At 33.8% G+C, this 72,089-nt stretch overlaps 1 protein-coding gene across 2 annotated transcripts; it reads left to right on the forward strand.

The window, feature by feature from the left end:
• Positions 1–9,510: 9,510 nt before the first annotated feature.
• Positions 9,511–27,300, forward strand: LOC140442856 (uncharacterized). 2 transcript variants are annotated; one of them, XM_072533820.1, is made up of 3 exons: positions 9,511–9,901; positions 16,050–16,397; positions 27,132–27,300. In XM_072533820.1, exons 1-3 carry the CDS (start codon positions 9,529–9,531, stop codon positions 27,176–27,178), a joined length of 768 nt encoding a protein of 255 aa, XP_072389921.1. In that variant the 5' UTR covers positions 9,511–9,528; the 3' UTR covers positions 27,179–27,300. The 2 variants fall into 2 exon arrangements, with proteins under 2 accessions (XP_072389921.1, XP_072389922.1); XM_072533821.1 differs by having other exon boundaries at positions 16,050–16,412; positions 27,132–27,290.
• Positions 27,301–72,089: the final 44,789 nt, after the last annotated feature.

Genomic DNA, 72,089 nt, shown 5'->3' on the forward strand with positions numbered 1-72,089 from the left:
GTCTCATCAACACTTTCACATAAACGTTTGTCTGTAAATGATTTAAAACAATTAAATATTAATGTTTTTTCATTAACTGTTAGAGGACCAATTTTTCGGCGTTTACACGGCACTTCCAAATTTTCCATAACACTAGTATACACAATAAACTGCACCTTGCAACTGAAGTACCTACTTTTAGTGAACTGTTAAGAATTTTGAATACGCCACTTGGACCTTCCTATATACAAAATGGAAAAACCCACTATCACATTTTCTGTGGAATAAGTTTAGAAGGTAATTATCTAGTCAATTACTGTCGTAGATTCCTGGAATTAAAGAATTAAATGTTTGATTGTTGAAACCCTTACTTCGTGGAATGCACTCATTTCAGATAAAATAAAACGTTTTATTTTATCTAAAGAATTAAACTTTATTTTGCAAATAGGCAAAGAATTAAACTTTATTTTGCAAATAGATAAAATAACACGTTTTATTTTATCTAAAGAATTAAACTTTATTTTGCAAATAGGTAGGTACTTATTAAACTTTTATTGGTTATATATAACCAATAAAATAAACATCTTACATTTCTTGCACATTCATTAGTACCTGTTAACCTCCATCACTCCGACACTGGCAACCTTATTTAGGGATTAGTAACCCTCACAACTATTGTATTCTATTCTGCCCCAACCTTTATACCTGGTGGTCATCCTCAATTTAAAATTGTTTTCCTATATACTTCTGTAAACTTGTTGACAAATATCTGTTTTTCATTGAGTCACCCGTATCAACAGTTTAGGGATTTGCATACATAATTTATTGTTTTATTACTCTCTCAGACATAAAAATACAATATAACTATGTTTAGAAGAGCCTCCAAAATATCATTTTCATAGTTAAAATTGAGAACTGACAAAATGTAAAGTAAAAACTTTTATTTAAAAAAATTCCTTTTTAAAAGGTATACTAATAAATAACCCTATTGGGCTACATCACAGAATGCTTTTGGAATAACTATTCCATCATCAGTGCTATATGGATGTACATGTACAGCAAACGATATTACTTTACATAACACTACCTCAATAAACATGAATCAAACACAAAGCTCATCTCCAAACTCATATTCCAATGTAGTAAATTCTTTTAAACACCTAACAAAAGAACAGGCTATTGTCCTTACTAGTATGGAAGATACCAAAATTCACGACTACATCATAGCAGTAATGTAGTCAGTATTATATCAGGAATTTCTAACAACCGAATTTGTATGTATCTTTCCTCAAAAAGCACGGTCGACTCACTTCTTAACTCCTACAAGTTTGTGAACATAAAAGAGTCACAAATAGAAATAAGAAGATTAATCAGTTCAGCCGATAGACTCATAGTATCTAATGCATGCCCTACAATTTCTAAAAACATTATAGAAGCAGAACTACAAAAGTTGGGTATCATTGCTGTATCTAAGATGACTATATTCAGAATAGGTATGCCTAAAACAGAATACTGTCATGTCCTCAGTTTTAGATGGCAAATATTTATCAATTTTTCCAGAAAATATGTCTATCCCCGAATATTTTAATATATACCTTGTATAGTCTGTACCTTTACATATATGGATATAACTGTTCAAATTGTAAAACAATTGGTTACAAAGTATCAGAATGTCCTTACAGAACTGATATCACCCCATTAAACCCTTCCTTAGCACCTATCCAACCTAGAACAACAGTTCAAGAATCTAATGTGCAAACAAATTTAACAATGGAAACCGACTCTATTCTAGTAACACCTATAACCAACACTACCCAAAACCCTTCTCCCAAAAATCATCAGTATCAGAAAATTTTACCAAAAGTCTAGCAGAAGAAATATCTACACCTTCTATAAACATTGCCAGTAAACCAATCAAGTTAAAAGACAAATATAAGACAAACTAATACACCTTTTTATGTCTCCTACTCTAAACAAACATAAGAAAAAATCCAAAAAATCAAATAAAATTTCCCGCGAAGAACTCACTCTTTCTCTGGAATTAATAAAGGATAAAATAGAGAACAGATCGCCGGCATTTATTCTAAATTATAATGAGATTTACGATTTCCTAGAAAACACATTACACGCATTTTTACAAAAATAATTACGAAACGACTAGAAAATAAATTGGAATTTTATCAGCCCATAGAACAGGCGGGTTTTAGAAAAGGCTATGGAACAAACGATCACCTACTGGTAATAAAAAATCTTATAGACAAATGCACTGAATATAATAAACCACTAGCTTTAATATTTGTCGACTATGAAAAGGCATTCGACACCGTAAATCAACAAAAAATGTTGGGAGCCTTGACAGAATGCCGAATTGACTATCGGTATATAAATATAATTAAACACATATACCAAAACGCAACAGCCAGTGTTAGAGTGGGTGATCGTCAAACCCAGAAATTTCCGATACAACGTGGAGTACGCCAGGGGGACACCATATCGCTGAAACTCTTTACTACGCTGTTGGCATATATATGTAAAAGGACAAAACTGACCGACAAGGGCATAAACATAAACGGAGAAAAGCTTAGCCATTTAAGGTTTGCAGATGATATTGTACTAATAGCTGATAGGATAGATGAGGCCAAAGAACTTTTAAATCAGCTCTACCTTTCCTCGCTAGAAGGGGGATTGAAAATAAATATATCTAAAACCCAGATGATGACAAATCTTGTAGTCAGCGAAGATATATGCGTAGAAATAAGATCCATAGACCAGGTAATGGCCTATAAATACCTAGGTCATGAGATTCGCATAGGAAAAGATAACCAAACCGTTGAGCTTCTCCGTCGTATAAGACTGACTTTGGCAGCCTGCCGCAAGCTGAACCATATTTTCAAATATGGTTTGATATACCAATATGCCTTAAAAGAAAAACGTTTAATCAGTGTGTTTTACCAGTGTTAACTTACGGTGCGGAAACGTTGACCATGACAAGGAGAACAGTTCAAAAGATCCGTGTATGTCAAAGGGCGATGGAGCGTGCTATGTTGGGCGTTTCACTACGAGACAAGATCCCAAATCGCCAGCTACGACAAAGAACAGGGTTGGCTGATGCAGTAGAAAGAGTAGCAACACTTAAATGGAACTGGGCAGGTCACTTGGCTCGAATGACAGGTAATAGATGGACAAAGCGGATACTGAAATGGAGCCCAAGAGATGATGCCTACCGAAGCAGAGGTCGTCCACCAACACGTTGGACTGACGATCTAAAACGTTGTCATAGGAATTGGATGCAAGAGGCACAAGATCGAAATAGATGGAAAATTATGAGGGAGATCTATGTCCAGCAGTAAATAAGCGAAGCTTGAATGATGATGATGACATTACATGCACAACTCCAAAAATTATTCAAATGAATCTATTGAACAAATCGATATTCTTAACTTCGTCCACTGTTATATTCATAATTCAAAACTAAAAAACAACATCACCCGTTTAAAGATGAAACTAAACCCCAATAAAACATCTTCAATTATTGAAGAGTCCGGTGAACCTCAATCCCAATCGGAAATCTAATGTCAGATTCTTTTATTGTGCATTGGAACATTAATGGGTTTTAAACCCATATCAAACAATTAAAACTTTTAATAAACGAACTATCTCCCAAAATACTTTGTCTTCAAGAGACCCATTTTAAAAATACCAATATAAATCTTCAAAACTATCAATGTTTTCTAAAAAAATAGAAACGCACACGCTATCGTCACTAGAACGGATATACAAGCTAAACCAATTGCATTAAGTACTAGTCTTGAAGCTGTATCTGTAACATTTTCTTACCAAAAACATATTAACATTTGCAATATATATCTGCTTCATACCAACGATCTCGATTTACCAGAATTTAAAAATTTTATAGATCAAACTCCAAACACAAAAATAATTTCAGGTGATATGAATTGCCATCATCCGGCCTGAAGAAGTCGTAAAACTGACAAATTCGGTAACTTAATGAATCACTTCATTGATTCCTCAGATTTCATACTACTTAATAGTTAACAATCGACAGATTTAACACATGTAACGGCCTATTTTCCGCCATAGATTGGACATTATGTAGCCAATCAATATCAACCTATCTCTTATGGAATACTTTAGAATCACTACACGACAGTGATCCTTTTGCCATTCATGTAATACTTAATAAATCTCAATCTCCAAGTTCCCAATATATCAATCTTGGAAATTAAAGAATGCCAACTGGAACTCCTATCAGATCGACATCCAAAAGAAAATAATGTAAAGTGTTAATACTAAACTCTATAATAGACAACCAGTGCCTTGGTGTACCAGCGAAATCGCACTAGCTTTATCTATAACAAAATGTGCGTTTAATAAACTTATAAAGCATAGTACAAAAGAAAATTTACTTAAATTTAAAAAACTTATCTACACAATGAGCAATGAGCAAGATCGAGATATCTCATAAAAAAAGCAAAAGAAATACATGGAAAAATTATGTCTCTTCTATAAATACATCGACCCCTTCAGCTGTCATTTGGTCTAAAATTCGTAAACTCAAAGGTTCCACCTCTTTTAGACAAATAAACACCTCAACTCTTGGTTAAACACTAATTACTTGTAACAAAGTTATTGCAAAAACATTTGCTAATGTTTATCAATAAAATTCTAGCAATAATGATATATGTCAGAAAATGTTAACGCACAAGGAAACTATAGAATCCTCTATTATCATCGTAAACGATATCAACGATCCTTTAAACATCGCCATAGATCTTCAAGAATTAGAATTTGCTATTTCTGATTTAAAAAACGCCTCGGCTGGATCAGATGATATACCACCAATATTTATAAAAAACTTGCCACTTACACTAAACTAGTATTACTAGATTTATTTAATATTTGTTTTCTAAAACTTAAATTTCCTAATCTTTGGTCCCAGTCAGTAATAATTCCCATCATCAAGCCAAATAAACCTAAAGATAAGCCTACTTCTTACCGCCCCATATCGCTTACCTGTAGTATGTGTAAAATCTTGGAAACAATTTTAAACCTTCGTCTAATATGGCACTTGAAAAATAATAATCTCCTTTTCCCTTATCAAAGTGGCTTTCGAAGAGGTAGATCGACGTCAGATAACCATGTTACTTTACAAACCTCAATTAATGAAGCTTTTGCAACAACCAAAAACTGATTGCAATTTTTTTTATACAAGCCAAGCTTTTGAGGGAACATGGAGACACTGCATTTTGAAAAATCTAATCAATAACGGGATTCGAGGTAACATACTAGCATTTGTAAATATTTTTTTTAATAATCGATCGATAGAAATTAAAAGCTCATCAAGAACATTAGATGATGGAATCCATTAAGGTTCCATAATAAGCTCAACATTATTCTCAATTGCTATCAATAGTGCTATTCATGAAAATAGAGCACTTAAAGCCAGTATTTATGCAGACGACATCGTCGTTTATACTAAATCAAACAATATAAAATCAGCAACGAAAATTTTACAAAATTTTTTAACTCGGATTGAAAATTGGACGTTAAAAACTGGGTTTAACTTCTCTACAGAAAAAAAAAACATTACATACTTTTTAATAAAAAGAGATCTCAATATTCAACTTACTTAATTTTATATAATTTATTATTAAAACAATCAGTTAATTTTCTAGGTCTCTAGAGGTTATACCTTTAATACGCACCTTGGTATAGGACACTCGGATCAAAAGATATCGAATTTTTAAAGTTGAACTGATACAAATTTTACTAAACATAAATTTCGCGCTTGTAACTGACATTAAAAATCGCCGATCGCTTCAAGCGTTTTCTCCGAGGGAACAGTTTATTCTAAAAGAGAGTCGCCTAAAACATAAACGCAGGATAATATGGGGATATTTAAAATTTCAATGTGTGGGAACTGACCGCCGAACGACGCGTGGGTGTTCTTAGTTGCCTACTAACCAGTTTGCAGTAAGTAGTCGAGGTGTGAACTTATGTTTGTTTTGTGTACAGTCGATCAAAGATTTTTTGTTATTTGTTTACGATTTCAACCTGCGTTATTGGTTGGTGTTACCAAGGTACATTGAAATAATCAATTTTGGAAAGTAGACTTTGTTTCCGCTGTCTTTAAGCTACATTTTCACATAATACTCATTTAAAAATCTTAGCATTTTAGCTTAGATACGCCATATTTTTTTAATAAAGTCGTAAACGGGTCAAATGGGGACGGTAAAAGGGTAGCTCAAAATGGAGACGTCCCCATTTTAACCTATGGAATATTTTAATGCCGATTTAGTAATTTTACTAGGTACCTAGGTAGAACTGCTTTTGACACAATTATTTAAATATAAAGGTATTATTGAAAAAAGTCTGACCTATACAAAAATTACTAGGGTAAGCATTTATGTATTGAAGTATCTAAATAATTATGTTTTTTTTAAGATTTTAACATGCGTCGTTATACAAGAAAAAGCGACATACAGACTTAGTCCAAGGAAAGTATGATGGCCGCTATTCAAAAAGTGTTAGAAGGCAACATGGGTTACAGAAAAGTATCGAGGCTGTACGCTAATCCACGAACTACTTTGGAGCGCAAAGTAAAAGAAGCTTAAGAAAAAGGATTAAGTTCGAAAGAAGCTACAGAAAAAATATTGGGTAGATTTAAGACTGTGTTTTCCGAAGCGCAAGAAAATGAACTTGTTATTATATTTTATATTTAGAAGAAAGATTGTTCAGCCTTAGCTTAACAGATTTAAGAAAACTAGCTTTAGATTTGAGATACTATGTTCTCCCTGTGTTGTTGTACGGGGCGAAGGCATGGACGCTTACAGACAGCACTATTAAAAAACTTGAAGCATTTGAGATGTGGCTTTATAGAATAATGCTGAGAATATCATGGACAAGGAAGTTCTAAAAAAACGAAGAAGGAACCAGAGATTGTGTTTACGATCAAACGCATAAAATTGGAACATCTGGGACACGTTATGAGAAATCAGCACCGTTACTCCCTGCTGCAGTCTATATTGCAAGGTAAAGTCAAAGGTAAGCAAGGACCCGGTAGAAGGAGAATATCATGGCTGTGGAATTTAAGAACATGGTTTAAGAAAACCTCAACGGAGCTGTTTCGAGCCGCAGCGAGCAAGGTCATGATTGCCAAGATGATTTCCAACATCCGAAACGGATAGGAACCAGAAGAAGAAGAAGCTTTCGATTTAGCCGTTAAAAATTATTGGCTTTATGGCTTTCTAAGGCGGCACCCCAATTAGCAGCAGTAAACAAATTTTTTAAATTGCTTGATATGAATCCTTATATACGCAACACAATTTATCACCCAATGATATCTAGAACGTAGATGAAACCGGCATTCTGACTGTACCTAATAAGCCTTCCAAAATCCTTTCTCTGCGTGGTAAAAATCAAGTGGGTTGTTTGTACTTATCAGACTGTGGTGTACCGGTGACCTTAGAGACCTATATGAATGCTGCAGAAAATTTTATGTCTCTTATTGGATGGTGCCCCACCAGGGTCATCTGCAGTGTATTATGAGACTGGTTGGATTACCAAAGAAAACTATTGCATGGTTTAAAAAGTTTATTGAGTTTTCTAATCCCGGACCTTAAAAATCAGTGCTGACTATTCTTGATGGTCACAGTTCCCATACCAAAAGTTTAGAACTCCTTCATCTTGCTCGAAAAAATAACGTTATATTATTATGTTTTCCACCACACACCACATATCGATTACAACCACTCGATGTCTCATTTATGGCACCACTTAGTATATTTTATGCACAAGAGGTTAAAAAATGGTTGCTTAATCACCCTGGCAGGGGGTGTTACAATTTATCAAATTGGACAACTAGTCAATGTTACTTTTTCAAGAGCAGCTAATGTTCAAACCGCAGTGAAGGGTTTTGAAAAAACAGGAATATATCCTTTCAATAGAGATGGATTCCCTGATCACATGTTTGCCCCGTCAGTTACCACAGAACAACTAAACCACAATCTGAGCAGTAGATATCATGGAACTGTACCTTCTGACGACGCTTCTCCTGAGCCTTATAAAGAAATTTCTCCTGTGCCCTCTACTTCAACAGGTGGGTCTACGTCACCCAAATCAGCTTTTCTGCTTTCACCAAAAATATTGATTCCCCCACCCCAAGAAAAGGAGCGTGTAAAAAGAAATAGTAACAAGAGGAAAGATAAAACTGTCATAATAACATCGTCACCATACAAGGCTGAACTAGAGACCGAAGAACAGAAGCGCCAAAAGAAACAAGAAGGTAAACACAAAAAAGATCTTTTCAATAAACATAAAAAATCTGCGACTTTCAGCGATAATCTATTAAATACAAGAAAGACTAGAGAATCTGGAGAGTCTGATACATCCTTTAATGAAGACGAGGAAGCTTGCATTTTTTGCAACGAGATGTACAAAAACTCTTTCGATCAGGAAGGTTGGATTCGGTGCTGCAAATGTGGTGGCTGACATGAAGCTTGTTCAAGCTGTGAAGATGATGATGACAATTTTATATGCGATTTTTGTCTAGTGTGATTTTTATTTTTTAATACTGTTCGTACTGTCATACTGAACCTACTGTATAATAATGTTCAATACTTCATTACATGTTTAATTAAAAAATAACGTAATATTTTTATGTACCCCATTTTACCCATCCTTTCTTGAAAAACTAGGTATTTGCATTTTGCGAGGTATTTCAAAAATGTCTATTTCTGTCCTTTCCTAATTTTTGTTAAATACTCAATATCTATTTTCTGGTATCTGAAGACACACTTTAACTACATAATTGAGTAAAATATTTTATTTATTACAAATTTTCATTTAATGTCACAAAATGTGATGGTGTCCCCATTTTGGGCAACTCTCCCCTATACAAAAAATGCTAATAAACATTTTTGTTTAAAATTATCTTAGCTACATTTTTTATTTGAAATATTTTTTTCTATGGTGTACAGATTCTTGGTAATTCATTTTCCCCCGTCCACGTGGGGGGTTTTAGGAGAAAGCACGAGGGTAAAAGTGGTTAATTTTATTGCGTAATTTTTCGGCGTCCTAAAATTGATCAAGTCAAACGTAAATTTATCGCCAGTCCATTACAAAATGCATTAGAAGTAAAAATTCAAAAGAAAGTACTTCCATCCTTACTACTATACAAAATGTGAATAAAAGCATTTAGGCACCTGATTGTTGTCTACTGCATAAACAGGTTAATGCATTGTTCTAGTCTATGCAGCGAAACAGTTATCTAATCTAAACTGCAATGGCTTAGATTCATCTTCATTTAGACCATGAAATATCTCATTAACCTTCAAAAAATATGTTATTACTTAGATATATAAACTAAATTAAGAGGAATGATTATACCTGCTCGAGATCATAGTTATATTTAAAACAAAAGTATAAGCACAATACAGGTAGTTAAAGTGATACGGTCTAGTGTCCTTATTGTAGTATATAGTGGAGATAAATCATTGAAAAAATCAGTTATCTCCGAGTTGCAGAAAGATGCATTTTAAATTGTTAAGTTTGGTTTTAATTTTAAATTTTCAAAAATCTGCATTATCACAAAATGCAACCGATTTTTGGAAAGGTGTTACAGTCTACAAAGAGTGCTTTTACAAGAAGTATCCCGGTGTTTGTCTTAAAGAAAAAGCGCTGCATGCTTTAAATGAAACGATCTTGGACGATAAGCCGATTGTCATCGGATTTTTGGAGATCCAGAAAAACACTGATTATTTTGTCAATAAAACAGATGAAAATGCTCTACCTGAAGAGGAAACAGCCAGAAGTGCGAAACTTAGTGACGCTTTAATGGATAAAATCGATGAGTTTTTCAAGTCCAGGACTGTTAAGCTGAACTTGTCAAATGCCTTTGAAGGTAAGTCAGTAAACGTTATACATATTAATATCAATATTTTGCATTAAAATTTTTGATAATATTTAAATTTAAGTGTAGTGTTTTTATTACAATAGGAATATGTTTAAATATGATATCTACAAAGTTCATTCCCGCTTTGTAATAAAAATATTTAGTAGTCTAGTTTTTTGTATACATACATTTTTTAGAATAGAATAGAAATATGCTTCATTACCACCGAAAATTGTACAATTTTATGGACAAATCTTACAAAAAATAACAATAACAATACCAATAACAATAACAAGAAAAATATTAATGGGAGTTGATAGTAAAATAAAGGTAAAAGATATCCGCATAGCTCGCAAAAAAAGAAAATATATAATGAAACATGTATATAAGATGGAAGGCAACCGTATATACGTATTTCTGACTATTGGTCGTCTTCGGTACGGTGCAGCCAAGCTCTTGTAGTGATCCTTTCCCAAGTTAATATGCTCCTTTTCTAACTTGGCTGCACCGTACTGAAGACGACCAATAGTCATAAATACGTATATACGGTTGCCTTCCATCTTATATACATAGTTTATTATATTTTTTTCTTTTTTTGCGAGCTATGCCGATATCTTTTAACTTTATTTTACTAACAACTCGCATTAATCTTTTTCTTGTTGTTTGAAACGTTCTAAACGATTGGCATTCCTTTCCTCAGGTAGCTTAGTTTCCTCCGTGGATGTGTTGGTTGTTGCTCTGGAAACCTCAGAGTCTTCTAACATTATTGCCACAAATTGGTCGCATTGCTCCTGTAGTGATCCTTTCCCAAGTTAATATGCTCCTTTTCTAACTTGGCTATACCGTACTGAAGATGACCAATAGTCAGAAATATGTATATACGGTTGCCTTCCATCTTATATACATATTTTATTATATTTTTTCCTTTTTTGCGAGCTATGCCGATATCTTTTACTCTTTTACCTTTATTATACATATATATATATATATATATATATATATATATATATATATATATATATATATATATAAATACTTTAGTTACTTGTGCAATTAAAGATTAAAGTAAGTTTATTGACGTTTCAATTTCCACTTTGAAAATCGTTCTCAAAATACAAACATTAGTAAATTAAACAAATTTTGTTTTTTTTTAAACAACAAAAAACAATAGATAGACATTCGTGTATTCTATGATAGTTTAAAAGTATCATATTGCTTGCTTTATATTTTTAAGGTATTATTTGTAAATGGATAATGATGAAGCGATGATCCTTATTGAAGATTTTTTTTTATTTCTCTAAGGTTTAAACATTCTATGCAATAATTTTTTTTGGTAAAAGTTGTACATCCTTATTTTTTTGCACTTTTTGTATATTTTGTACAAATAATAGTATAGAGAAAGGTATGGAATAAAAATTAAAGAACAACAATGCACCAGAAAATGATGAAATTGTCAGGGAGTATGAAGGAGAACACTTAATAAAACAAAATCCATAAAATACCTCTATGAAAGGTTGTTACTCCATCTTTAGCTTGGTCGTCCCATACTTCTTTTGCCGATTGGTGACTTATTTTTTGCTATTTTGACACGGGTCTCCTCCATTCTGCTTACGTGGTTAGTCCATTCTTTTTTTCACTTTGTCTTTATTTATTTATACACTACATGTTACATTTTCTTCTAATCTCTTCACTTCTATTTCGATCTCCCAGCGTATTTCCTGTAATTCTTCTCAGTTCTCTCATCTCTGCCGTTTCAAGTAGCCTTTGCGTTGTGGCTGTGCCGGGTTTTTTTTCTAAAGCATGTCATTATTGGTCTTAAACTGGCTTTATAAATTCTTAACCTTATCTCATTGTTAATGCGTCTGTTTCGCCATATAGTCCTGTTAAGGCATCCTGTCAGTCTATTTGCTTTTTGTACTTGATCTCTTACTTCTTTGCTCTTAACAATTTTTTTTCTGATATAAAATGCGAGTGTTTCTGCTGACTTAAATAGTGCAAACATCCTTACAGTCTAAACGAAAAGTCCAAGCTCCGCTGCTCTACACGGAAGAATCTACACTAAGATATCGGTTCTGGTTATTGGTTTGTCTTTTAAACTATGCTCTTTGAATGACAATGTACATTTTAGAGTATCCCTAAGGTATTTAGGGAAACATAGTATTCAAGTACTTTTCCACATCAATAAATGTTCGGTTTTCTGGATGCGTCTCTATTGTAAAGGGAAGGGGTGCAATGAGTTAATCCTGATTTTGTTTAAAGTAGGTTGATTAGTAATATCTTGTCAATGGTTTAAATCTTTAATTAATTTTGTTTTTACTCCGGTAAAAGTTTCAGATCGTTCAGTTTGAAACCGTTCAAATACATTGAGTAGATGACAGGACAAAGATGCCTGCAGATAGATTTTGGGTTAATTAGTATTTTTCCATAGTTTGGATATAAATTGTAATCGTTTAGATAATCTAACATTTTAGCTTCAAAATTTATAATTTGGTATGTAATCAGGTGCTTAGTAGTGGAAGTTGGCATTCTCTTCTTCCCAATCTCCTTGGCATTGTGCAATTTTTCTACGGTAAACTTTGGCTTTAAATTTGGGTAGGTGGTCCTGGTAGAAGAAGAACATTATCTGTCTGAAACATGTCTGAAAAATCTAAGGCAATGGTATGAAAAATCAACTACATCGTTATTTAAAGCTACTGTCAATAAAGTCACGATAGCGAATATGGTAGCCAACATGATATCCAACAATCGATAACGGTCATGGAATTAGAAGTAGAAGAAGAAAAAACTTTGGCTATGCTCGGTAATTTGATGAGGAATTTTAACGGATCTTGTTTGTGGTACCTAAGATTTTGCTCATAGATATTGGCCTAGGCTGCCGTGATTGTACCGGTTGGGGTGTCCACACATATGTGGTTCTGAGATCTGACTGCTGGAGGGTTTTCACACAGAACGTTTTCGGAATAACTATTCCATCATCAGTGCTATCTGGATTTACATATTGAAAGTTAAATATATGGGTAAAAACCTTTTACATGCAGTTAGATTAACTTTGAATTACATCTTGGTGTTTAAGTTATAGACAGATTTGGTCACATGATAACATAGGACTTTCCTGGGGTTCCTAGTCCTTATTTATTTTAAAAAAGCTATTAGAAAAAAGATCGTAGTTTAGTTGCTTAGTTAGTAAAATAAAAATAAATAAACTATTTAAAAAAATCGCTAACTTTTTTTTTCTCAGCTCCTAAGCCTAATTCATATGACCAAAAGTTACACATAAGGCATTGAATCCAAAGCTCTGTTTCTGCCTGCTTGAAAATCATCATCATCATCATTTGGCTCTACAACTCTATGTGAGTCTTGGCCGCGTTTACTATTTGCCTTCATTGTTGTCATTCCTGAGCAGCTATTTCCCATTGCTGTATTCCCATTTTGCGTTTATCACTCGCTACTGCGTCCTTCCATCTCTTTCTTGGGCGACCAACTGACCTTCTGCCATCGGGCCTTTCCCAGAATGTGGCGTTCAGGAGTCTTTTGTCACTCGATCTTAGTACGTGGCCCGCCCATCTTATTCGGTTTGCTTTTATGTAACGTACTATGTTTTCATCTCCATATAGTGTCTGGAGTTCATCATTGTGTCTTCTTCTCCATTCTCCTGTTGTCTCTTCTCTGCAAGGCCCATAGATAGTCCGCAGTATCTTTCTTTTCAGTACCATTAATTTTGTCGTTTCCCGCTGCTTGAGTCCATGTCTCGATTCCATACGTTATTGTGGGACGAATTATTGTCTTGTACACTCTTATTTTTGCTGGTAATAAAAGTATTTTTGATTTAAGTACGATCATTAATGAGTAATATGCCCTGTTTCCTGCAATGATCCTGGCTGCCACGTCCTTTTCATATTTATTTTCAGCTGTTATGATCGTTCCCAGGTACTTGAATTCTTGTGACGACTTCAAAGTTGTATTCATTGATTGTTACGTTTTGTCTAACCCTTGGTCTTGGGTTCTTCGTATCCACCATGTACTTGGTCTTATCCTCGCTGACCTTCTGACCAACTTCCTTGGCTCCGTTTCCGAATAGGATGAAAACTTCGTTTGCATCTCTGGTGGATTGTGAAATTGTCTCCATGTCATCCGCAAACGCCAGTAGTATTTTTGATCCTTGGGCGGCAAATCCGTTTGTCAGTTGTGGTTGAGCTTTCCTTACCGCATGTTCCAGTGCAAAATTAAATAGCAGGGGGGCGAGAGGATTTCCTTGTCTAAGCCCGGTGTCAATGAGGAATTCCTCCGACGTGGTACTGTCAATTCTGATCCATGCGGAAGCGTTCTCTGTGCTCACCTGTGCTAATGGTACCAGCTTTCCAGGTACTCCCATTTGTACCATGGGAATCGTCTACTATTTCTACTTGAAATTACCCCTCACAAAAAATGCATTCTGCATATTTGTCGTCTGTGTATTGCTTATTGTATCTTTCTCAAGGTTAACATCATCTTCAACTGTGAAAAATTGTTAAGATGCTGCGGAACTGCCTTTACTGCTAGATTTCTTTTGGAATTTTTTTTTAGCATTGTTGAACCGTCATTTAGTATATTATCAAATGTTTTTCTTTTTACTTTAATAATCTTTTGATTGTGGTTTTAACTAAGAATCTTGTAAGTTAGTTTTTTATAGAAAGGAGGTAATTATTTGTGATTTGGAACCTTTTCGTATACGAGTGGATGTGTTGTTTTTTAAATTGGTATAGGGGATATTTTAAAAGGTGACACAAGTCTTGGAGAAGTTTCCCTGGAGCATGACTACGTTTGTTGTATGGAGTATTCGTCAATAAATTTGGAGCAGGTAGGTTGTGGTTTCATCAGCTTCTTTTGTAGAGAACCATCTGCTCATTTATGGAAATATTTGTTGGTTTAAGCCTCGGAGCTTCCTAAATCCATTTAATTTTCGAATAAAATGACGTTTACCGATGTCATGTTACACGTTTTTTCGGCTTCATATGCGTCAAGTGCGCGTTGATTTACATGAATTTAGTTTTTTATTTCCTCGCTGTAGTACGTCTTGAACCTGCCCATATAGGGTTTATCAAGAGGTTAAAGCTTATGTGTGGAAAATTACCATTACAAATTACGCGAGTGGCTATAATGGCCATTAAGTACTAGAAGAACAGGAGATTCTTTTGTTGGTTACACAAAATTTATAAAATATTTCATCCATCCTGTAAATAAGTTCTGTTCTATTCAACCACTTTGGTGAACCGCATGTATTTATCTAGGTGAAGCACCACTCAGTAACTGGTTAATTTGATATTTTGGGGGAAAAATCAACATAGGTGGAACAAATCGACCAACAGCACTCATTGCTATAATTAAAGCTATATTCAAGGGAACCACGTTTAGTAGATGTTCTGATCTGAAAAAAAAGACGCAACTTGCAGTGGCCCATATTAGTCACATTGTACATAACTACAATATGATGATAACATTTAGACAATATTATAGGTTAGTATTGCGCCAATATACATAGTATGCTATCATACAAACCTAGCACATCACGCTTGAACAACATTTTTCACAAATACAAAAAAATTGATACAAATTCGATAATTACAACTTACCGTAAATAAATATCAGAAATCTGTCGAATGCACTAAACTCACTTTGAGATACAACGAGTTAGAAAACAAATACAGGAGGTTCGCAAATTAACCAAAACTTCGTATTCATAACTTAAACTTATTTTTAAAAGATGGCGCTACCTGTCATGTCCAATTTTTGATGGGGGCCCAGAATAATTATAGGGCTCATATTAGGACGTTCTTTTCTACTATTATTTATACTTACTAACGGGGAAAACCCGTGTGGTCAAAATACCAACAGATAAATCACCAATCGGTAAAAGAAGTATCAGAATACCGCATAAAAGATGAAGTTACAATCTTCCAGAGAGGTATCAGTCCGCCAATGAACAAGTAGAATTGCATATAGAGAGAAAGAAAAAGAAGAAAAAGACTCTTATTTCCATTATAAATAAAAATAGCTTACATTTTCCACTCATTAACTTATATGTTCCATTATACATATTTTTTTTCGTTGGTGTCCAATTAATAAATGTACTTTTATCAACCACGTGTAAAATACATTTTCACTTTTAATTTTGTTTTAGCTCGAAAAGGAGGAATGGGTGGCGGAAAAAAAGGAGGAGGTAACATGGCGATGATGGCAGTGGCAGGCATGGGTGCCATGATGGTCAATATGTTCATGGGAAAAATGGCGATGATGGCAGGATCCGCTTTAATGATAGCCAAAATTTCAATGTTACTGTCACTTATCATGTTAATTAAAAAGATGCAAGGAAAAGGCGACGGCGGAGGTGAAGAAAAGCACATCGTTTACGCAGACTCCGGACACAGTCATGGAGGAGGAGGATATGGAGGTGGAGGATGGCATAGGAGCTTGGAAGATCCACACAATATTATCTACAAAGGCCAGTGGACTGCCTCATCTGATAATGGTTCAGGTTTATAAAGTATGAGCATGAATTAGGCCTATCGCGTGATCTATTCGTGTTTTCTGTACTTTTCTTTATACTTTCTTCCATAAATTTGTTGTTACATTCATACTTTTTACACACTATGAAATTTTCTTTACATTGCACATTATTTTTATTTTAACACAAATCAAAATTGATTTTAAGAGTGACTGAATATATTATGGGGCATTACCTGTAAATATTATTTAATAAAGATATTTAGACCATTTAGCTGAACAATTTTAAGATATTTACTAGTGAAATTAAGTACTTTGCTCTTCAATAACTTCTATATTATTGTGAATATAAGTAATTTGGAGGTAAAAATACTACTAATCTAAAATTAATAAAAAATTTAAAAAAGAAAATTTTTTAAATGGAAAAAGAACCGTTTGGTGTGTCTCTTATTATAACAATATCAAAGTAACTCGGAAAATTATTGTTCATAGATAGGTATATTTTGTACCTTTTTATTTAACACAAAGTTACGGTTACGGTAGTGAAATTATTCATACGACACAAGGTATTGGTTAATCTGAGGCGCCAGAGGGAGTGCTCCAATATCAGCATTTAATTCTACAACAAACAACAATAAATTTAGCTCAAACACATCTAAATGCATTAAAAATTACCTTCTAAAACCGCTACTCTGGAACTGTTGCTCAGTTTTTTCATGCAGGTTTTCTGAAATGTCAAGTTATGTCAGTATAACCATACTCAGTAAATAACTTATTATACTACTTATCATACAACTCTTATGCCATTTTCAACATTAACTTACTTTTGAATGAAATTACCTGCATACTGCAGGTACCTTTTTAATCCGGTTTCTTTAATTAAAATACATTCCTCTTACCCCTGTTATGATTAGGATATAAAATAAAAATAAAATAAAAATAAAAATAAAAACGTTTATTGCCTAATAAAATTTAACATGTCATTGAGTATATCATTCATTATAGTCTTCTTTCAGCGTCTCGCACTTGTACCGCCAGCTTCTTGATTATTCGTCCTCTCGGCATCCTGGACCTATTTGTGTGAATTTATCCTCGTCTTCTTCTGTAGGTACTAATTTACGGCACCGTACCTACTTCCCTGCTTGGCTGTTTTCCGGCAACCATCCGGCTAGACCCTGATCAGGTGGTCGATCAGTCTATGGGTAGTTCTATGCATCCTCTGGTTCCTGTTATTCTCGAGGATGCCCTTAATCTTAAGGAGTCTTCTTGTAGCCTGGTGGAAGAAATCTGGTCCTTTTCTCGGCCACCTCCCTCAGTGGTATATACTGGAGCCTTTCTCTGATGGTTGCGTTCGTGATTCTGTCTTCCCATGATGCTCCGTCGATGATCCGGTAGCATGATGTTTCCGTGGCTTCTAATCTTCTCCAGTGTGTTTCTGCAATGGAACTCCACACTGAAACTGCGTACAGCATCACCGATCTAACGTAGGCCTGGTACAACTGGATTTTCTTGACCTTGGACAGCGGGCTGGTCCTAAAAATGAAAGGAAGAATTAGTCTTTAAGCTGCATTAGCTTTTACCTTAGTTTCTTGCTAATTGAAGTTCGCAGTTCCTTCCTTTTCTGAATCCAAATTGTTCCTCTTGCACGATTCCTCTTCTTTCTGAGTGTTTCATCAGTCTCTTGTAGATGATCTTTTTCAGAATTTTTCCCATGGTTTCTAGGAGAGAAATAGGCCTGTAGCTTTCTGGTCTTCTTCCGTCTTTCCTCGGTTTTAGGAGGGGGATGATCTTAGCGTGCTTCCAGTTGTTCGGAAAGTGTCCTTTCTTCAAGCAGAATTTGAAGATATAGTACAGTTGTACTATTATCTTCCTTGGAAGCTCCTTGAGGGTGATGTTGTGGATTCCTTCCGGTCCTGGTGCTCTGCTTCCTTTCAGTTTTCTGATGATCCTTGCTACTTCGTATGGGCTGGTGTAGTCTTCTTCTTCTATTTGGAATTCGTTTCTTCCCTTGATCCTGTTGGACTCGAAGTTGACTTCTCTTCTTGTTCTTATATCCGACATGTCCTGGTTTTGTCTGTGTATGTTTGCCATGTTCCTTGCAATGGCATCCACCTTTCCTTGGGTTTCGTAGTGTATTCCCTCGTTGTCCATGATTTGTGGCATCTTTTGTTTCCCTCTTCTTTAAGCTTACAGCATTTTCCAGACGTTTCCGTGGTTTTCTTCAGCTTTCCTGATGTTGTTGTGTAGCTGATTTTCAGTAAGACTTCTCAGTCTTACTCTTATTTCTTCGGATAGGGTGTCGCCGTATTCCTTGAATTCCTGTGTTCTGGTCCTCTGGAATGCTCTTCTGGCCTTGTTTCTGTCCTTGATGATGTCCTGAAGTTTTGTTGGAATGATTAATCCTCTATTGTTCGTCATAGATTTTGGTATGTTGTCCTCCATGGCTTGTTGAATTCTTCTAGTAATATCTTCTATTTTTCTTTCGACTTCTTCTTTTGAATTGAATTCCCTCTTCATCTCGATTTGGTTGAGTTTTCGTCTGTAATTGGGCCAATTTGCGTCTTTCCATCGCCATCTTTCTACTGGTTCTATGGTTGGTAGGTCTACTCTTGATGTATGACTAGGAATGTTTCGTGCTTCTTTATATTTTTGCATTGAAGTTGTTGGTATATATTGGATTGTTACTTGCCTCTTTTCTTCTTCTTAGTATGTCTGTCTATTCCGAAAGTTGGCGATCATTCTGGCTATCATGACTTTGTTAATTGCTATATGGAATAGCTGTGTTAAAATCTTTCTATACCATAAGCCAGGATATTCTTCTTCATCCTGGGGCTCTGTTTCCTTAAATTTTACGTTGCAAAATGCATTGGAGTAGCTTATATCTGCCTTAATTTCTCATTAAATGTTCCAAGTTCTGCAGCTTACGGCCCTACACGATCTTGACCAAATCCGCGGTTGTCATCATCCTCCCTAGTACTTCTTCATTGGTGACTTTGTCTGTCCTTGGTATCTTCAGGATCCTTCTGTATAACCATAGCTCAAACGCCTGAAGTTTTAATAGAGTTTCCGCCTTCAATGTCTAGGCTTCCGTACAGTAGCACTCAGCACGCATAACAGTTAAGGAGCCTAACATTTAATCTCTTGGGTATTGTCAGACGACTCATTGATTATATTTCCCCAGTAGCTGTACTATGACACACGTTAAATTCTCATTTGGTTCATGCAGATTTGCTGCAGTTATGTTTTCCTTGCTGATGATCATTAAGTTTTGCTGGTATTTATATCCAGTCTATATGTTCTACTTGTTTTGGTTATTTTGTTCATTAAGTTTTGCAGCCGTTCTATGGTAATGGAAAACACTATTGTATCATCTCCATACCGCAGGTTATTAAGCTTAAGTCCATTTATTGAGATGCCTTTATCAATATCTTTCAGAGCCTCTTCAAAAATGTGCTCCGAGTACAGATTAAATAACAGTGGTGAAATTATGCACCCCTGTCTCACTCCCCTTAAGATTTTGACCTAATCTGTATATTCTCCATCTATTCGAAGCCCCACTGATTAGTTCCAATATAGGTTAGCTATTATTTTTAGGTCTTTTCCGTCAATCCCTGTCCTCTTTAGCACTTCCATCATGCCTGACTTTATCTAAGCCCTCTTGTAGATAATTAGGCATGCAAAAACATCACAGCTGACATCTCGACATTTCTGAAACAATACCTGCACGCTAAATGAAGTTTCTCTTGTACCAACGGCGTTCACAAATCCAAACTGATTGGGAGTAATTTGTTCCTCGCATTTCCGGTAAATTATTTTGTGGATGACTTTAAAAAACAGCCTCAGCAAATGGCTCATTAGGCTTATGGTTCCCTAGTCTTCACAAACTTTTGCTCCTGTTTTATTGGGAAATGGTACAAAATTTCATTAAATATTTCAGTTATTATTTTTATTTGTTCTGCATCTAATAGTTTCCGCAGTTCTGCAGGAATATCATCAAGTTTCGGTGCCTTTCCATCCTTCATTTGTCTGATGGTTGCCGTTATTTCTTCTGGTAGGATTTCGGGATCTGAATTTTCTTCAATGGTGGGTTCTTATATTGTTTTAAGGTCGTGGAAAAGATTTCCTTTATCATCTGTTATTTTTACGCTGTTGCGTTTTCGGGACTTTCCAGCTATTTCCTTTACCTTTCGATGGACATTGCATTTATCATATCTGCTCTGATACTGATACTCCTATATTTCTGGAAATTGTTCTGTTTTTTTGTTTCTCTTTGGATTCTCTTATCTTTCTTTTGACGATGGTATGTATTCTCTTATATTCTTGGAGGTATGGATGGTCTTTTCCACAATGAACACATTTTGGTTTATCTTTTGTTGGTTTTTGGCAATCTTTAGTAAGGTGTTTACCAATACATTTTACACGTCTTGGCTTCTCTTACAGTATTTTCACGTGTGTCTGTAAGCCTGGCATATTTTACATTGTGTAATCTGGAACTCCTTAATGGCTCGATTTGAACTCTCGTACTAAGTATGTCTGTTATGCCGTAAATTCTATTTGTTAGGATGAACATATATAGTTGTTTTTTAGTTTTCCATTTAAATTTCTTGTCAGCTTTAATGGCTTTATTGTCGTTTTTGTAGGTTTTTTACTATTTCTTCTGGTGGCCATGTATGATGTAATTTCTTAACAACAACTCTAATTGGCCTATCTTGCTTATTTTCATAAGTGTGGTACGAAAGGTTACTCGTAATTAATTTCTCTATTAAAGCTCTGTAATGATCGCTATTGGCTGTATTAATTTTTATAACTTCACTGTTTATGATTTTCATAATGAAGGTAGTATTGCCCTCAGTTAGAAGCTTGCTCAGGTCAACAGCACTTTGAAAACCTTTTACTACAACCGTAGGTAGTGGTTTTGGTTTTTTGATTGGTTTTTCAATTTGTGTTGATTTTTGCAGATAGGGAAGGGATAATAAGGTATCCATTGTAGGTTTTTTGTTACTTTTCCTGTTTTCGTTTCTTATTCAGCCCGTTTCATACGCTAAATCTTCTTCATCGGTTCAATATTCAAGTTTATCTGCTTTTAATTTCTTTTGTGATTTATCAGCACTTTCGGTTAACCCTATATGTTGTTTGGCTTTTTTTATCGGTGCTAATCTTTTTTCCATATCGGCGATTATTTGACTCAACCGCTGATTATCCATATTAAGTCTCTTAACATTTTCTTCTGATTGACACCATGCATTATAAAGAGACTGCTCATTTTGTGAACGTTGTGTATCCTCTGAGAATATCGCAATATTTTGTTGGGCTAGTAGTGCGCCATTTCAGTATGAATAGGAAACATTATAAATATTTAAATATTTCGCTTACCTAAGTCCAGTTGAATTTATCATGATAGCTTACATCCATGGCCATTGATATCATTCACTTGGACGGTCAAATGAATATGAAATGATTTCTTTAATAATTTTTAATTTTCTTTGTAAAAAGTTTTAAATTAAATTTTAAGAAATACAAGCACCGGTTTCCTTTATTCCCTGTATACTTAAGGTTGAATGTGATGAGTTTGGTACAAGTGTACTTTTTTAATTTTGTAGATTAAAGTATGCCCTTTCTATTTAAAAAAATATCGATGACGTCACATCTGCTAAGATAGTGGGGGTAAAATTGGTTCTTTTTCCAAAATGTTTAAAAAACAAAAATAAAAATCGATCTATTAGAGCTTTAACTGTGAAAATAATTAAGGCATGAGATAATATACTGTTTTACACTTTAAAAACACACTGTACATCAATGTATGAATGAGTGATTAGTATTACCTTTGACATTTTTGTAATTTTCACATATTTCGCAAAAATTCAAGCGTCAATTTTTCATGTCCAGCTCTGTATTATAATACACTTATCACCAACTCAATTTTTTAAGATCCAAACGACATTGTTAATAGTATTAGAAAAAGTCTTTCTTCGTTTATTCTCTCATTAATATAATGTAGTTAATACTATTTAATTGTTACTTGGGCAGTTGTCATAGAAGGAAAAACAAGAAATTGAACTTTCATGAAATTGTTGATCTCGACTTGTCAATACTAAAGAAAGCTTTATAAGAGAAAACGAGTGTTAGTAAAACTATTTTACTATAAATGTATTGAAACAGAAAGTTCACATTAGAATTACTAAGTAGTTTCCCTCGTTTTCAGTATTGATTTTGTTAGAAAATATATTTAATAGCTGTGTAAATAATGGTCCTTTATTAATCCGTGTGGCAGTCTACAGACCCCAAAAATAAACTGAATTTTAATCTCAATACTGTATTTATACAGGGCTAAACTGCAACTGATTGTAATAAAAATCACATAACGTTCATTTTTGACGTTTTGATTTTCACTCCAGAAATCGTTTTCAAAAAAGATTATTTTATAAACAAGAAGATATTTTCAAGTGTAGATGTTTATTAATTGGCGCTTTGTTATACCAATTTAACAGGTGACTTACATGGCTTTGATCGTGTAAACAAATAATCATATTTTAAGTTAAAAAATTCTGAGGGTGGTGTCTCGGGCAATATCATTGTCTGGACACTCTGAGATTAAAGATAATTTTTTGATGAAAATTTGAGTCAGTATTATTTTCTACTGCTCCAAAGCCCACCTCCAAGTCCAAGCGAACATTATATCGTTATCCATGATTTTTTTGGCGAGAATTCTCTTAAGTTCAAGCAAATATATATCGTTATCTATAATTTTTCTGGCGAGTATTCTCAAGTTAAAGTTAATTTCATGTAATTGAATGAACTATCATCCAATAAAATCGTCCTAGGGACGCATGATACCAATATTAAACAATTTAAAATAAAAACAATCATCATCGTTTTGGATTTACAAGCCTGCCTGGTTCCTCATCGATGGTATCAAGGAAACTTATTCTACGTCTTCCTATTCTTCTCTGACCAATGGGTCTATCAAGAAGCGTTTTGCTGGTTGAGTCATTTTGTTCCACCTGCATTACATACCCTATCTAACTCAGACGTCTTATCTTACTATGTTTTACGATATCGGGTTCCTGGTACAATATATAAAGTTCGAAGTTGTATTGTCTTCTCCACACTCTATTTTCATTCACTACTTCATAGATTATTCTTTCGAAACATACTAACATGTTTCATTTAGGTACTTTTTGTGTTTTAGAGTTTTGTTTTTGTATTTCTTGATATACTTGTAGATTTAAGGAAGAGATTGAGCCCAAAATAGCATCTGTTGGCCGTGCAAATTCTGCGGTAATAGTATTTTTAGTGCTAAACAGCATCCCAGGTATACAAATTCGTTTGCGATGACGTCGTTTTTTATAACAAGTGGTCATACGATTTGTAGTTGCGTGCTTATTTTGTGCTTATTTTCATTAACTTTGTTTTATTGTTATTTATTATTAAACCCATTTTGTAGCTGATTCTTTTAATGATACATATGCCTCTCATACAGCGTTTTCCGTCTACCAACAATATTGATATTATTAGCATAGGCAAGCATTTGCACTGATTTATTATACAGATTTGGAATTTATTTTGTGGAACATAGGAATTTTATAACAATACAATGATTAGCTGATTTGCAATTAACCAGTGTAAATTTCAATATAACGTCGCGATGTTTTATAATTTATTCATTTGTTCGATTGGACTCCCTCTCCAGTCGATATTTTTCGACTGCTGCGCACGTGCGCACGTTACCAAACGCAAACGATTATCGTATAATAAAATCTCGCATCTCGCCAAGACGCCAATATAAAAACGGAACACAGGTAGGGTACCTACATGTCAATTAGATATGGAATGAAAATATTATTTTACTAAAAAAAATTGTTATATTTTATTGCGAAAATGGCATGAAAAAAAGTAGATTTCCAAAAGTTAAAATAAAAAGGAATTTCAGAAATAATATAATAATAATATTAAAAACAAAAATTCAACGTAATAGATGTTCAAATATTCCACCTCTTTCTATAGAGCAAAAACCAAATCTGTTGTACAAAGATACTCTCATATCTCTGAGCAATTCCGATCTAATGCTTCCACACAGGTGAATTATTTTGTTCTCAATTCCGCTAAATTTCGGGCTCTTTTAAAACCATGTCGATAAACACTTGCCTTTAAAAATCTCCAAAGAAAAAAATCATTTGGGGATAAGTCTGGTGATCTGGGAGGCCACTTGATCGTACCACGAGAAGAAATTAATTTATTTCCACAAATGGTTTCTAAATAATTTTTACTGTTCGTGTATTGTGAGCAGGACAGCCGTCTTGCTGAAACCAAATAGTGTCAAAGTTGACAGAAAGTAATTGAACTGCTGGAATAATTTGATTTTGCAAACAATTATAAAAATTTATTTCCTGTTATATTACCATTAATAAAAGATGGACCGATGATATAGTCCCCCAAAACACCTGTCCAAACATTAAGTTTTTGGGGATATTGTGTTCGTACTGGAATACTCAAGTGCTTATTAGGCCGAGACCAATATCGTACGATAGAAGGATTATGTTTCTGATGTAACAAAAATGTCGACTCATCGGTTAACAAAATGTTTTTTAAAAAATGTTCATTATCATTTTGTTTATTCATTATCGGTTCACAAAATTCCATGCGTTTGAAATTGTCCTCGGCTAATAACTCTTGAGTTGTTGAAACTTTCTGAAAACTTTCTGAAACGACTGTAATCATTCCATTTTAAAATATTCCTGACAGTCTTATCATTCATGTCAACTTCTTCAGCAATCGTTTTGCTTCAACAAGGATCGCTAGTTTCAGCAACACTACAAACATCAATTTCCCTGTTTTTCCGAACTTCGTTAAATATTTTCTCTCGTAGTAGATCCGTACATTTTCGACAGTTTTGTACACAAGCAAACGATTCAATTTTTTTAATAACACGACTAATAGTTGATTGTGTCGGTATTGGCCTAGCTTCATAGGCACAAGTAAATAAATTTATATTGTCACGATAGGAGTTGCCCTCAAAATACCATTTTAAAATTTGTACTTTTTCTTCGTTTGAATACATGGTTTATGGTTAGAAATACTACTTTAATTTCAGCTTATGGCGTTATAATGAGAAGCAAAGGGCAAAGGTATTTGATTTGCTCGGCCAGTAATGTTCCTTGAGACTGTTGCAAAATCGGTAGATACCTTCGGCAAAAATCTGTAGATTTCGATATATCATATACATCCTTTTAAATTTTAAATTATCAACAATATTTGGAATAATAAATGTAATAAACTAACATTAACCAATTCAAATAATATCTAATGAACACAAACAAAATTTTTATTAATAAAACATTATTATGATCTGCACAAAAACACAGACAATCGGTGGACGATACAACAGTGTCGACGTACGCTTTTAGCGAATATGCCGAAGTCGCGAAAGAGCAGCAATCCAGTGGAACAAACATATTATTCATAAAACATCGCGACGTTTTATTAAAATTTACACTGGGTAATTGCAAATCAAGGGATCTCAGTAATTGTATTAAAAATCCCTATGTTCCGTTGAAAACTTTTCAAATGTGTTAATTGAACAAATAGTTGTTACTATTAATACTGGCATTTCTTTCAATGTATTTGTCTTTGAAAAATTAACTGTCCCAGATCGAAAAAGTATGACATTTGGAGTTTCCAGAGCTTCTAGAGATTAATGATCCATTAAGAAGGTCCATAACAACCTTTTGTCTGAAGGTTTGCTTCCCCATCTGTTTATCGTGTTTACTTTCTTAACTTCACATTCGATTTTGAATGCTATTCTTAAGATATTGTCAACGTCTACGTCAAATAGTATCGGTAATAGTATAATTTTAAATTGTTTATCAACATAACCTTATTACTGTTCACCCCTCCTGTTTGATTTCAATAAAGACTTCAAATAATTTTAAAGACTTCCATCATTTGCAGCGCCTAAAGAAAGCTATCCTTAACCTGTAATAAACCCAAATTGTATATCGTCGCTTCTTCCTTCACACCTTTTACTTATTCTTGCGTGAAACATGCTAAAAAATATCTTCAAACGTGATCAATTAAGCCAAGTCAGAATTCTTCGCAGGTACCTTTATATAAAGTAAACGTTTTTATTATACAGTGTTAAAACTAATAATAACAAAGCCACTGCAATTTGTGTTATAATTTATTTTCGTTTTGTGGCAAATGGGTTTGTTGCTATTATCGTTAAATGCTATCGTAATGTCTACCATATTTCTTTTATATTATAAAAAGTCTAATTGTAGGGAAGCATAAAGTAGGTTACGTAGTAAAACATGTAATCTTTAAAATTATACCTTGATGGCTACAGATAAGATTTTATTTTAAACAACACTTTATAGTATATAGGTCAATAGACTAATGCCTATTTTTACATTTTTGTTTTTGTACATAATAGGTAATGATTATTAAATTTACACTTAGCTAAAGCTGCTATCGCTTTGTTGAAATAAATGGCCGAATATATGGCCTAGGAGGACAAATTCGTTAAACTTCCCGTGCTCGAATAGGTATCAATAAAGTGTTATGAATCATTTCAGCATATCCCTGCCTCATCAGATACTTGGGCTAATAAAATTCAAACTCAAACATTATCCCATGTCCCAAATTAAATCACGCTCTTAATAGTACCTCACAATCTCACTCTTAGCGACAACATCCTCCACGCACTTAATTTTTAGCCAATATTGACTTATATAATATACACAATAAATTTATTTTCTTTTAGATCAAAATGGCTTCTTCTACTTCAAGAAAACAAAGAGAACATGGTGAGGACATGGACAATAAAAGACTGTACATAAAAGTACCTTGATTAGAATATGTAATTATTTATTTTATTATAGTTATTTATAAATAAAGCAATTCCTTATAATAAGAATTTAAGTGTAGAACTAAAACTAAAAATATTAGGTGTCTGATAAATAACAATGCTTAAGTTTTTTTATATGTTTTAACATTAACTAATATGTTATTAACTTAAAAAAATTTTTTTTTTCGAAAATATTTTCCAGCTGTACTTATATAACACCAAATTTCAAAAGGAATGGTTGTGAACGTGCAAAAAATTACGAATAATACCCACCAACTGTAAGAAAATATTCATGTTTTTTGAACAAGATGAAAATCTCACAAAAAATGATACATCTGGTGTATATTGATCCAATTCGTAATAAAGTAATGTCTAACTATGTAATCAAACGAAGATTCGATAACAGTAGTCTTGGTGATAAATCGAATGAAACTATAGCATATAGGAACATAATCTGTATGCTCATTAAAATCGTCATCAACCTGTATGCGTCCACTGCTGGACATAGGTCTCCCTCAGCTCTTTCCATCTGTCTCTATGCTTTTAACATTTTCTGATGGCTTATGATATCCGATGCTTTCTCGTAGTCCACAAATATCAGTGCCAATGGTTTGTTCTATTCTGCAGACTTCTCTATAAGGTTTCTTTTCACTAGTAAGTGTTCGTTAGTGCTGCATTCCGAACTAAATTCCGCTTATTCTTTAGGCTGATGGATGTCGAATTTATCGTCCAGTCTTTTTTTGATTTTTGTGAAAAGTTTATATATGTGTGAAAGCAAACTTATAGGACGGTAGTTTTTTAGAACTGTCATGTCTCATTGCTGATGTAATAAAATATTGACTGCATTGTTGTATTGAGAAGGAGTTTTTTTCTTGGTAAATGCATTAGGTGAAAGGCTTTGCCAAAGCCCGGATAATTTGATCCCTGTATACTTTTCGCTATCACATATCACTATGCGTTTGGTATAAGACTTATACACAGTTACCAAAACTTTTAATGGAAGACTTCGACAGTGTTATAGTAATATGGCATAAAATATAATCTACCAAAGAATTCATTTATTTGTTTTAAATGTTATCGTTTTTTCTGGAAGATGAATGTAGCAGAATGTAGCCATTTAGCTTAATAAAAACCTGTGCAAGTTTGTACAGCGCTAGGCAGTCCACTATACACTATGCCATGTACCTACTTGAATGAGTATATTTTTCCAATAACAGGTACATTATTTTTGAATCCGCAGTTTTTTCTATTCGAGGACTATACTTTTCAACTTGACGGCTTTGGCTCTGTTCCATAGTATTTTGTAGTTAATTATCTACTAATAAGTTTATTATTTTATTACCTGTACTCATAGCAGTATGATTTAATATTTTAGACCCTCCATGCACCAGGTATTTTGCAGCTTTAGTTGCCTGTTTCCTTTACCCATTCTCCTTGAGGACGGATATGTACAGCTGCGGTCACTAAATAGTTTACATCTGAATTTTTAGATTGTATTACTGTAAAATCGCACTGTTGTACGGATTTGCTAAATGTTGTGCTTGTCAAAAATTTCGCGCGTATTAAAAAGTAAAATAAAAAGCTATTAAACCAGAGTTCAAAATATCTATAATGAATTTGAATCACGCGCAACAAACAAGAGCAATTACCAAGCTCAAAGGACAGCAAAAACTGTTTTGTTACATTTTGTGTGGGCAGTTAGAGTTATCTGAGAAGTACCACATTTTTAGAAGTAAATCAAATCGAGTGCGGCTCATAATATTAGGAGCAACATTATTTTTGAACATCCTTTTCGTTGACGAATAATCCCGAATGAAATTCATTCGCACTATTCTCATGTAGCTCAGTAAACTTAGAAATTGTACAATTTCCTTTCGTCGCGTCATCGGACACCTCGATAAATATGGTGTCCGCTCGTTTTGCACGTCTCCGTTGGGCCATGGCGGACACCGGTGTCCACTCTATTTTTTTTAAAGCGTTAACAAAAAATGGTTCAAAAGATGGGGATTCGATTTGAATGCGGATTAAATGTTTAAATTTTGTTTAATATTGCTTTTGTCCAGGGGAACATTTTGTTGAAAAATCCTTGGCGCATAACCTGTTAATAAAAAAACTGTGGTTCTACTTATGTTAAAATGTTTTGCTGCCTATAAAAATGCCCAGTTATCTCTTATTTTAGATACAATTTTTGCTTTAATATGTTGTTGAGTTAAGTAGTTTGTTTATTCCTTAATAATAATAAAAATAATAACAACAACCCTATTTTATGTAAAAACCATCATTTAAACTCTTCATAAATTGCAGGAATTCAAAATAATATAAAAATTTTGAACCTTAATAATTATTACAATTAATGAAGTAACATAGGTAATCAATTGTTTGTTGTTTGTTTGTTTATTTAATTATTTGTCTGTCATAATAAATATAAAATAATGTCAGATCAACCAAATACACTGTTCAAAATATAGGCGCATAACAAAATATGTCGCATTGGCTAGGATGATTCTACTGTTAAGCTCTGCTCAGTTTGTTACGTTGCTTTAAAACTTGGGCAAATTTCAGTTTTCCTGGAATTTTTAGCGAATTATCAATTGGGCATAAACCTGCATTCTGGAAATGTCATTCCGTTATTATTAATAAACCACGTGTTTACTTTAATGTTGCTTATATATTCTACTAAGTAATTTAACAGCCATATAGCGAAAGAAGCTGCAGATTAAAAAAAAATAACATTTTTTTCAATGACACGCACAGTTTCTCATAGATCTCCGTATTTGTCGATAAAATTAGCAGGCTACAAAAAAAAAAAGTTGGAATCGAAAGTGAGTCGCTGTAACCGTAGAGAGGTTTATGTACAAAACGTTTCATTCATTTTAGTGTGGTCACTTTCATCGTAAAATTATGAAACTTTAAGAAATCAATGTAAACACAAAAGAAAGTGCAAAGATCAAAACGAATCTGGCAAGTTGTATCAAAGTAAATTTGAAAAATAAACATAGATAGCTTTGTCGCAAATTGTATTATAAATTGTTCATTTAATCTCGAAAAAAGAAATTTTTCTTCAGTTTTTATTTTTTTTTTAATAGCTAATCCTTTTGCCTGAGCTCTAACAGGTAAAACGGTTACATTTGACCGACTCCAACGAGTCAACGATACCATATTTCTTTATTCGGGGTGGTTAATAGTAGTGTAAATTTAAAATTGCAAATTTTTTTAATAATTTTCAATAAAATATCTTAATGTGGTATATTTTATTATAACTACTATCTGATCTGTAAAGATCAATGAGCAGTTTTTGTTTAACTTGAATTCTTAAATTAAAACAAGAAAACTTAAACTAAGTAACTACTTACTAACGATTCTTAGACTACAATAACTTAACTACACACATTTTGATGTATCTCACTGCCGCACTGTAGGTTGTTTTATATTATCACTTCACCAACTTGAAAGGCATCTTTCTCTTGAGTCTTTTGACCAAATTCACACTGTCGAGGAGCTGGATGGTCTCGGGGTTACTGTGATTGAGAAGTCGTTTACTCGTGACTTCCCGCTCACTTCTCGACAGTCTAATTAACAGTGTCTATCTCTAAGTCTCTGTTACTTAAATACCAAGGGACACTAACAATGTTCCTCAGCACTTTATTCTGAAAATGATGGATTAGGTCTATATTGCTTTTGCCGGTACAACTACACAGCTGCGTGCAATTTGTTTGTATCGACGAATTTTATTGTAGATTGACATGAAGGAATATTTTCCAAATAATCAATACATTTTCTTGTACCTTAGGCCGAACTCTTTTCGTTTCTTCTTTACATGGGACTTCCAGCGTAGCCTTGCGTCTAGCGTGATACCCAAATATTTGGCTGTGTCTGCAATAGGTATTATTTATGCTAACCAGAGTATGTCTTTGATTTTTATTTGTAAAGTTGATATGGACGGACTTAGTTTCATTCAACTTAATTCACCACAGGTTAGTCCGTTCATGAACTTGATTAATGGAAGTTTGTAGATTTCGTCGTGATGTTTGCCTACGGCAAAGAGAGCAGTATCACTGGTATTAAGCAAATATAGAACTGGACCAAATACACTACCCTGTGGTACTTCCGCATCAATTTCTTTTAATTCGGAATATGCTTCTTCATGTTTGATGACTCTAAAAACTCATTTGATATGTATGATTTCAACAACTGTGTATATTGTTTGAGCAAAAGCTTACTTAATTTGCATATAGGCTCCTTGAGCTTCACCTTATCAAAAACCTGTGCCACATCGAGGAAGACAGTGAAACAGCCTTTTCCTTCTTTTTACGTTTTTCCAATTATGTCCGTTATTTTTGTGGACTGTGAACGCCTTGGATATCATCATTGGAGGTTGGATATCATCATTACTATCTTTACTCTATCTACTGCTGCTCTGAAGAGTTGTATAGAACTGCATTTAAACCAGTCCCTTAAATTTTTCAAACATGACACTCTCCTTCTTCCTTCCTCCTCTTATCTTTCCCTGTATTATCAGCCTTAGCAGTTCATATCGCTGTCCCTTCATTATGTGTCCCAGATATTGTAACTTTCTTATTTTTATTGTGTTTATTATTTCGAATTCTTTGCTATCTAATCGTCCATGCTATTCTAAGCATCCTCCTGTAACACCACATTTCAAAGGAGTGTAACTTATTTATTTACTTAAACACGTAGCATATCAGTAAGAAAACTAAATTTATGGTGATCAGTAAAAAGAACATTCAACATATCGACTTGAATATTGAAGCCGAACGTATTGAAAGAGTACACCGATTTAAATATCTGGGATATACAGTAAATGGTAAGTGGGACCCAGATGTAGAGATTAAGATCCGAATTGAAATAGCAAGATCCAAATTCATCAAAATGAGAAAGCTCTTAAGCAACCGCCACCTAAGCGTTAACCTCCGATGGCGCGCCACGAAATGCTACGTACTCTCTACGCTACTTTACGGAGTTGAAGGGTGGACGTTAACAGCAGCAACTATAAAGAAGTTAGCGGCTCTAGAAATGTGGCTGTATCGACGCATACTGAGAATACCTTGGACAGACAGAGTGACCAACACAGAGGTATTAAGACGAATGGGTAAAGAGATGGAATTGTTAACAACTGTTAAAAGGAGGAAAGCGTCATACCTTGGCCATGTGTTCCGTAATGATAAGTACAGTCTGCTACAGCTTATCGTGGAAGGCAAGATTGAAGGTAGAAGAGGTTTGGGTAGAAAGAAGAAATCCTGGCTGAGAAATTTGAGAGAATGGTTTCAAATACCAGAAGCCGCGAACATAATACATGCGGCACAAAACAGAGAAACCTATCGTTTGATGGTCGCCAACCTTCGCTAGAAGACGGCACATAAAGAAGAAAAAGTAGCATATCAGTGCTCTTACTCTCAGTTCTAATCTAAGTTCTTTGTTTCAGGGAATTGTTTTCAGTTTTACAAACCCATTTCTTGCTATTTGTATCCTGGCTCTTATTTCGGTTGTTTGATCATTATTGTCTGAAATCCAGGTTCCTAGGTATTTGTATTTATCAACCCTTTCTATCGGTACATTTCCCAAATGTATGTTTGTTGGTATATTTGTTTTCATTGTTATTATCATGTATTTGGTCTTTTTTATATTCATTTTTAGTCCATATTTTTCACAGAAACTGTTTGTTTTGTTTATCAGTAATTGGAGTTGATTCCACTTCGGTGCCTGAACGAGTAAACATCGTTTTTGCCGTTCTCGTAATTTACAGTGTTTATAATAGTTTTTAAACTTGTTTTGCGATTTATACTTGTTCCAGACAATAACAAAGTGCAGTGTAACTATATACGTGTACTTTCGCGGGTGCATATAATCGCTAAACTTGTATAAACAATATTTCATTAAGTGCATTATAACCTTACAAGAAAATAACAACATTGTCGGACATTACACTAGTTGCTCCATATTTAGGCAACTTCCATCACTATGGTGTATGATAAGTTGCCGCCTTCTGACACTCAACAATGAATACAAACAAATTGCAAGAAGCTGTCTTTGACTACGAGGATGCTTCAAACCCAACAATGTCAACAAACCAAATTGTAACCAACACAAACCCAACCACCAACAGTAACATATCTTACACGGCTGCAGTAAAATCAGCACCTAGACCAACGTTCCCAAAAAAGGATCATGCTGTGGTTCTTCATGCCGAGAACATTTTAAAGCTATACGATTATGTACATGCAATCGGAACTATCATTGGGGCCAAGAACATTTGCTTCGCATCCAGGATATCGAATAATAGGGTATGTATTTACTTATCTAATTCTGAACTTGTCGAAAAATTGATAAAGTCTCATCCATTCATTCAAATTAATACATTTTCACTAAATATTCGGAGACTTATATCTCCAACCAAAAGAATTGTTATTTCAAATATATCACCTTTTATTCCTCATGATCTAGCTGAAAATGCTATAAAAAGTCTTGGCTTACAACTAGCATCCCCCATATCGTTTCTAAAAGCAGGTATCCCTGGAGATGAATACAGTCATGTTTTAAGCTTCAGGCGCCAAGTTTATATATTTCCCCCTTCTGATAACTACGAACTACAAACATCAATAACTATTCCATATGATGGTCATGAACATAGAATTTTTCTTTCTACAGATAGAATGGAATGTTTTATCTGCAAGCAAACAGGACATGTTGCAAATAACTGCATTAATCCCCCATCGGTCATTATTCCTATACAGTCAGAAACCCGAGCTCCCATTTCTAACAATGAACCTAGCACGAATACAAATGAAAGCGTCCAATCATCTCAAGACATTCCAGTAATAGGCCAAAAAAGACCTCCTTCGGAATCACTTAATGACGAATCTAGTCTTCCTACAACTCCGTTAGCTGAAACCTCTGAAATGCAACCGCCTTATATCCCTAATGAATTAACTAAAAGAAAATCCAAAAAGAAAAAGCGAAAAACGGATGATACCAGTATCTCTGATATTACTAAACTTGACATTACCGAATATTACAACAAAAATCCACAAAACAATATACTCTCCTTAAACGATCTTTTTGCGTTTTTAGAAAATACTAAAGGCAGCAGTGACCCCTATCATGAGGCCCTAAAGTTTACAAACGACATCAATACACTCCTTACCAATTTGATTTCTATCTACCCGCATCTTTCTCAAAGAACAATAAAAAACAGATTTACACGATTAATGAAAAAAATCAGACATCAATGCAATGTTAAATCTGCAGAAAATAACGATACAATAACATTACCATGTCTTTCACAAACAGATCCCAGTGACGATGAATCTTACTCTGATACTTCCCTTGCCTCCCAAAACTCTTTAAAATAATCTTTCTCTTTAATACAATGGAATTGTGATGGGTTTTACGCCCGTCTAGAACGCATCCAACAACTTATCCAAGAGACCGCTCCAGATATTCTTTGTCTACAAGAAACAAATTTAAAGGAAACCCAAAATCCGTACCTAAAAAATTACATAGGCTATCATCAGATTAGATCCACACCCCTACGCGCAAGTGGCGGTACTTCTATTTTTATATCGTCAGATATATATTCCGAAAAATTTAACATCACTTCTAATTTAGAAGTAGTAGCTGTTTCATTCTGGTGTCCTCATAAAATCACTATTTGCAATATATATCTACCACCTAATAAGGGGATAAATCACACAGAAATTTCTAAACTAATAGCAGAACTCCCACCCCCATTCATCCTCGTAGGAGATTTTAATGCTCACAGCACAATGTGGGGATCTAACAGCACATTTGGCAGAGGAAAAATTATAGAAAACATAATTAGCAATGAAGATATATTTCTACTCAATACTGGTTGTAGCACCCACTTCAATATATCTTCAGGAACTTTCTCAAATATCGATCTCAGCCTTTGTGATCCAAAACTAGGTCCATCTCTAACATGGTGTCCTCTAGATAGTCTTTTCGATAGTGATCATTTCCCTATATTAATCTCAGACAATAAACCCAAATCGTACAACCCAATAAGTAAATGGCGTATTGCACAAGCGGACTGGATGAATTTCAGTCTAAACGTCCGAGATCAAGTCAATTCAATTAAATATGAATATAACATAGACCACTTAGTTGATCAGTTCACTAATTGCATAATTAACTCTGCTCAAAAATATATAGGAAAATATTCTGTTAAACCTACACGAAAATCAGTTCCTTGGTGGAATGACTCCTGTGCTGTAGCAGTTCGTGTATGCAAGAAAGCTCTGAATAAATATAGACGAACAAGAACTAATGAAAATCTTATCAAGTTTAAATTAGCTAAAGCTAAATCAAAACGTATCATAAAGGAAAGCAAAAAGACTTCATGGAACCTTTATATCAATTCTATTTCTTCCGACACACCTCCAAGCCAAGTTTGGAACAAAATTAAACATATGAAAGGACAAAGCACCGCCTACAAAATCCCCGCCTTAATTCATGACAACAAAATAGTGACTCAAAGTCAAAGTATTGCCAAGATCTTTGCGCATCACTTTCAATCGAAAACGCTAAACCAAAATAAGTCTCCTTTACACTCTTTTAACATCGCAAGTGGTAAAACTAACGATATTTCCAACCCAATAAACCTACCCTTTTCTAAACAAGAATTGACTCTAGCTCTATCCACTACAAAAAACTCAGCTGCTGGCCCTGATGACATCCCCTCAATTTTCCTCAAATATCTCCATGAAGAAACCATAAACAAATTGCTTGAGTTGTACAACCTAATCTGGTCCCGACAAGAATTTCCTTCCAAATGGAGGGAATCCATTATATTTCCTATCAAAAAAAGCAGCTCCCTTCCCAACTCTCCAAACTCGTTTAGGCCAATCTCACTAACATGTACCCTTTGCAAATTATTGGAAAAAATGATCAATAAGCGATTAATATGGTATCTAGAAAAAAACAATATCCTTAACCCTGCTCAATCAGGTTTTAGACCTAATAGAAGCACCACTGATAATTTAGTGATCCTACAAACAGATATAGCAAATGCTATGGCCTCCAAGCAAGACGTAATTGCAGTAATTTTTGATATAGAAAGTGCTTTCGATACAACATGTAAGTCGGTTATCCTTAAAAAACTGGTAGAAAATGATCTTACGGGCAACATATTTTGCTTTATAAACAACTTTTTAAATAACAGAAATTTCAGAATCACAGTTAACGGAGTATTATCCGACAAATATGTCACTGAAAATGGTGTACCTCAAGGTTCTACTTTGAGTTCTACCCTCTTTCTGCTAGCCATCAATGATATTTGCTCTCATATAAAATCTCCTGTTAAATTTGCCCTATACGCAGACGACCTTATTGTATACTGCCAAGGAAAATCCACAGCTGCAACCTCATCTTTATTACAAAATTCTGTCGAGTCCCTTACTACATGGTCCGAGAAAACTGGCTTTAGGTTCTCTTCCAATAAATCCAAAATAATTAAATTCACCAGGAGATACAACAGCACAGAAATACCCAAAATAACACTAAACGGAGTAAGTTTAGAGTCAATTGATCATTACAAGTTTTTAGGACTAACTGTCGATAACAAACTCACCTGGCGACGTCATATCGATGAAATAAAAGGCATCTGTTTAAGCAGAATGAATTTGTTAAAGACATTGTCCCACCATCAATGGGGTGCCGATGAAAGTGTACTACTCAAAATATATCGAGCTATAATCCGATCCAAATTAGACTATGGTTGTATAGTTTACTTGTCTGCATCCAATAATTTATTACAATCTTTAAACTCTGTTCACAACACTGCTCTCCGAATTTGCTTAGGAGCTTTTCGATCCAGTCCCGCTGAAAGTCTCTATTGTGAATCTCATGAACTCCCGCTTTACCTCCGGAGGCAGCAACTACTCCTATCTTATGCTAGCAGAATTTCGTCGAATCCGACTAACCCTGTATTTAATCTTCTGACTTCGCCAAGACCTGGACTCGTAATCTCGCCCAGATGTATACTTTCAATCCCACAGATCCTACAACCCTTGTGCCAAGACACAAAATTATCTCAAACAATTGCATCTATAAAATCACAATCCCCGCCATGGTCTAGAACACCTCCTTTTATAAACACTTCTCTCTGTAAATTTAATAAGCAACAAACAAATAATATCTTTTTTCGACAAGCTTTCAAAGATATTGTGAATACATCCCACTATGATAAGGTGCTTTATACCGATGCATCCCGAAACGCCGATGGAGTTGGCTGTTCTGTCACTACAGTTGATACAGTGCTGCGACAATACCGAATATCAAACGAATGTAGCGTATTTTCAGGAGAACTCTTTAGTATTTCAAAAGCTCTCGAGTTCCCTTTTGACAATCATCAAAGTGTAGCTCTATGTACCGATTCCTTATCCGCAATTCATTCGTTAAAAAATATTTACAATCAACATCATTTAGTACAAAAAATATTAGAATCGATCCATCTCCTCACTTCCCGAGGGACTTCAATAACAATAATATGGGTGCCTTCTCATATCGGCATCCAAGGAAATGAGATGGCTGACAGCGCTGCAAAAGAAGCATCTACATCCAACTTACCTGTCTACAACATACAGCTCCAAGAAGACTTAAAATCAAAATTCAAAAGGAATATCCAAGACAAGTGGCAGAAACTTTGGATCACCAAAAACACAAAGCTCAGAGAAATACAACCTAATGTTTACAGCTATTTATCCCTAGCATCTCTGAACAGAAAAGAAAAGATAGCAATACGAAGATTGAGAATAGGACACACACGTTTGACACACGGTCATCTTATGTCCTCTACAGACCAACAGTTATGCTCTCACTGCAACGATATTCCTATCACCGTCAAACACATCCTCACAGAATGTCAGCACTACCAGGCCACCCGCATTGCCAACAATATAACCCATAGTCTAGAAGAACTTCTGAACTGTTCAAGCCGACTCAAGAGCATAATAGACTTTTTAAAGACTTCTCAATTGTTTAACAAATTATAATTTACATAATATTTGTATTCTTCAAAATTGTAAACTTTGTATCATAACTTTGTAAGTACTATTGTAAACCTTTGCTCCCGTGTCAATGACCTAAGATGTTGAGACACGTTAATTCTAAATAAAAAAAAAAAAAAAAAAAAAAAAAAAAGTAATTGGAGTTGTTCAGCAGAGCTTGCCTTAATTACGGTATCATCTGCATATATTATGTTGTTAATAGATCTTCCGTTAATTATTATTCCTTTACTTTGAGATAGTAATGCTTCTTCAAACAAGGCTTCACTATATACATTAAATAGTAATGGGAACATAATACATCCCTGCCTAACTCTGCCTAAAACCATATCCTCTTCTACTTCTATCTCCATCTGTTCTGTTCTATTGTCTTTGAACAGTTCATTGATGTATTCTGTCCATCTTTTTACTTTGACGTTAGTATTCAACACAAGTTTTCCATTTGCATCTTTCAGAATTCCCGGTTTTCTTGTTCTATTGTTGTGAGTTAATTCTTAAATTTTTTTATGTGTTAAAACTGTCATGTCTTTTCTGGTATTCTTCTATTTCTGCGCATTGTTCTTTTAACCATTGTTCTTTGGCTTTCTTAATTCTGTATTTTATTTGTTTATCCACTTTTTTGTACATCTGATTATCTTTGTTTTTATATTGACGTCTTTCTTCCATTAAATCTAAAATTTCTTCCGTCATCCATTGCTTCTTTTTATATCTGGTTGGTATTTGAATTTCTTTTTGACTTTTATCTATTTCTGTCTTTATTAATAACCATTTTTTATCCGGTTCAGTATTTTGTAGAATTTGTTCTTTAACATTTATTAATCCGTTGTTGATTTCATCTGCCAGGCGTTGCGTTATGTGTGGGTTCCTTAATTTACTTGTATCGATTTTTGCATTTGTTGTTCTTCGTTTTATTATTTTCATTTTGAGCCTAATTTTGGTCACTACTGGGGAGCGATCTGATCCTATATCGGCCCTTGGATAGTTTTTTGCGTATATAATTGCGTTTCTGTATCTTTGTCTAACTAATACATAGTCTATTTGGTTTCTTACAATTCTCTCTTCTTGATCTGCTGGTGACTTCCAGGTATATAGTTTTCTCTTTGGCATTTTGAATAATGTATTAGCTATAACAAAATTCGATAAACCTGTCACCCCTTTGGTTTCTGTCGCCCAGACCATATCCTCCTGTACAGTCTTCTACTTTTTCTTCCCCAACCTTTGCGTTAAAGTCTCCCATTATAATTATTACATCTTGCGTTAATGGATTTTAAAATGTTGTCTAGGTCTTCGTAGAAAGTCTCAATATAGCTCTCTGGTTTGTCCGCAGTTGGAGCATAAACTTGTAGGATGTTTATTTTGGGTTTGTTCTGGTTTAATTGTAAGAGAATAATTCTGTTGGAGTATGGAGTGAAATTTATTACAGCTTCATCAATGTTTTTGTTTAATATTATCCCGACACCATATCTATGTGAACCGTCTTGACTTCCTGAATTATATATTGTTTTATTGTTTATTTTTATCTTTCCTGAGTCGGGCCATTGGACATCACTTTTTCGTAAAATATCTGGTCACATGAAATAAAGTTTTTGTCCTGTATAATTAGTTTCAATCTTATGTAATAATTTTTCACACAGTTTCAACATAACAGGAAGTAATAAGATTGGCCTGTAAAACGAAACCACTGTTTAGCGATCAGCATCACCTCTACTACCTTCCATTTTTTCGGTACATACCTAGGTCTAAATAAGGCATTAATAATATAGGTTAGTTTAACTAACTCTTTCCTTAGAAGTTGTTTTAAACTAGCCGAGTTTAATAACTAACCTTGATATTGCACTGTTATCAGCAGGTCAAGTTCTAAAAGCTGGTGTTATTCAAACAAACAAAAACTTAGGCAGATAATATACTAAAACCAACAGGATCCAAAAGAAAAAGCACTTACATAGTGGTGTACACAAACTTAAGTGTGGCAGCTGTCCAAAAACATTGGTCAAACTTGTAAATCTATTATTAAACTTATAGCAGAACATAAAAGGACTTTTAATAATAGAAAAACACGTTCCAGACCATAATCATTTTTTTAATGGCGAATTTCAAATTCTTTACATTCAAAATAAAGGCCTTAAGCTATCCTTGTTAGGAATCTATGGAAATTAACAAATTAAAAAACACAGATATAATTCTGAATGACCAATTTGAGACAAACAGTTCTCCCCTTCTCAACTTATTCAGTTGACTAGTGACTTTAGAGACTATAAAATGTAAATACATACCAAAAATAGATCCCTTGAGAAAGGCACTCTGGCCGAAACAGCTGTAGTGATAATAATTTTAAATAAATTTTGTGGAAGTGTTAAAAACACAAGTTTTCTGTGTTTTGTTGTTAGATAAATAGAATTTTCATCATGTAACCGTCGAATACATTGCTTGATTTATGTTTAGTTTGGTTTGGCATTTCAGCATGAATAGACTGAAGCCTGAACAATGCTTCCAAATTGTTAAAATTATTTTGAAAATCATGGTTTTGTTTGTAATACGGATCGCGTACTATGTCCATTTTATGGTCCATCAGAGCAAATAATTATAATATTTAAAATTTCCATTTCTTTATTCATTCTTCGGCCATCGATCAAGGTCATCGAACAAATGAAATGGAGGAAAGCTTCTGGTTCTGGTGATGGATGGTTCTGGAAACTATTAGGTGATCAAAGCGTTGAAATTCTCACTTCCTTTTTTAACAAGATATAAAGCAGCGGTAAATTACCAGACAACTGGTTAAAATCAATATTTATAACTTTTCTCACACAAAAAAAAATGCCAGACAGTGTAGCGTCTACCGACTTATCAGTTTAATGAGTCACACGCTCAAAATTCTTATGGAAATTATTACATTGACGCATATATAAACTTTATAAGGAGACCTCTGGTGATAAGCAGTTTGGTTTCTGAAACGGTATGGTTACTCAGGAGGCTATTTTTGCATGCGAATGCTCTTACAAAAGATAATTAAGTTTAGGAAAAAATTTACGTATGTTTTATACATTTCGAAAAAGCCTTTTATAGAGTACCACATACACTACTATTTCAGTGCTTGGATTTAGTCGGTCTGGACACTTATGATATTAGAGTGCTCAGAAATCTTTACTACAATCAGACCGCTTGTATTAAGGTGGATCAAGAGGTTTCAGTCAAAGTTTCTATTAAGCATGGGATCAGACAGAGAAGTGTTACGTCACCGATGGTTTCTAATACCTACGCTTAACTAGTTTTTAAAATAGCGTTAAATAATCGTAGTGAAGGTGTTAAAATCGGTGGTGAAATTAATAATAACATCAGATATGCAAATAGTACCGTCATAATGACAAAGAGCCTAGAAGATCTTTAAACTCTGTTAAAAGCTGTAAACAACAAATGCCCTAAAAAGGGCTTAATAACCAACGCAAAGAAAAAAAAGGGTGGTGGTTGGAAAAATTAATATCGAAGACTAAATACTAAAATTAGATAACAAAATCCTTCAAAGGGTGCAATACTTTAGATATCTGAGTAGTTGGTTTGACTGCAGGTTTAAAAGTCATGAGAAAATGCTTTATTAACTGGGGTTCTGTATTGTGCAGTAGAAGTCTGTCATTGATCTCACGTCTAAGAGTATTGTAATCTACGTCTACTTCGCTTTGTTCTATGGATGTAAAACCTGGACAACAAAAATTGAAAATCCTAATAAATTAGAAGCGTTCAAGTTGTGGTGTTAGGCTCAGAATCTCGTGGACAGCATACATATCTAAGGAATGTGTGCTAGAGACAATGCACAAAGAGCGAGAATTTATCAACATCATCAAAATGAGAAAAGTCTATTACTTCGGCCATATAATTAGAGGACCTAAATATCGCTTACTTTGGTTGATTAATCGGGGCACAATCGAAGGAAAACGCTGGGCCGGAAGAAAACAACTGTCGTGGCTGCATAACATTAGATAACGGACAGGTCGAATGGTCGAGGAATTGTTTCATCTAGCTGCCGACCGAGAATCATTGCATGAGATTGCTAATACGAGAATAGCCAACGCTTGAAAACAAGCATGGCACGCAAAGAAGAAGAAGAATCATTCTTCTAAGACTCTCTTTGTTTTTGACGTGTTCTATCTACGATATTATTAGAATTCTTTTATATACCTAAAACTCGAATAATTATAGTTTTCTTGTCGAATTCAAGGTCCAAGCTTCTAAGGTCAACTTAATTCTTAGATCTAATTTTAAAACTCTTGTGCATTACACTCTTCTTATTTTGTGAAGTTTGTTCGTGCCTTTTCTATACCGTTTTTGATTTCCTAGAAGTAATCATTTATGGAGGTAATCTTTGTTTACAGATACATATATGCTTAAGTCGGGTAACCAGTCCATACAAATCTTCAATATTTTGCGTAAATGATAGTGTTCACCGTATATCTAATGTGGTTAATGGTTACTTCATTCACCATTATTTAAGCAGTTTTACTCCAAAAAGGTTTTTGCAGGATCTCTGTCAAGTAAGCTATATCTCTTAAGGCCGTTCCTCGCGATGTTGGGCATAGCTAAATTCCAATGTAAAAGTTTATATCAAATAACGCAAAAACTATGGCAGATATTGAGATGATTCTTTTTTTATATGAAAGGCCTTAAAAAGTTCTAGTGCACTATTTGGTTGTAAATTAATAAATTGTTTAAATAATATTTTTTTTTTCAAATATTTTTGGTTAAAATAAACGTAAAATTTTTTTTTGAAATAGGGCACTACAGAATTTGACCCACTTTCCGAACCTGTTTTTATTTTTATCATAAAGTGTAACAAAAAGCAGCTATTTGGTATAAACTTTTTAAAAAATCTTAAAGTTCTGCTAAATGTTACTCTCTCTCTCGGTCAGTACAGGCTGTCCTTGTCGATAGTTTCTAGATTCTCGCCGACGGGTAGGTAAGAATGAGGGAGGGTCATAAATAATGTTGAATAACATTATTAGGGCTTATTCCGACTTTTGACAAACCAGTGTGTTAATTGTTTTTAATATGGGTAGTTCACATATTTAATCGATTCCTGTGGCTTTATTGTTTTTGAGTTTTAGGACGGCATTTCACACTTCTATTATTGTTCTTCACTGTGTAGTTGACAATGTAGATTTTGTTGACTGTCTATATTGTAACCTCCTCCTTCGTGTATATACTATATTATATAAAAATATATAATATGATATAATAATAATGTACCTATAATATGATATAATCCGTATAAAACGTCTTCCGACGTCCATTTTTCATTCAATTCGGTTGTTCCATTCTTCTTTAAGTTCTTTCGAGCTCATTTAGTTTTTTATTCCTTCCATCTGTGTTTTCTACGGTAGTCCTCTCTTCTGGATTCCTGTAGTTGTTCATACAGGTACTTGTTTCGGGAGTCTACTGTCTTTCATTCATTGGACATGTCCGTACTATTTGAGCTGCTTTCGTTGTATGCCATCCATGACTGTACCTTCTATTTTCATACTTTATTGCATCCATTTCGGCAACATATCTTTCTTCGATGTCTCTGTTAATCGTCTCGTTTCACAACCGTGTAAATAAAAGCATGCTTTTTACCACAGTTTCTTGGGTTGTAGTGCTAGAGAGAGCATGTCAGCTGAGCCAAAACAAAAAATAATCCTCCTTATTGCTTCCACTAGAATAAGCTTGACCGTTCAACTGGGCCCGGACTACCTCCTTCTAATTTTTTAAACTCCTGTTTTGAAATGAATAATACTTATTATTTTGTCTAATTACCTATTTAGTTGTCAAGACAGATACATTGTTACCTAAAGAAGTGAAAGTGGTTCAATTTAGAAATTATATAGTAAATAATAAATATTTGGAAACTGATGAACATATTCTTTCCGCGATTTGGGCTTTAAGTACTAATTTTATAAATCGCACCACTAATAGACGTAAATCCTTTCATTTTAATCTCATGAATGTTTTTATTCGCCACATCTCAACATTTTCCATTTCAGAATATTTATCATCAAACTGTAATCTACGTTAAAAGCCAATTTGTCAGTAAAAAAAAAAGTAACAAAAATAAAGAAAAGAAAATATAAGACATAAAAAAACCAATAGGTACTGTGACTTTAAAATATCTTGTTATACATTATTTTGTAATACAATTTTATAAAAGTTTGTCTTCGATTTGATTGTTATGAATCATTTACAGGCCGATTATTTGTTACCTGTATGTACCCTTGCTAAGTTGTGAATTCATTATTCAATAAATAATATTATTCTGGTATACTCGTATTATTCTAATTACCCCATAACCGCACTGAATAGAAGACCGCCCGATCGCTTTATTGTATAGACCCAAGACTTTTCACCACAGGGGGTTTTAAGTAGGTATAAATATAAAATCTAGTACAAGATGACGTTTAGAATATTCTTCGTGAATGGATTTTGTTTTCGTAAAGAAAGATATTTTTGAAATAGATATCTCACTTAATTTTACCGTTAGGATTTTTGAGGATAAGCCTTAAAATGTAAACATTTCAATTTATAAATTAATGATGAAATAAGCAAATCAAATTAAATTGAAGAAAAGAAGAAAAATTAAAGTTCGACACACGGACAGACACAAGAAGACAAGTGCAAGAAAAAAAGTAATGTTAGTAATAGAAGCCCCGTGCTTATTTATAAGCACAATATTGTGCTCTTTGATATACTGAATAAATCAAGTCTTATATTTTAAAGTCAATATATTTTCTAATTTTTTTAGCTATCTGATGTAACAAATATTGGTTTCGATTAACTCACCGACTAAAGTTTTTTTTTTTCTAAAGCCACTATACTATTATTTACCAAATGACCTAAACAAAATACAAATACCTACGAAAATGGGACGTCAACATCACGTTGAAATATATTATAACCAGTGAGAAGTGAAAGTTATGAAGTCTGTGAGAAATCAGCGACCCAGAGAATCACTAACAACAACCGCAGTTGCTCTCGGCATTAACATCGACAACCAGTAGTGACGGTCAAGATCGACGACTTGAACTTAGATCGAATATGAATGAACTTTTAAATATACAGGGAAACAATATAAAATAAAACTTAAAAAGAATGTGAAATTTTTACATTTCCATTAGTATTTTGATTTTCAGCCTAGTTAGTCACTGTTGTATCTTCTCTACTATGTTGTGTATAATTTTTTTTTGTTTTTGCCACTGTATTGGGGATATCATCTTCATATTCCAATAGAGGCGCATCTAAGTCTGAATCGTCATCCATATAAACTAACTTCGCCCTCAGAACTTGATTTAATTATTTTTTTTTTTTTTTCGCCTATATCGGCTTTTTATTGGTTTTTCAAACTTCTTGCAGTGCTTTCTGAACGAATTTTTTCCAAAACCTCTGCACTAGTAAGACATTCAGCAAATTTTCTTTGAACCCTATTCCGTTTCAGTGTTTCTAGTCTTTTTTCTTGCGTTTTTTAGTGCTGATAATAATGAAAGTTCTAAGGTTTTTTTGGTGTCACATTATGAGTGGTGGCTAGATGTACTGGTAGAATTTACATCATCTGACTGAAAGTTGCGATTAACCTGAATAACCCTAACTTTTCTGAAAAAACTGGAGCAGCGTCTTCTTGTTGTAGATCTGCAGTGGACGTGTGTCCTGATGACACATTTTTGTAATATCTTATCCTTATTTAAAGGATAAATACCTGATCCTACAAACGCGGTAATTGCATTTACTTTAGAGAAGCATACTGTCTCGACCAATGTTTTAAGTAATTACTATTTAAATGGGAATAAGCCACAACTAAAAGTTAAAGTACGTTTATTGACGTTTCAATTTTCACTTCGAATATCGTTCTCAAAATACTTTCTTTCTTTCTCCCCTTCCTTTTACCATAATAGGGTGTCGGATGTTCTCAAAATACAAACATTCAAAAAGACCAAAAAAGAAAGAATTTATTTATGGTCCAAATCACTGAGTTGATTTGGACTGAGTAAAAAACGCTAAAAACAAAAGTCCGTTTCTGGTCACTGAAATGAAGAGAGAAGAGTTTTTATCAACAACGTTTGGGTGTAACAATTCATTGGAGCGAGGTGTGTTAACTCGAGTAAAACAGGAGTCACCCCACTGCGCTCCAATGCTCCAGACCATCCCTTTCCCCCCTATAGCACTCTGATGCGCGATAGGGGCACAACTATCAGCCAAATGCACTTTATGTGGAGGTCCTGGGTAATAGAACCCCAACATGGTTTCCTAACCGATTGCAAAACTCAGGACAGCGCATTGTCGCTTTGATCCTGTTATCATGATGTGGCTTATCCGCAAACTAAAATTGCTTACTTGGGCCTCAAGTCTCCGCTCTGAGCCTAGGCTCAGTTCGGCGACTTGGTGCTCAAGGGGTTGGGCACTACGTGCCCGGGTTTTGGGGTTTTTGTTAATTTTTTTTTTGGTGGCTTGCGCCGGTTTTTGATAGTATTTTTTAAATTTTTTTGGTGGTCGAAGCCGGTTTTTTGTGTTTTTGGTGATTTTTTTTTTGTAGGTGGCCCCGAAACAAAAAATCAGAATTAGTGTAAAGTCTATAATATAACATTGAAAAATATACAAATATAAAACAATATAACAATATAGATTTTATTTCCTTTAGGCAACCGGGCCCACTTTGTGTTTGGCAATAGTCCTTGAGTGTTTTTTGGGCTACGAACTGTCTTCTATGTGCGTTGTTGTTATTTTGAAGTGTTTTCTCTCTACTGTTTTATTTTCTCTCTGGTGTTTTATTTTCTCTCTAGTTTAATTTTCTCTCTGGTGTTATTGTTTTATTCTACTATTTGTTGTTTTAGTCTTTTGTGCTTCCATCTATGGAAAGCGTCATACCTCGTCATCTCTCTTAGTATGTGACTGGGGTGGTTCTCTATTTCTGCAAACTTTATCCTGGCTTTTTCTCTCATCGTGTCAGTCACTTTGATTTGTTGGAGTTCTCTAAAGAGGAATCATTCTGCAACGTATCTTGGTACGTTAGCTGCTTCTCTTAGGCTGTTGTTGTGTGCCGCTTGTATTTTCTTTTTTGATGTGTTGCATATGTGTCCTCAAGCAAGGGATGCATAAGTTAGTATGGGCAGTATTATGCTATTTATTAATCTTATCTGGCAGGTCTAAACATGAATATGACAAAATGTGAATATCTCTCAGTGGGAACAGATGAAATATGTGACCTAGTCTTGGAAGACGACAAAATCAAAGGCGTGCAATCCTGCAAATATTTGGGGGTCATTTTCAACAAGAAGGGAAATAGCGCAGATTAAATCAGGGAAAAAATAAACAAGGGCAGAGCAGCGACCCGTGCCTTAAACTCTCTTCTCTGGCAAAAAACAATTCGACGAGAAACCAAAAAACACATTTACGGTAGTATAGTCCAAAGTATTACACTTTACGGTTCGGAAGTATGGGACGTCACCAAAGCTAATAGAAACAAACTTTTGACGACAGAAATGGATTATCTGAGACGAAGCTGCGGTAGATCGAAACTGGAGAGAGTTAGAAACGAACAAATAAGAAACGAAATGAAAATGGAGAGAAATATCAATGATGACATAGAAAGAAAACAATTAATCTGGTTCGGACATGTTAAAAGAATGCCAGAGTACAGATGGCCTAGGAGAGTACTGGAATGGATCCCTCCTGAAAGAAGAAAGAGAGGACGACCACGGAGAAGTTGGCGCAACGATATTGATGAAGCAATGGCGGCAAGAGACTTAGAAGAGGCAACTGCATATGACAGAAAAAGATGGAAATTGGGGGCGGAGAAGCGGCGACAGCCGTAATAAATCCGTTATTATATATATATTAATCTTATCTTTGTTTTTAGTCTCAGTTTACTTTTTCTCCCTGTTAGTCCTCTTATTGAAGCTCTTGCCATGTTTGCTTTTTGTAATGTAGCTTCTACGTGTTTGCTGAATGTTAAGCCTTTATCCATGATTACTCCGAGGTATTTTGCTTGCTGGTTGCTGGTGCCTCTTTTTGAAAAGTACAGCGTGTGTCTTATCGGTGTTTATTGCTATTTTCCATTTTAAGCTCCATTCTTCTATGTCGTCTAATGCTGTTTGTAAGTTGTTCACCGCTGTGTCGTCGGCGTAGAGGCTTAATAGTGTACCTGGTGTTCTAGGTATGTCTGCTGTGTATATTGTGTACAGTAGGGGTGACAGTACCGCTCCCTGTGGCACTCCAGCCTCCGGGTTCCCGAGCTCGGATAGGACTTGTCCTATCCGGACTCTGAAACGACGGTTGCTCAAGTACGACGAGACCAGTCTTGTCATTGCTCCACTGTACCCGTAACCTCTCATTTTGTATATTAGTCCTTTATGCCAGACTCTGTCGAATGCCTTGCTTACGTCTAGTAAGGTGGCTCCTGTGTATTGTTTATCGATGAATCATTGTATCACGAACAGAAAAATTGATATAAATGGTCAAAAAGTGAACTGGTTACAAATTAAATGGTTGCGGTACAGCAAAATAAACCAAACTTCATATCTTATAAACAAACATTGCAGGGATTGTTTGAATTCGATGAAATTGATATTTTAAAACCAGCATCAAAGGGAAGTGCTCAAATTTTGTTTAATGTAGTTCAAGATCTTTTGTATTGTGAGCGTAGACCAGTAAAAAAGAAACAAATAATTGATATCTTGAAATTTATTTTGCCACATTATCACTCATTTTACAGAAAGTTGCCAACAATAAATCAAACGAGAGCTTCATCAACAAGATATTTGAACTGATTTAGAATTATTAGATGCTGAAGAAAATATCGATTAAACAATATGTACTGAGTTATGTTGTTCTATTTCGTGTGACTGTTTAAGTTAAGTTACGAGAATTTTTATTTGTTTTTTATTTTCGGTGGACATTTCACATAGTTTTGGTTACTATAGTTACATTGGTAAGTTGTTATTTTTCTAAAATAATGAGAGTTTTTTAATATATTACAGATTATATTATAAAGCATCACTTTAATACTTATATTAAGACAAATAATGACGGTTTATTTATTTCTAATCACTTCTTATTTTTCTGCAACTACTTTCACAAATGAGTCGCTTAGAAGCACAATGGCCTAAGTGTAAAATTGATGTTTTGAGAAATCGGCAAATAAAGAATTGAGCTAAAAATGACACCAGTTTTTTTATTCACCAGTATTATTTTATTCACCTACACAAACATTCCTAGAACCTTATACATTATATGAGTCGAATGAGCAAAAAATTAACAAAAAAATCTTCTACAAAAAAAAGTCAGTTGGGCCACTATGTCAAATATTAAGCTTGTATGAAACACATAAAACTTTCACTTGGGTCACCTATTCATCTGTTTCCGATCCAATATCATTATCTATTGCCTCCACGTTTGTCTTTCAGGTATGTGTAAAATTCATGATAGACCGGCGGAATGTAAGGAAGAAGACTCTGAAAGTCTTCATATTTTAGATGGGTCTTCCAGCAGGATAGAGGATGTCCAAGTAGAAGTCTTCTCTTTTTATCTGAAAGATATCTGTTCTTTTTTTTGAGACGTCAACACAATTAAATAATACACTTTCATTATTAGAATATTTAAAATAAATTTTTAAGGGCTCTTCTGCTTTGAACATTAGCCACTGTATTTTAAGCCATTCTACTTTTATATCTTGCTCTCCTTTTTTTCGGTTTGTAAGTAACTTCTCTAGTTTTTCAGTACACTTAAAATTTTCATTTCAGGTCATTTTAAATACCTAAACTTTGTTCTTCTTTTTGGAACTGGAATTAACTTTCACCCAATCGTCTGGCAAAAATATGTTTTTAAAATATCGTTTTTGTTTTTCGATCACTCTAAAGTCTCTGTCACATGGCAAATAGGAGTGACCGGAAACTAGAAACTTATGATGTATGGCTGTGGGACTGAAAGTATTGGAGACAGTCATGTATGTACAAATAGATGTCAGTTTAATGACCTCCACATTGATCGCAGTACAAGGTCAAAACTGGTATTTTAACATACGTCTTTACGTAGTGTAAAGTGCAAGAACCAATTTCGTGTGAGCCACGTGAGGCTATGCCTTCATGCCATACATACATGGGTATCTGACCTGTCGTTAGATTATGGATGCCAAAACAATACGTCCACAGCGGTCTCTTGTAATAAGCCACTCCCGTAGAAATACTAGGAGTAGCTAAAGTTTTCATCAAAACAAATGTAATTACTGTTGTGGTATCTTTCGTTTCCGTTTTTGGAAGAATGATTTGCAAACAGTTACTATATGATCGGATTCTTTCAGTAATGTATAAATTCGTATCTTACAACGTTTATTATGATTGTGAGCTGCTGTATGTCGACCTTTATTGACAATATTTAGTTGTATATTAATGTAAGCAGTCTGTAAATTAAAATCAGATAAGATGTAGAAACTTTAAAAAATATTTTTTCTTTCTTCAAGAGATAATAACAAATGACACTTTCGTGGACAGTTACAAATTCCATGAAAAAATTGTTTCTCAGAATCGGTTTCAAACGGCATTTCCAAACTATAACAAAAATATTCACTATTAATTAATTCAAATTATTTATTAAGTAATCAAATGTCTTTAAGTTAAATATTAATCTATACTTTTTGCAACATCGCTTAGAAAACCATAGACATACCATAGATATTATATGTCTATGTAGAAAACGAGCCTGCTTTCTTCATTTTAAGGTTATAATCTAAAAAAATTTAAAACCCTAATTTAAATTTTGAGCCGAGACATTTACAATCACTATTAATTTATACTATTAATATAAAATACAATAATCTACTCACCGTTACTCAAGATTGCACAAACAATAAACCGTATAAAAGGCTGATAGTACTTTAAAAAACGAATTAACGCTAGAGAAGACTGATACAAACAAACAAAACAAGAGTGAAAATGTCCAAAATATCATACTGCATACTGGCCCAACTGTCACTTGGGCCACATTTCCATAACAAGATCATATGAAATGTTAACGTAGCCTAACTGTACAACTCGTGTCATCTCTTGTTATACACTTATACAGTGAAATGTTAGTTTAGCCACTTTGAAATGGAAGATATGATAAAATGCCACCTATTGTACTACCTGTCTGAATTATACAAAAAAATCAGTTGGGCCACTCTGCTTCTGAGCGACTCAAATATCTTATTATCTCATTTTAAAGATTTATTGACTCACATCGATTGGCTTCTGAGGCATGGATAAATGTCTATATTTTTTTACAAGCTCTTTAGTGTTTAGAAACGTTTTAAGTGCCGATTCGAAGTATATTTCTCGCTTTCCGTAAATTCGTTGTCCTCTTTCTCGCATTGGTCGTCGTAATGAAATCATTTCTGGTCCGAGGCATAATCCTCTTTCTATCAAATGTATGGGTTTAAAGTCTATTAGTAGGGTGCTAACCTGAATGTAGACCCCTCCTCGTTTATCCGGGTTTGGCAAGGTAAGTTTTTCGCTTTTTGTGATATGAAATAACCACGAAAGTTTTGTTTAACCATTAATTAATGTATATTTTATTAAAACCCATTTTTATAAGTTTATTAAATTTGGTCCATGAACGTGGTTATAATCAATAATATTATTGTATATTTAAATCTGTTTCAAGTTTAAATTTCACTTTGAATGAAAACGATCAATATGACTATTATTGTGTTTGATGGGGCTACACGCAAATTACAGTTGCATTCCAAACATTTTTATTCGCGGTATTATTCGTTTCTCTGAACCACACTGCTTTACAGAATTAATAGGATTTTAAACTTAACATTATAGAAGACAAGAGGTTCTGAAACTATTTCTTTGTGTCATGTTTAAGTTAAACTTTGCATTTATTATTGTTTATACCATAATTCATTGTAATAAAATTACATTTTACGTTTGTAGCTATTCAGCGTTTGATCGGTTGAACAAAGTGCCATATAATATACAACTAGGAACAATAACTCCCTAGTTTCTTAAAGTAATTATTTTTTGAAAACGATTTGCGGAGTTTATTACACTCAATTGTGGTTTAAACCATATAAATACAATATTTAACCCTGATCTACTATCATGGGGTCAAATTTGATCCCAGGACTTAAAATTTCTATAGTTATAGCTTTAGTAAGCAATCGTTTAGCATGCCGCTTAGTAGAAAACGATCACTGGGATAGTGCACACGTGCTGCTGAGTCCTGGTCGGATTTGACCCCACCATAGTAGTATCGTTATTATTATTTAAGATAATACATTAAAATGACGTTAAGAATTAGCGGAACTAGCGGAACAAGTGATAATGTTTTTGACTTTCTCGAACCCCTTGTTGAGCCAACCAAGAATATTGACAATTATAGTGACTCGAATAACAGTGATACTGACATATTTCTCGGTCGTGTAATTTGGCACTCTGGTTATAGTATTTTGAAATAGTACGTTAATTTTTAAATGTTTAATTTAGTTCTATCCTGTATGTTGGGCATTATCTTGTGACCATTTTCATTGGATGCCATTTGTAGAATATATTTTTATAGTTAGACATTCTTCTTTACAGACTAAAGTTATGCTTAATCACAAATATATATATATATATATATATATATATATATATATATATATATATATATTGAGATAATATTATTATATAGAAGAAACGAAGGTAATCTAGAATGAACTTAAATAGTGATTAAAGAAATAATTTATAAGTTATATACTAGAGAATATTATAAAAAGTATTTATATGAGGGCATTCTTAAGAAATTAGCATAATAATAAGTTTAAAAAGTTTTTTATTTTGCAATGTATTTGGTTATTTTAATAATTAGGATATTATAAATATATTTGAGTACGCCCTCTTTATAGGCAACCAAATATACACTGAAGTAAATTTAGTTGTGGGAACTTTTGTAAATGATTGTGGATTTAAAATAGTGTTATTTATTCATTTAAGATGTTTAATTTATATATAAGTTTACATTCTGATCTGAAAAGCCTAAATTTCCATAAAATTCTCGATAGACGAGTAAAGAATTATCTAGAACTCTAAAATAAGACGTCAATAGAAAGAATTTAACCTTTGTTCGGAGTAGAATGTTCGCGAACATTGTAGTGTCTATTTCATATCGAAGGATTCGAATATATTTTCTTTCAAGAATATTCGTGAACATTGAAATGATATAAATACGATGTGATTTGGATTCAAGATAGTCAATCAGTCAATCAGTCAGTATGGTCAGTATTAGGGTATTAGTATTGAAAAGACAGTATGCATTCAATAGTCATTAATGCAGTATTCAAGATAGTCAGTAATCAGTGATTCAGTAATTGGAAAGTATATTAGATGCAGATTAAAAAATAGTATTAAGAGAGTATTAGTTGGAGATTAAAAATTATATTATGTATATGGTGACTGGAGATTGGAAGAGAAAAAAAGATTATTAGAAAGAAGAATAAACAAAAAAATGTTATTTAAAAACACTTATTGCTCATAAAACTATACACAAACAAAACTTCATAACAATAAATATAATATATATGTAATATATATTACTGCGTCTATAACAGAACGAACCTTCTTTACAGAAACTTAGTTTAGTTTAAAATGTAATATATTTTTTATTCATTCATATATATACACTTAAGCAATTTTTGATTTGTAAATGATTGTATGTTAATAGAAGTATATTATCGACGGATTTCATCGAATCATAAATCACAGACAGTCTGATAGAGAGAAATCAGGTGCCTAAAGTTCCTGTTCAAACACACACTCGATGTAGTGCGTGTGAAATCACCTATTTATTTAAAAGGCCGTATCATTTATACGTTTTTAACGAAGGAGAGAAATTATTTAACTAAAATAAATAATTGTTCATGTTTATGGCACGAAGCGTAAACAATAAAAAATCTTTTATGTGCAGCGATATTTTATATCTTTTTTATTTTATGTATATTTGCTCACATATTTCAAAATGTTATAAAACTTTTAAATATAATAAATTGTCTGACTTCTAAATTAACATATCAACTCTCAGATCGCTTAAAAGAGAATTTTATATGTTTCAGTGGAATTTATTTTGAAATTATTTAGTCAATTCTGTTTGTTTATCTTAAAGTAAATTTTTTTTATTTTAAATAACAGGTATATCTTTCCTTAAAATTCTTATCTCTTTAAAGTGTTTATACCTTTCTTTAAAGACTTGAGAACGGCTTCTGTATCTTCCTATCTTCTTTATATCTTTTGACTCAATGTAAATACTATTTTTAGTTCTTAAACTCCTAACGCATTTTCTGTACATGATTTATCTTTACATAATTTATTAACTAGTATGTCTTCTGCAAACGTACGTATTAGCACTACTTTTTATAATTTTAAATTCTAACCAAGTTTAAATTTCCACATCACCTGGAAATAGACCCTATTGTTGCTTTCTATATTCTCTTGTTTAGGACTCTGATTTGCCTTCTTCCAAATTTTTTTCTGTTTTAAAAGCATAAGTCCTTTTTTTTTTTTTATTTAAAGAAACAAAGTCGCATCCACCTAAAGGTTTTAACATTTGTAACAATCAATCATTGTAACAATTAATTACAATTTGTGAACAATTGAACATTTGTAACAATTAATTAAGTTAAATTTTGTGTAACATATTTATAGATTTTAAGTAACCTAATAAATTGTTCGGAACTAAACTTTTGTTGAGGAGTGCTTTCAGGTTATTTAGCAAATTGTAAGACTGTCTTTGATTTACATATTTAGGACAGTCTATCAAGAAGTGCTTTATACTGTCTACTGTATTGCAGGTTTCGCATTTTGGAGGTTCACTATTTGAGAAGAGATAGGCATGAGTATACCTACAGTGTCCAAGTCGTAGACGTGTAATAATAGTTTGGCATCTTCTACTTCTGGCTGTGGACTTCCATGAAAAAATATCACTTTTGATGGTTCTGAGTTTCGAACTAGAGTCATTCCACTCCCGATTCCACGCACTTAACACCTTATTTTTGAAATAAACTTTTAGATCGCCTGCAATACTCCGACACTCTGTTTCTGATACGTCACTGGTGATAGCGTTACGCGCACTAGTATCTGCTTCTTCATTCCCTTCTATGCCTATATGAGATGGTATCTATAGGAAGTGGACTCTTCTGAAATTTTCTTGAGCTTTCATTAATTCGGCCCTGATAATTTTCTCAATGGGGTGTTTAGGGTATACATTTTGCATAGCTTTGACTGCGCTGAGAGAGTCAGAAAGGACTAGACAACAAGGGATGTTTTTAAGATTTACTTGCTTGATGGCTTTGAGCAAACCAAATAGTTCTGCAGTATAGATGCTGGAATTTAGAGGAAGTTTAAATTGAAAAGTTTCATTTGGTGTTACCACTGCTACTCCAACGCCAAGTTCACCTTTGGATGCATCTGTATAAATTTTAATCCACTCATTGTATTGTTGATCTAGGATTGAATTTAGTTTAACTTTAAAAATAATAGGACTAGTTTCATGTTTATTATATATACTTAACGCTGTAATAACTTTGGGCTGTTCGATAGTCCAAGGTAGATAGTTATTGGTATTTGTTTGAAATACTGTTGGGAATTGAATGTTCAGTCTGGAGCTATATAATCGGATTCTCTCGTAATAAGGTTTGAGGGCACGGGGCTTATTATTGTAATAATTAATATATTTGTTATTAAAAGTATTAAAGTAGAGGGGTTTTTTTATATTTGAGGCTATAGATGTAGCATGCGCTAGAGCTAAGTATATTCTTCGGTAATTTAGAGGTGGCTCGCCGGCTTCGCTCAGTATGCTTTCGGAGGGAGTTGTCCGGAAGGCTCCGAGTGCAATTCTAATACCAGCGTTGTGTATGCTGTCAAGTTTTTTAAGTAGTGTTTTTGAAGCAGATGCATATGCAATTGATCCATAATCTAATTTAGATCTAATTAGTGTTTTATATATTCTCAACAGAGTTTCCTGATCTGATCCCCAATTTTGGTTTGCCAATGTTTTCATTAGATTCAGTCTCTTATGACATGTTAAAACTGTTTGTTTTATTTATGTTCTTGCCAGGTAAGTTTTTGATCAAACCACATACCTAAGAACTTTGCCGTTAGTTTAAATGGAAGCATAGTGTTGTATAATTTTAATGTAGGGGGCATTGATGAAACCTTTTTAGAGAAGAGTATACCTGATGTTTTTGTTACTGAAAATTTGAATCCGGTCGTGATAAGTCCTTTTTATTATTTCAAAAGAGATATCCATCCATCCAAGTCAGACTTTGGCTTCATTTAGTAAGTTTCTCCAAAGATCTAGATCTACTGCTGTTCATTTTCATAAACGTGTTTTAAGAAGGTTTTTGGCATCCTCATTTACTTTGTCTTCCCATCTGTTTTTTGATATTGCAACAGGTCTTTTATCACCAAAGACAAAATAATCCAGAATGCAAAATACTATAGGACACCGGTTTCCACAAACCGTAACCATGGATAACTGATGATACTTGGACTGTGATTTGTTGCATAAAACAACATAAAACTCTCTCTCTCTTGTCGTTTCCTCATTGCTGAGGATCGTAATTTCCTACAATGCGGGCTGTCAATTTTCTCCATCTCTTGCGATTTTGGGCTGCTCTCATGGACTCGGAAAACGTCTCCTAAGTGGCTTTCTGTACTTGATCTGACCATCGGATAGGTGAGCGTCCTCTGCCTCTACGTCCTTCTACGTTTCCGCACACAATTAGTCTTTCTAAGTTGTCATTGTCTCTTCTCGCAATGTGGCCAAAAAACTTTAAAACATTTGCAAGACACTGAGAGGAGAGTCTGGTCTGAATGTTTAGCTCTTCGAGAATCGACTGATTGGATTTGTGCTCCGTCCACGAGACGCGTAGCATTCGTCTCCAGCACCACATTTCGAATGCGTCAATCCTTTTCCTATCCTCTGATTTTATTGTCCATGTTTCGGCACCGTAACTGAAGATTGAAAAAATGAGTGTCCGTACCAGTCTCATTTTGAGTTTTTTGGATAAAGAGCGGTCCTTCCATATTTTTGACAGTCGACTCATCGCGTTCTTGGCCATCCCTATTCTTCTGCGAATTTCCGTATGGGAGGAGGCTGCATTGCTTAAGGAAGATCCTAGATACGTGAACTCGTCTACTTTCTCGAATTGATTTAGGGCGCCTGTTGTTTGGAGGATATTCGCGTGGTCCACAATCATGATTTTTGTTTTCTGATTATTAATCTTGAGCCCACACTTGTTGCTTTCGGTTTCTACTCTCTTTATCAGTCTCGACATCTCCTCTTCAGATGTTGCTATCAGTGTTGTATCGTCTGCGAATCTTAAGTTTGAGATCTTTTTTCCTGCAATGAAGATGCCGCCTCTCCATCCATCGAGTGCGTTCCTCATTATGTATTCTCCATATAAATTGAACAGGTCTGGAGATAGTATGCACCCTTGTCGGACACCTCTGCTGGTTTTGAACATAAACCTAGACATAAACATAAAACTAGATTAAAAAAAAACGATGAACACGGAGCGTTATCTAAAAATATAAGAAGGCAATGCTGGAGCGAAAAAGCAAATTGCATTTCCTAAATATGCACAGAAATAGAAGAGCATGGTTGTCAGAATAAACTGAGAGATTTATTTCAAAAGGGCACACTCTTTATCAGAGAGTTCAAACGTCAAATGTGGTCTGTGATGGATAAGGATCTTAAGACTGACAATGATGAAATGTAGGAAACATTTTAAAATTATTGATTTACATAGGAATCCTCTACCAGAAACTGTATGGACCTTAGACTACTCTAAAAAACCTACTTAAATCGCTAAAGAGAAACAAATATGTAGAAATTGGCACAATACCAGGAGAAATGCTGAAGTCACTAGGTGACAAAGAATTAGATAGGTATCCATTCTATCTGAGTCGCTGTTTGGAATTCGAAAAGATTGCCATCTGATTGGTGTACCTTAATTTACATTGCACTTTATAAAAAAGATACTAGTACCAGACGTGAAAACTACTGTACATTGTCATCAATAACACATTCCCGTAAACTCTTGTTGTATATCATCAAAAACAGATTAAAAAGTTATTTACATTATCAAATACCACAAAAACAAGCAGGCTCTGTAAAGGGAAAAGGTACACTCAATAAAAAGTCGAAAAAACTTCAAGTACCTATGATAATATCTTTGTTGATTACCACAAGGCATTTGATTGTGTAAGCTGGATAAATCTTTGGTCTATTCTAATGTGGATGGGTGCACCCATATACCAAGTGATAAAATATTTCAAGCCAATTCAAGCAGAGAGAGAGAGGTTAGACAAGGATGCGTTTTATCACCTGACTTATTTAACATTTATAATGAACGTGTTATGAGGATGGTTGTAGAAGGATGGGTTAATTAATAGGGTAATAGTAGTTGGTAGAAAAATCTCCAATTTAAGACTTGCCGATGACGCTACACTTACAGCATCAAATAAATAAAAAATGCTAGATCTCCCCAAGAGTTGAGTTGGAAAGCATTCAAGTTAGTCTTAAAATTAATTAAAAAAAGACAAAAATAATGATTATAGACAGATTCAATACTAGTTATCTAAGTAGCCGAATCTAGTTTAACTAACTAGGCAACTGAGAAACATAAGGTGGGAGATACATTGGTATGGCGAAAAATGCGATGAGTCGCCTAACTAAAGTTTGGAAAGACAGATCTATCTTTAAAAAATCAAGATGAAATTGGTGAATGCACTTGTATTCTTAATGTTTTTATACAGGTCAGAAACTAGGACTCTTCGCGAAGAAGAACGCCAAAAAAATTACACCTTTGAGATATAGAGTTGGGGAATAATGCGCATACGTTGGATGGCTTTTCGGATAAACGTTTTCATTCTTAACCAACTTGAGATTAAAAAAAGCTGTCCTCAACATTTCTGCAGCGAATACTATAGTTTTGTCTGGTTACGTATTTTAAAAAGGGATCGATAATCAAGAGAGATTAATTTGTTTCAGGAAACTTTGCGGGAAAAGATTAAGACAACAGTCAACAACCAGATGGTTTGACCAAACTCAGAATTCAGCAGGTCATTGGAGCAACCCTTGGAGCAGCTGAATATAGAGACCAATGAGGAGAATTTGTATTCTTAGGAAGTATTAAAGAAAACTACGATCTTTAGTAATGGTGAAACGAAAAAAGAGGGATCTTGAAATGAGAGGTCTACCTGCTGCAGATTATCCTACAGGAGAAAATAGAACGTTGAACATTGGCAGAACGCAAACGAGTATCATTATGAAAATGAAAAAGGTCCTATGTGGCAAAGATTTAACATTAGCTCTTAAAGTATTTTTTTTTTTTTTTTTGTGGCATTGACTTTCGTCATTCAGCCAGAGCTCTTAAAGTACGCCTAACAAAATGTTACGTATACAGTGTACTATACTATGGTTAAATCTAGACACAATGAGACGACTTAATGTCTTTGAAATGTGGACCTACAGAAGAATTATGAGGCTTTCCTGGGTAGATAGAGTTACGAACAATGAAGTACTGAGAAGAATAGGTAAAAAGAAGGAAGTTGAACTTACAATTAAAGAAAGAAAGCTTCAGTATCTCGGACATGTGATGCGGGGCAAGAAGTACGGCATCCTGCGACTCATAATGCAAGGAAAGATAGATGGCAAAAGAAGCATCGGAAGAAGACGAATTTCATGGCTTAAGAACCTGAGAGAATGGTTTGGATGCAGCTCAAAACAACTAATTAGAGCTACTGCCTCAAAAATTAAAATAGCTATGATGATTGCCAACCTCCGTAGGGGAGATGACACCTGAATAAAAAGAAGAAGAAACGAATATCGCGACTGTGGAACCTGCGAACAAAAATGCGGGAATGAAGTCAACATTTTTATTTAGAGTGGCAGAAGACAGAGTAATGTGATCCAATGTGACACACAGCATCCATAGATGATTAGCACTTTAGGACGAAGAAGATCATATATATGAATAAGAAAGATAGCTCCTAATTTTTTGACAGCTGTTTTCCAGTTTATTAGTAACAAGAAGAAAAAAAAAAGAGAAAATGTAATTAATGTGTTCACAGGAGAAAATATTGGTTTATAAATTTTCCTTTGATCTTTTTGTACGAACTTTAAAGGGATATTACGACTTTTATGTTTAAAATAGTTTTATAAAGTAGTAGTCTTTATTAGTAGTGTTTATAATTCAGAGACGTAAGAATAGTTTTAAATAGCTTAACAATTTTACACACTTGTATTATTTTTCGTCCAATTATGCAATCGTGTTATATATAATTCGGTTTTTATAGGTATGCACGCAAGGTACTAAAAAAACGCAAACAAAAAATTTTATTATATACCCATCCATTGTTTGTCACGTAAACATACAAATATCTAATTTACTGGGTCATGTCAGGCACCTTGTTATAAGGCAGATCTATTTAACAATAGTTACATTTTACATGTATATGATAAAACATTAAGGAATTTTTAACAAATTGTTTATTGTTATTTAATTCACAAAAAGTTTTAGATATTTTTCTATTTTTCAGCCTTAAGTAATCCAACTTTGGACATAGGCCTCCCCAAATCAATCCAGTGTTTTCTATTTTGCGCCACTTATTTCCAGTTGTGTCCTCCGATCTTCTTAATGTCATCAGTCCATCTCATTTGTGGTCTTCCTCTGCTTCGCTTTAGATATTTTTACTTGGTAAAAATTGTTATGAAGTCCATAAAAAAATAAAACTTATCTGCTTGTGTTTTTACGTATTTTTAATTATTAATTAAAGAAATTACTATAATAAAATGTTTATTCTAGTCATATTCCTTTACTATTACTATTTTTTTCTAAGTCTCATTTGTTTAAAATGTTGACTGTAATAATGACAATATTAACTCTGTAATGCTATATTTATTTGTTTGTTTCATCATTTGTAGTATTTTCTAGTAGGTTATTCTATCACTGTTTTGTATAAAACTTAAGAGGTCGCTGGTTAAATGATATTAGATAAATAATTATAAAGTAAAAATGCGATATTTTGTTTGTGAATAAATTAGCGACAAAAAGCAAACACAACTGTCAGTAAATTAAGAAATTAAGTGGTCTTACTCACTATTGATGTTTGTACAAAGAATATAGACTTACCCCTTGAAATATTGATGTGTTCTTAGCCAGGGAAATCTCGTTGATACCGCGTCGGGGCGCCCGCCGACGCTCGATGGCGAGAACCTATAACACACTAGGTCCGTTTGGTTTGCTCTCTGGGGATGAAGTGTCTTGAGATGAGACTTAAGACGGTCAGAAACCACCCTCTTGCTACCCACCACCTTCGAGGTGGTCGGTAGCAAGAGGATAAACCCATAAATCACTTTATTGTATTGTTAATTGTGACCGTAATACGAAACCGTACACTTGTGTGTATTAGCGACACAAAAATAACAAAGGAAGTCAAATTCTCCGTACTTAAAATATAATAAATGAGACAACCAATATATTTTACCAAAGTCGTTAGAATACATAGCATTGAATTAGATCACATTACAGTACCGTAACAGAAAAATATTAAATGTAAAAATAAGAAATAAATAGTACATACTTTCCCAAACATTTAGAGAATTTTCAAGATCTTCATTCATTTGTTCATTTGTTCATTTATTACCATCGTCGCCGTTCAGTCCCTTATATTTACGACTTACGTATCAATTCTGTCTAATTCTTTACTTATGTTTGTCACATGCGACGGGAAAAATATTTTATAATTTCTATAAATTTAAATATTTTCTTTTTATAAAGTTTTATAGTTTTTCATAATTTTTTTATAATTGTATTTAAGTCTAGATAATTTCATTTAAATTGATTAAATTGTATTTGGATTTATTAACCTAATTTTGTTTTATTTTATTTAAGTATAATTAATTTTATTTAATTTTTTTTAATTAATTTTGCTTATTTTTATTTAAAATTTTATTTAATTTTATATCTTTTTTTTTTAATTTTTATAATATTTTTATAATTATTTTGTTTTTAATTTTGTTAAAAATTTTAAAATTGTTTAGGTCAAAAACGAAGTATTTATAATGTCCATTTAAAGATGGAGTTATAAATCCAAATAGGCTGGTAACCCTGGACAATGGGTCTATTGTGGAAAGTGAAAGTTTAAGTATTTTGGATGTGTACTGCAGAGCAACGAGGAGATAAATATAGATGCCTGCAGTAGAGTAATAGCTGGTTGAATGAAATGGAAGGAGGCAAGTGGAGGCAAGAAGGTGAAGTATTGTATGACAGAAAAAATTCTATGAAACTAAAAGGTAAATTCTACAAGGCGGCAGTCAGATCAGCTATGATGTATAGCACTGAATGCTGGTCAATCAAAAAGAAAGAAGAACAATATAGCAAGTGACTCAAGTAAGAATGTTTAAGTGGATGAGTGGAGTAACAAGAAAGGATATAATTAAAAATTGATATCTTAGGAGAAGTTAAATCTTTGAGATGGTTAGGGAACGTTCACGTCGAAATGAGAATTATCCAATTTGGAAAGTCGCTGAATATTAAGTTCCAGGAAGAAGAGAGGAACACATAAAAAGACTTTATAGGAGAAAGTCAGACAGGAAATGTCGTTGAAGGAGATCAATATTGGTATAACCCAGAATAGAAACCTATGAAGAAACGCAATGGTTGAACGACCTCGTATGGGGATCGCTGTCTTATTCTGTCAATTAGAAATATGTAACTGAGTATGTCTTGACTAACGTTTTTGCTTGGTAGACAACCTTTAATAATCTATCTGTCTCGTTTGTTATTTATAGAAAAACGCAGCAAATACAAAGTATGTGCTTGATATGTCATGATCGTTCATGGGTAATCTTTTATTTTTCCGACTGTAATTTTATTAAATTTTATATAGTTTTATAATTTTTATATATCTATATAAAATTTAATATAATTTGAGTCTAATTTAAGTTTAAAATATATTTTAAAATAAATGCCACAAGAAAATACAGAATAGCTTCAAAAGAATGTTTTATTCAATTTTATTTAATTTATTTTATTTTATTTTATTTCATATAAATATTTTAAAATCAAAATTAGTTAAGTCGCTATAAAAAATATATTATATTTAATTATAATAAGTGTATATGTAAGTATACTATATATATTACGATATACCGCAAGGTTCCCACACGCGTCTCGATTTTTGGAGTCACGCTAAATAGAATTTCGGGACTTTGCAAAACATCATATCGAACAATAACAAGCCTTCACTTCAAAAACCATTGTGACAATTTACAGAAAAATTGTTGCATTTTTTACGATTAAGGGTGGACAAATAATGTTAAAGATTCATTTTTGACCATCCTGTTGTTTCTATATTAACTTTTAAAATAAATATTAAATGAGAATGAATATCGATTTGGAATGCATAACATAATCCTCATGTAACTTAAAATATATTATTGAAACGCAAATAACTGTCCATAACGTGATTACTAGTTTTCAGGTATTATTGCAGCTATGTTTATTAAAAAAATATCACCTGTTTCACATACCAAACAAGAAGATTATAAAATTTTAACCTCATTGTTTAATCTGGGAAGTTTTTATGGACCTACTCCTCTAAAACACAGAAAGAGTGGACTTTTATATTGGCTAAACTATGGTTTAATTTTTGGTCTCTTTGTAATTTACCTATATCTATTAATCACCTTGGATGTAACTGGAGAAACGGCTTTATTTCAGTTTGTCAGTTATGTGTGGAGAATATCATTGGGTATGTTGGTAGCGTATCATACTTTTCTCCCGAATTTTGCACACTCTACAAATTTTAGCAAATTTTATAAAACTTTAGCAGACATGGAGTATATCCTTAGGCGCTTAAAATTTACATCAAAAGAAGATATGACTGCAACAAAATTAAAATTATTCTTTGTCTTCATTATATGGGCGGTTGTTTATTTCTCGATGACTATATTTATTGTAATCTACGTCAATACTGCAAAAAATTGGACCCTCTATCTACGCATTTTAAACGACATTTATGCGGTTACACTTTTTGTCTACACTTTCCTTATGACAATAATTGTCGAAGTGAGAATAAAGTATATAACAAAGTTAATTAAGAAGTTTGCTAAATCAAAAATAATTTCGACAGAAGACTTTGAAGCAACGACAAAATTTATAAGATTTCTTAAAGAGTCAGTCGATCTATTTAACACAGTGTTTGGTTATCCGATTTTTATATTTCTTACCGCCAGTTTATTGCAATTGATAAGATATATTTTTTTTATCATATATGGCCATGGAAAGCAAATATCACAGATTATGAACGGAGTTCAAAACTTAATACAACAGGTAATTTAAACTTTTTTTTTTTGAAAGACGGTTCGATTGCTAGGAAATGAAACTGAATTTTGTAAAAATTTATATATTTTGAAGTATGAGAAACGTGTTTAAACAGATTATATATTTGTCTTTACTCACTATATATTTGTCTTTAGACCAAGGCTGATCTGTCTTGAAGTGGATGTGAGAGGTAACATTCGCATTTTTGCAGAAGTAGTTAGGTGATAACTTTAGTACATTTGATAACGTTGTAGGTATTTCTGGATAACAATATATTTGCACCATAATAAGCACCAGCATAAATACAATCATTTTGAATACAGGAGAAAACTTATTAATCCCCAATTATATTAATTAAACACCCAAGATCCATCCAAGTTCCGCCCAATACATGACTTTTAATATCTTGTGTAGCCCAGAGAATATAAAAAAATGTGTTTTAAACAATATCATTATATTAATAACAAATAATATGCGCTATTGACTTAATAGACTCAGTCCTTTTTGAATCAAACCAGTCGTACATCAAAAAGGGAACTCTTTATTGTATTTACTAAATAAAAGATAGCCTTTGACGGACAATGCTACGTAAATGATTAAAATATTTATTAGATATGTTAGAAACTTGTAAATTTAATGATATTATAATAACATTTTCAAAGCATTTAGTGACAGAATGGAACACCAAAAGTTACCTCGAATTACTTAGAGATAACAATATCGAAACTAAATCTATCAGTGTCTATCAGTGATAATTCTAAAATTTGCAATATACTATCTTTGGGAAATACTTAAACATATTAGTTCATTCGATTACATAAAAAGAGGTAAATCCTATTTTTATTGTTAAAATAAATAAACATTTGACTAAAAGATCAGCAAAACAAGTTTTTACGCGTGAGCGACGTGAAATAGACAGCCTCGTATTGTTCTGTACATTTCCACAGACAACGGGGATGTTTCCGGCAGATCTTGCGTTTTGAAGACAGAACGTACGAATATTAATTGGTTGTTTACTGAACCAGTGGACTCAAGTTTATTCAATATACTTCAAATAATAGACTCTGTAGAACGATTAAGAACGTTGTCCAAACAAAACCCCCATTTTACTAAAACAATTTTATCATTTGCACGAATTGTATGCTATGTCTATATATTGTGATTTGGAAAAACAGACAGCAAACACAAAAATGACAGCTAATTTGACAGATGTATCTTTACCATGAGGGGCCTGCGTAGCGCAAGCGGTAGGATGCTTGGCTCGCACGCCGGTGGTCCGGAGTTCAAATCCTACCGCCGGCAAAGAACAACTAGACATTTTTAAATGTCTAAAGACCCCAGGTCGACTCAGCCTGAATAAAATGAGTACCTTGGGTAAAACCAGGGGTAATAATATGCGGTTGAAGCGTAGCACTGGCCATGTTACCTTCCTTGTATACCGTAGGCCCTAGATATAGCAGACTACCCTGCTATACTCCCAAAGCCGCGAAGCGGTATAAAACGGGAGACTATTATTATTATATTATCTTTACCATGAGACATAATAAAAGTTATTTAATGAAAACAATTAGGGTGGTAAATATATGCAGGATGGAGAAAAGTAGATTGGTTAAAATAAGTTTATGAGCCAAGAATAATAACCAGGAGAGAGAGGAGACCATAGAGCATTTGAGCATAGCAGATATACACGATGTGGCGTCATCAGTCTGAACAAAAGGATGAGGAAACGCGAAAGGTGTGGAAAGCGGCATAATAGAAGTCGACGAAGACCCTGCTAAAAAGTCCTTAATATGAAAAGGATATGAGTGGACTTGCACATCTACATCTTGTCGGGTGGTAGAAGCGAGATACCCAGATTCCTTGCCTTTAGACACATACAATGGAACTGCAAGGCCCAAGACAGATAAGAGTGCTGCTTTCGATATGACAAAGAGGGCCATTTGGCTGCTGAATGCAAAATAGGAACGATAAGCCTTAAATTGTAATGTGCTTGGCCATGTAACAAACTCGAGAAGGTGTTCAAGGTTCAAACGTCAGGTGATGAGCCAAACCCAAAAGCGGTGATGATGAGAGGCTGGTTTGTGCATGTGACTGGAAGGCTCGGTGTAGGAATCTACAACAGAAAGCTGCTAGTATATGAAATGAAGGCAAAGGAAGGATATGTGATCGTCCGGATAAAGGAATTGCAGCTAGTGTGCTTCTGTTTTTCTCCTAACAAAATGGTTGGTGAATATAAGAGGAAGATGGATAATATCATTGAGGAGATAAAAAATATGATAGGAAAATGCGAGATGCTGGGAGATTTCAACAAAGAAGTGGCGAAAGGGGTCATCCATTACCGATACTCGCGGTAGAATGTTATCTGATTGGAAGGGTACATTGGATTTGGTGGTTACCGATCTGGAGGTCACATTAGAGAAGAGAGGTACGGATACATAAATCGATGTGACCATAGATATACAGGGAGAAGCAGCAAAAACTAAAGATTGGTCAGTCTTGCGAAGCAGGAACTACTAGCACGGTTCGTGCGTCCGGGACGTCTAAAGTTAGATGCGGTGATGCGAACGTCTGAAAGGCATATGAGGAACCTATTAAATTGAGATTCGGCACGATACAGGGAGAAACGGCAATGGTGGAAAACCTGGGAGGAATAATGCAAGAAACTATAGAAGGAAGTAAAATAAGTCATCGAAAAGTAAGCAGGATGCCGTACTAAGCAAAGCAGGGATAAACCCCGTTGTCGTCGAGCAAAATTGTTGTACGCGAAAGAGAGAACTCTACAGAAAGATTCGTACGGCAAAAAGAAAGCATTAAAGAGAACTCTGTAACAAGCTGAATAAGGATATCTTTGGTCAGCCATATAGAATCGCAATGAAAAAGTTCATGTGTACCCCTGATACGACATGCCACTACACAAATAGCTTGAGCTAACACGACAGCTCTTTTCATCTAGAAGATGGCATGGAGTGTGGAGAGACGAGAGAGCTGAGTGTGCCGTACCCTTTACCACGGATGAGTTATTAAATAAGAACTCAAGACGCATTGGTCCACGGACTAGACTCATAAGAAAAATAAAAAATAGAAGAAAATTAGAAAAAGAGAAAGATCGATGAAAGAAATGAATAAGAGACAATTACTAAGAGACAATTTGTTAGTGAAAGGAATACACAAGAATAACTATAAATAGCTCCTACGCATCTTATAGGGTATCACGAGAAGCTAAAGGAAAAAACAAAAAAATATTTTTAGAACCAAATAAATTCTACTCAAATCGGTTGTAATTATCTGGTACATTTTTTCAATGCGAGTAGCTATATCGACCTGTCGACGATATAAAGGTTATTTAGGGCACAGCAATTTATTAAATAGGTAAATCCGAGTATAAATATAACACTGTCGTTTCTGTTCTATCTGCGAAGTTGGTATCCGTGAAGGGGCCAATCCCCTATTTTGTTACTGATTTAAAAAGTAACCGAAATATAACAATACTTTTTAAACATTTTTGTACTTATCGCTTAAATGCTCTGTATTTATTTACTTATTTAAAGCTGTATTTTTGAAAAGTTGTACAATTTTTTTAGGGAATGACTATCTTAATTATCATAAGATGCGACTCTGTTGAAAAGATCGGGAAGAAAATGTACAAAACATGTTATAAATTACACGAAAAGATGAAAAGTTACGACATGAAGCAACAGTTTTTTGTCTTGGGAGAATACGCCGAAAATTTAGCTCCTGTATTTTATACCCCCCTTTATGGCCATATTAACAGACAGACTTTCAATGTGCTTATTTCTGTGTTTGTTGATGCTTTAGTAATATTGATTCAGTTTCAAATGTCTCAAAATTAGCTGTGTTACAATAAATGTATACAATAGACATTATTTTAAAATAAAAATTTGGTTTTATTTCATTATATTCCTACTAATCTTGAACAAAAATTGTAAAGAAATCTGTATAAAACGATGAACGTTTTGTTGGTGTGAGCCCATAATTAAGGGTACGTTCATAACGGAGGCCATCGCATCGTATCCTCGCCTAGAGCATAGCAGTGACAGTGAACGCTCGCATTTAAAACAATGCATTTCTTTTACCTGGCGATTGATAATATGGTGAGATCCTATAGTCGGCTCAAGGGTCGGCGCCTCGTTGTGAGCGCCACTAAGACTCTCAATAGTGATTATTGCTGACCCTCAGACCTTGTTTGAATGGGTTCTAGATGGCAACTGTTTTTTTTTAATATTTAGTTTACATTGAAAAAAGTCAAAGTCATATGTTTTAACGGTTTTTCTTGTATAACTCAAAAAATATGCCTCTGATCGGAATAGTTTTCAAAACAAAAATGAAGTTCATAAAAGAACAATGAGATTCATTGTTTACAAGATGTTCTAGATATAATACAAAGTGAGATACAGTCGGTGAAAGGAGACTTTTTTTGACAATATTTGGATTAATGCATTCAACGTTAAATTGTACGAAAAGGTCCACTAGGAAACTAAGTTCCTGTAGCTGGCTGTATACCATGTATCACAAAAAAATTTTTATTTCAAAATTTTTAGTAAAAGGTATAAATAAAACACCCAAACGGGCTATAACACAAATACAGAAATACGTTGCCATGTTACCAATTCCAACGGTAACTTCTTCTTCTCTTCTTCTCCTGGTTCCTATCCGTTTCGGATGTTGGAAATCATATTGGCAATCATGACCTTGCTCGCTGCGGCTCGAAACAGCTCCGTTGAGGTTTTCTTAAACCATGTTCCTAAATTCCGCAGCCATGATATTCTCCTTCTACCGGGTCCTTGCTTACCTTTGACTTTACCTTGCAATATAGACTGCAGCAGGGAGTAACGGTGCTGATTTCTCATAACGTGTCCCAGATATTGCAATTTTATGCGTTTGATCGTAAACACAATCTCTGGTTCCTTCTTCATTTTTTCTAGAACTTCCTTGTTCGTGATCCTTGCTGTCCATGATATTCTCAGCATTCTTCCATAAAGCCACATCTCAAATGCTTAAAGTTTTTTAATAGTGGTGTCTGTAAGCGTCCATGCCTCCGCCCCGTACAACAACACCGAGAAAACATAGCATCTCAAATGTCTCATTTTTGGATCTAGGGATATGTTGTGACTTTTGAAGATGGTGCTCATTTTGTTAAAGACCGTTCTTGCCTTTCCTATGCGGCACTTTATTTCCTGTACATTGCTCTACTGTTCGTTTATAATAGTTCTTAGGTAGCAATCATTTAAAGGGTTATTACCCATATATTTTAGTGGCTCACAGCGTGTGCACTTTGTTGCACTGATGATGGAATTTACATTCCGGAAACGTTCTGTATTTGTGTTATAGCCCGTTTGGGTTTTTTATTTATACCTTTTACTAAAAATTTTGAAATAATTTTTTTTTTTGTAAAAAACGGTTTTTTCGGGGGTAATGATAAATATAGGGGATAAGATGGGCAAGTTATGTAGTAAGATTAGAGGAACACATAGTGTTAAAGACAGTGTTGTTTGAGAGGACAGGCGATAGAATATTAGTAGGCCTTCCTAGAAAAAGATAGATAAAAAAAGGATGATGTTGAAACGGATTAATTTAGGTTTGGGGTACAACCAAGGGAAATGGAAGCGCAAGATAATAGAAGATAAAGGGCTATAGTGGACGCGACAACGCGAGTTGTAAAGCCAGTTAGGAAGAAAAAGAAGACTTCATATACTTTTAAACCAACATAATATTAATAGTAGTTTAATGCCATATAAATACATATATAACTTAAATATGGCACAAGAAAATAGTTTCAGTTTTAAAACCAATTTTAACATACTAGCCTGATCTTATACACATACAAAATAAGCTGAATAATAATTATTCCTATTCAATTAGAATTTATTCTGATATTTACTAAACGAAAGAATCAAGACGTTCCAATAAAATGTATTTCACTAATAGTATTTGAGGCCGTATCTTGAATAATAATGTACATATTAGCATACTTTCGATAATGCCGGTATGTTCTCTTAAAAGTATTAGTTACATGAAAATTATTAAGAAAACCGCATCGAAGAATTCACATTCTTTAAATTCCAGTGGTTTCTTTATTTCTGTTTGGGTGGAATGCTGTTTACATACAATCTTATTGAATAAAATGAATTCAGAAGGAAATAAATTTATGAAGGTACAATAATAAACCTCGTATAATTTTGTAGGAGATATCTTGTAATAAATAATAGATGTAAAATAGGAATTAATACAAAATAATTAAATTTATTTATGTGAGATTAAACTTTAAGTACCTAATCGCATGGATTTCACGTACATAAATGATTACATGGCGCCTCACATGACATAATATGACATATCAATGTATTGTTGTTTTATTGTAACAGCTGATAACTGGTACAGTTAGGTAGAACTGGTTAATCACTTACTCGATAATAAGTTAACTTTTGTTGGGACCCTAAAAAAGATAACGAGAGAAATTCCACCACCATTTTTACGCGATAAAACAAGAGACGTTGGTGAAAGCTTTACGGTTTTTGGAAAAACCTCTGACATTGTTGTCTTATATTCCAAGGAAAAATAAGTATGTTCTTTTGCTTTCACCAATGCATCACGCTAGAGTTATGGACAAAGGCAATATTAATCCAGTAATTATATCATGGTAAAATCTTACAGAAGAGAGTGTGGATACCCTGGATGAAAAAACCGTTAAATATTCTTGTAGTCGCCGAAGCCTATGTCAATCTGTCATAACGTTGTGGATATAAGATAGTGTGAGTTCATATTTTACATATTCTTCTATTATATATGATCAAACCAGATTCAATTTTATAAAGTCTTTGGCTGGAGAATTGATAGAACACATGCGCAGAAGACTACAAACAAATATTCCACGAGAACTGAGAGGTATTATTTCTGGAATCATAAAGATTGAAGATATCTCAATAGAAATCTAAGATTTTAAGTTAAAAGATGAAAAATATTGTTATATTTGTCCATCTCAGAGGCAAAATCTGTTATTAATGTAGAAAGTGCAATAAACTCATTTGTCTTTAGTGTTGTCGTAAATATAGCCACCAGTGTTGCGAATATAAGAATAATCTTATTTGTAAATTTCGTTAATTTGTCATTTTTGTTTTGTACCTTTATTCTTTGCTCTGTTCCTTAATATTTTATTGGTCATTTTGCGAAGTACAGCTTGTCAAACTTAAGGTGATACTTAACAAATTTGTCCACTTGCGTAGAAAATTAAGTGAGAATGCATTCGGAGGAAAAGAGATACATAATGCGCTCGGTCTCTTCGCCTCGTTGGTACACTCCATACTACAAGTTTACAGAGAGTGGCCTTATTTATTAATGGACTATGATATGTCTATATTTTATGTTATTTTGACGTTTCAATTTTTCCTTCGGAAATTTTTCTCAAAATACAAAATATTTTATTTTGTTACTTGGTAAAAAAATTCTTCTAATAAT

This window comes from Diabrotica undecimpunctata, chromosome 6 (genome assembly GCF_040954645.1).
Source record: "Diabrotica undecimpunctata isolate CICGRU chromosome 6, icDiaUnde3, whole genome shotgun sequence".
Taxonomy (NCBI): domain Eukaryota; kingdom Metazoa; phylum Arthropoda; class Insecta; order Coleoptera; family Chrysomelidae; genus Diabrotica; species Diabrotica undecimpunctata.

What these genes read in the sequence shown, in the direction of transcription:
- LOC140442856 (XM_072533820.1), top strand. Translation starts at nt 9,529, where the DNA reads ATGCATTTTAAATTGTTAAGTTTGGTTTTAATTTTAAATTTTCAAAAA. An exon ending in CTTGTCAAATGCCTTTGAAG is followed by an intron (nt 9,902 to 16,049) that starts GTAAGTCAGTAA and finishes ATTTTGTTTTAG; the next exon opens with CTCGAAAAGGAGGAATGGGT. An exon ending in GACTGCCTCATCTGATAATG is followed by an intron (nt 16,398 to 27,131) that starts GTTCAGGTTTAT and finishes ATTTTCTTTTAG; the next exon opens with ATCAAAATGGCTTCTTCTAC.